This window comes from Andrographis paniculata, unplaced genomic scaffold (assembly GCF_009805555.1).
Source record: "Andrographis paniculata isolate CXL003 unplaced genomic scaffold, ASM980555v1 Contig22END, whole genome shotgun sequence".
Taxonomy (NCBI): Eukaryota; Viridiplantae; Streptophyta; class Magnoliopsida; order Lamiales; family Acanthaceae; genus Andrographis; species Andrographis paniculata.
The window spans coordinates 2,307,977-2,380,065 of record NW_026137513.1 but is presented as its reverse complement, the minus strand read 5'-3'; the positions used below and the strand labels follow the sequence as shown (position 1 = coordinate 2,380,065).

General features: G+C 31.2%; 1 protein-coding gene and 1 long non-coding RNA gene across 2 annotated transcripts; one reads left to right on the top strand and one right to left on the bottom strand.

Annotated features, from left to right (window-relative positions):
- Positions 1 to 25,028: 25,028 nt before the first annotated feature.
- LOC127245258 (MADS-box protein EJ2-like) lies at positions 25,029 to 58,609 on the top strand. Its single transcript, XM_051266020.1, has 7 exons — positions 25,029 to 25,390; positions 48,750 to 48,828; positions 52,407 to 52,468; positions 52,543 to 52,642; positions 53,613 to 53,654; positions 58,009 to 58,050; positions 58,144 to 58,609. Exons 1-7 carry the CDS (start codon positions 25,206 to 25,208, stop codon positions 58,231 to 58,233), a joined length of 600 nt encoding a protein of 199 aa, XP_051121977.1. The 5' UTR covers positions 25,029 to 25,205; the 3' UTR covers positions 58,234 to 58,609.
- On the bottom strand, positions 54,583 to 69,427 carry LOC127245259 (uncharacterized). Its single transcript, XR_007837423.1, has 2 exons — positions 69,312 to 69,427; positions 54,583 to 54,851 (listed from the first exon to the last, which is right to left on the bottom strand). It is a non-coding gene; the product is annotated as an uncharacterized LOC127245259 (long non-coding RNA).
- Positions 69,428 to 72,089: the final 2,662 nt, after the last annotated feature.

Here is a 72,089-nt window from a genome sequence, read left to right as displayed (position 1 = left end):
TTTAATATTATAAAATTTAATTTTTTATATATTTACTGGTTTTTTTTATATATTGATAATATTTTATTTGTAGACTCCTTGCAAAGCTACAATTGACGAGGCATCCACTGATACAGATCGTTCAACCCACAATGAGGTTTTTTATCTGATTTGTGATATTTGTTTATTAGCTTTGATATTTTTATTAGTTGTATTTTTAGGTTTGTTATGTGGAATAATAACTCTGTTATATGAAATAATAAGTTCGTTATATGATATTTAGGTTTTTTTATATAATTAAAATTTATTAATTAGGGCTGAGGTACTGAATAATAACTCTGTTATATGTAATAATAAGTTCGTTATATGATATTTAGGTTTTTTTATATAATTAAAATTTATTAATTAGGGCTGAGGTATTGTTATTTGACGTCCGATAAGGTATATTATGCATGTATGCACTATTTGTTTTTTAAAACTATGATATTTAAGAACGATCATTTGCTCCAAAACCATTTGTAGGTTCCTTGTGAAAAAACTGTTGTTCTATATTCCACAGGTGATATGGAGATTCCTATGGATATGGTAAATGAGCAAATATAATTTTATGTTGTATTTGTTATTACGTAAATATAATTTTGTTATCTGATTTGTGATATTTTTTTTATTAGTTTTGATATTGTTATTAGTTGTGTTATTGGGTTTGTTATATAGAACAAGAGGTCTGTTATGTGGAATAATAAGTTCGTTATATGATATTTAAGTTTTTCATATAATTAAAATTTATTGAATTAAGGCCGAGATATTGTTATTTGACGTTGGATAAGGTATATTATGCATGTATGCACTATTTTTTTTTGTTTTTTTTTTTTTGAAACTTTGACATTTAAGAACGGTCATTTGCTCCAATATATTTGTAGATTCCTTGCGAAAAAACTGTTGTTCTATCTTCAATGGGTGACATGGAGATTCCTATAGAAAATATGGTAAATGAGCAAATATAATGTTGTATTTTTTATTACGTAATTGTTTGTTGATATTATGTATTATTTATTTTCTAGAATTTTGCTGGACTAAGTTTTTCATTAAGGTTGAGTCAATTTTCTGGTGATAAAAACATTGACCCTACACTCAAAAATGAAAAGGTGATGCATTATATATGATTGCATTACTTAGTAGTATATTTTAAAATGTTTTTTCATAACAAGTTCTCCTTTTTTTAGACATACGATGAATGTCAAGAGGATCTTGTTGCTGCTACTCTTGGTCCATTTAGCGCTACTGAAGAGCAACTTAGACTTCAATTTAAGAATCAGAACTTTGATGAAGAAGACTACATTGTATATGATTTTGAATGTTTATAATATATATTTTTTCATTATGCAATGATGTTTATTATTATTCTTATTATTTTTTGTTAAGGTGTTGAATCGCCAATCGACACAAGGCATCAAAGGCAATTTATTGCTTCAAGGGTGTAGATTACTATATTATTTTTCTGTTAAAAGTGTCCAAAAATCTTGTCATCTCACTAATATTGAGGAGTCGGTAGTGAGTTGGATATGGGATATATCTGATCGTGAAGCTTATGATGAAACAATTGTGTCTGACGGAAATAGCTATATATGGATCGAAGAAATACAAAGCTTACCACCAGGGCGATATATTATAGACACTGAAATTGATTGTTATACTCATCTTCTTAATCGGAGGGAATTTGAAAGGGCAAAGACAAATAAGAAGCCAATGACTCGTTTTTTCTTTCCAAGTATATTGGCGGTATGAATCATTTAGTTTAATGTATTTATAATTTATATTACTATATGTTTCTTTTTTATTGACATATTAATATTTTAATTATCAATAGTCAATTACACTACATTAAGTACAAAATAAACGTCCAATGTCGGATAAAGAGACAATCATTTCATCATGGACTCCGTACTTCAAAAAAATTTATCTTGGAAAAAATTGGAAGTGCGCATTTTCAGCTGATTATGTAAGTAAACAAGATTGTATTTATTTTATATAGAATGTTTTGTTATTTGACATTTGATATAATAGTCTTGTTATTTGAAAGTATTGGTTTGTTGCCAATATGTTACTTTGTTAACAAAACTAGTTTGCATTGCTAAAATATGATATTGAAATATCATTCATTGATCTGAAATTGTGAAAAACATTGTATTATTTGATATCTTGACATAACAACCTTGTTATCTGACGGTTTGGTTTGTTGTTGATATGCTATTTCATTAACAAAACTAGTTTACTAAGATATGATGCTAAAGTGTCATTCATTGATCTGAAAGTGACTTTTTTATTTAGGTTGATCTTCAATGGCTTATTTATCCAAATAAGGAATTCTGAATGTTCACTTTAGTACCATTTCGGATGAGAATTGAAATCTTTAATACAATGTCTAATTTTTGTTTATTTATTGAATTTTGTAGTTTTTCTTCCCCCATTGCCGACATGAACATTGGGTGCTCTTTTGTATTGATATACCAAGACAAAATTTGGTATTTCAATTCACTTAACCCCAAAGAAGGTTGGATTACAGACAAGCCAACAATGAAAATGTTGTGGTATTGTTTTAGGACCATTGTTCGACATCATTCAGCTAATGACATGTAGGAATGGAAGTCTTGAATATATTTTTCTTAAGATTTGTTTATAACGAAATACCAATCCTTGTTGTGTATTACAAGTGCAAATGAAGTTTTGAATTTGTTTGTCCTAATCATATCCCACAATCAGATACCCGTTCGTGCGGTGTAACGGTGGCTTTATACAGGGATTACTTCAATGGTCATATCGCAAATAGTGTCTTGGAGCAATTCAGAGATGTGAATAATTTGAATGCAAAAAGAACATAGGTATGTGCTGAGTTACTTTTGCAAGATGCTAATGAAAAGAAATCTAATTTGTTGGACAAGTTAAGAATTTACAATGAACAAAATAAACATGTGAGGAAACGAAACTGTAAATAGAATATATTTAGACGAAGATCAAGGCAGGAGTTGTGATTTTTTCAACCGTTTGTAGTTTCTACTAGTTATTTTTTTAATGGACAAGTTGTATTAGTTGTTTCTAATTGTGATATATTGTATTACTATTTTTATAAATGGACATATTGTAATTTGGAATGATGTGTAACCGAGGATGTGCCTGATGGAGCCGCAACTGATTAAAAATTGCTAAAATAGCACATGATGGTGATGAGAAAGTTGTGGCAACATTAGCAGCAGAACAACGAGCCTTTCATCATATTGTGATTGTTGATGGCCAACAATCCAGGATTGCTTGAATGTGTTCGAGGCAATGGAGAATAGGCAGCAATGGAGCAGTTTCTACAGAAAATCGTCAGCGTGTTAAAAATTGAAAATCTGTTTGCTTCACAGGGGGCTTGTTATAATATCTCAGGTTCGTGCATCGTAATCTCTGGTCTCGATCAACCTTTAAGTTTAAATCGTGCAATAATTTGACTCTTCTTCGACAGGTTGAAAATGAATTTTGGGCACCGAGGATTGGTTCTCGGGCAAGCCGGCGATTCTTACATAAATTGGGTGGCAAATATGGATGTCGGATTAGATACCTCATACACCGTTGCTTTAGCTCTCATTTACTCCCGAGAGTTAGTCGCACGAAGAAATTCAAACCTTGTTGTGTGTGTGTCCTCGTTTGTAGCTTGTAATTTCTTATATTGTTAACAGGGAAAGTGTTGATAACACTAGAAAGTGAAAGTGGCTTGATTATTATTGTATGATGCACACTATGCAAAAAGGGTTAAAAACAAATGAATAAATACAATGGATAGTATGTGGAGAATATAGACGAGTGAATTGACATTATTCATAAAATTGTATTGGCTATATTGGAGAATTTTGTTGGTTGTTTATTAGATTATGCCGTTGTTATTTATAATTATTATTTTGTTAGTTGATAGTTTTGAATATGTTATATAGTTTCAAAACAATATTTATATGAGAGCCTTGGTTGATTATTCATTTGATTTTCTATACATACAAGCATTTTATTACCTTTGCAGTGAGAGTCATAATATATTGATAACTGCATATCTATATGCCATAACAGGTTTGGAAAAAATGATTAAAGGAACAACTAAGTGTGACTACTACAATTTTGTTCCTTCAGAAATAGCAATCTAAACCCCATATATTAATTTTAATTTTTGTGTTGTTTAATGGTTAAGGCAAGACAATCTTTGTATATATATATATTTCCAGCAACGACGAGCTCGAGGGACCACATTTTCGGTGACATCTGCCATCATATATATATTGTATATATTGATTTCCTTCTCCACAAGAACAAGATCAAATGGGAATTTGTATTTAAAAAATTATCCCCATATTTTTTCATCAGTGAATTGAATTAAATAACAACGTGGATCAAGCAATTGTTCTCGCCATGATTAATCTTGCAACAATAAACATAGCTTCAGATTACATATTAACAATTGTAATGCATAGATTTCGGCATGAGAACAAACTGAACATCATAACTTAGGGCAGCCGATGAGGCCGAGGAGGAGCCTCAAATCCTGCCTCTTGGTTGGTCCGTACAACTCCATTCGATGATGAAGAAAAACTACTCTTTGGATGCTGCTGCTGGAAACTACTATTTGTTGCTGCTTTTCTGTAATCTGAACCACTCTCTTATCAGTTCTCAGGTCCCTTCATGATCCTCCATTCATAACAAAATATCGAATAGAAAATAAAAAATAACAAAGCTACAAATTTCTTTGTAACTTTGAATATTCAAACAATGCACCTCTTCAAATTTGCACCATTTAGTTTTCTAGATCCAAGAAAAACACAACAACAATCAAAATCAAGTAAAAATTATTTTTTTAAAAAACAAAAAAAACATAAATCACTCCAAGCATACACAAAACTTATGTTCTTATTCACGTATTCAACCCCTAGCTTAGCAACCCACATGGGTTGCTGCTAGGGATCCATCTGAGCAGCAACAGCAAGACGAGGAAAACATACAACTGACTTATTGCATAAGCTGGAAACAACCAGAATACTAACTACAAGCATAAGAACTCTCCATCTCAAACATGCTATCATCAATGAATTATTACAGAATATTCAAATCAAAATAAAAAATCAAAAACTGAAAGGACAACTATATATTATATTCACAAATAAGGTTCTGAAACTTTTTTTTAAAAAAAAAAAAAACCATAAGATGGAACCAAAAAAACAAAACATAAAGATTCATAACATATTTATAAAAATCATTTATTTCTAAATTTTAAACCAATTGTAGGCATCAAATCCAAGAAATATGAAGGTCCAATCTTGTAAAAAAAAGACAACATCAAACTGTTAATCATAATTAATTTTAAAATATTAAAGAAGAAAAATAAAGACAAAAACATAAACATCAAATATACTTCCATTTATACTTATTGATTCATATTTGAGTGAATATCAAATTGGCTTCTCCGAATGCTCTAACTCATCAACTTCTTCATAGTCTTACAAATAGATTCTATCCAAGCCATGAATAACAAACCTTTATAACTATTTAGCATATTTAAATTATCAACTAACAAACACAAAACAAACCTTTGTAACCCACAATCATTCATTCATTCAAATAAGTCTGCCACACATAAACAACATCTTACACCACCTCATCACTCCTATAAAGATGCAAACCTATAAAAATATCAACAAATTGTTAAACATAATTATTTTTCATATATAAAAAACAAAAAATAAAGTAAAAAACATAACATCAAATGCACTTTCATTTATACATACAAACACTCAATTTTTGTTTTCACCGGATGGAAACAACTCTAACTCTTTCGTGCCACTTGTGGATCCATTCAGTTTCTTCAACTTAGCCTTTTTTATGCCTCGAGATTGTTTTTATATTGACATTAACCTCTTTCTGCCATTCGAAGAAACTCCATTACTAATTCTTTTTCTCTTTTCCAATCCATATTATGTAATTACTTGGTCAATAGAATTGATGGTGTTATTTGTTGATTGGACAACATTTTTCACCATTCGGTGGAACTCAGAAAAAAAAAATTATCACATAATTTCTTCTCCTTACTTATTGTTCCAGTTGTACTTACCATCATCAAACACAAATTTTTATATCTTACATTATAATCATCTCCCTCACTTTGATGATCAGAAACTGACAAATCTAAGTAAACATCTTTCTTTGCATCTTTAGTCCATCTTTTCAAGATAAATGGTTTGGGATAACCACAAAAGTTTCCGGGTAAATTCTTTTTTTAGTCTCGTAACTGGACTCTCTTATCATTTTAGTCTCGTAAGTGGAGTCTGTCGCAAACTAGTCCTATAAGTGAAAATTTTTCCTTGTTTAGTCCTCCGGCGCCAGAGACGCCCACGTAGCTCGCAGGAAGCTACGTGTCCACGAGGTGTCCCGCCAAGTCAGAGACACCTAGCGGACACGTGGATTTTATTTTTATTTTTTTAATTGGACCAAATAAAAAAATTAAAAAGGCAAATAAAATTTAAAATAAATTTAAAAAAATGAAAAAAAATAATAAAATTAACATGTCCGCCAGGTGTCACTGACCTGGCGGACATGTAGCCTCCAGCGAGCCACGCGGGCGTCTCCGGCGCTGGAGGACTAAAACAACGAAATTTTTTCACTTATGAAACTAGTTTGCGACAGGCTCCAGTTACGAGAATAAAATGATAAGGGGGTCCAACTACGGGACTAGAAAAACAGTTTACCCAAGTTTCCAAACCCATAGCATTATTAACATTCATCACTCTTAATGCATGGCAACATAAGATTCCTATATTAATGAACATATTGCAGTCACAATGTATTAGTCGTTATCCAAAGTCTACCATGACCTTATGCACTTTATCTTCATATTGAACTTAATTTGTTTTCTGGACAATATAGTGTTGAACATGAGTTTGAAAATCTGCATTTGTCACAACTTTTGTAATATATGCAAAAGATTTGTTGTACTCGTCATAAAAGATCCTGAACATTGATGGTATGTAACAAACTGCAACTGATGTAACCATCTAATTGTATGGAAAATTTGTTGTCTATTGACAGTCACGAGCATAGAAGTCATGCAGCGCTTTTTCATTTCCTCGGCTATCAACCACTCTTTCAAAATGACTGAAAAATTGTAGTAAATTATGTTCCGGTTGCAAATATTTTTTTACAACCCCATTTACTGATTCACTAAGTTGGGTAGTTCTCATTCCTGTTGTGAATTGTTACATCATCCATACAGAAGACCATTTATGCCTCAATGTATGTATTGAATATATCCATTTATGAGCTCCATTTGGAAGTCATGTTGATACCATTAAAGACTATTCTAGATCAAACTCTTGTTCATTGTTGACACAATATATAAGCTTGTGAAGAAACCTTGCAAAACTACTACAAAGCAAAAAAATAGTGTTAGTATATAACATAATATATCATATCTACTATGCGTAGCAATAAAATAATATTATCAAACAACAAACTTGATAACATTGAATATATATTTAAAACGATCATAAATATTACCTTTCTGTGTATGCTTTACTTAAGTTTTTTTTAGCATTCTCCAATATATTCCAATTGCAAAGTGCATGATACGTGCATGGCATTGTTTGAGCTATGGCTGAAGATATTGCTTCATCTTAGCCTGTAAAAATTGTTTTTGGATACTTGTTCCCCATGCATTTAATAAATGTATTGAATAACCATTCAAATGATAATTGTGTTTCTTCAATAGAAGTGCAGCTTCAAATACACAACTTTTGCGATGGTGGTTGAATCCAACAAACACAGCTGAAATGACCAAAGAAAATTAGTGTAATTGTTATATTAAATAGTAAAGTGAATGAAAATAAGCACATATTAAAGATATTACCTAATGGCCTATAGCTTTTATTTGTCCGATACGTGGTGTCAAATGTAATCGAATCTCCAAATATTGAATAGTCCATTCTCATTTGAGCATCATACCAAACTATGTTTGTACCTTTTTCTTCATTGTCCAATGCATATTCATAATAGAAATATGGCTTTTGAAGAGATTGTTGATTGAAATATTTCAAAATTGCATCAGCCTCACCTATTAACAAAAATTAAAAGCATTAACCAATAAAAAAAATATATTACATAAAAAAAATAAATAAATTAGTCTTATCATGCTCTAATGTGCTATTCCTTCTTGTACGTAAATAATTTTTCAAGTCCAATTTAGTGAAGCCCATTAACTTTGATGAGCCAGCTGCCCGTTGCATCATATCATATGAAGCCCTTAATGGTAAACCTACATCTTCATTTATTTGAGTTATTAGCTTCTGTCCTTCCTAAAATTTTCTATTTGACTTCAACAAATGCTTATGTTTATGAGAGTGCATAGCATTATTATGCTCATCTTCAAAATGCGTGACAACATAAGTGTCATCTTCTTTGTTATACTGCAATTTTATCTTTGCGGGACATCCAGTTCGAGTAACAGGTATATTTTTTTTGGCTAGATGCTTGTTTTGTTGATGAAGACTTGAATCATGTCTTATTGCAATTGTACTGTATATACATAATTTGATCACCTTCTCCTTTTTTTTTGATAGTTTATTCGCATCGAAAAGCCTTTCAAATGTGCATAATTAGTGTAGGACATGAAAGCATCATTTGGTGTTTCAAATAATCTCGCTTTAAATCCTGTTTATATAGAAAATATTTGTAATATTAAAATTGATAATTTTGCGTGCAATAACATTCATATATATATATAAGAATATATATATAAGCCATGCATAAAAAATCAACCAACAAAAATTGTATGCCAAATAACAAAATATAATCTCTAAAATAACAAAATTTAAATCTCACATAACAAATAGAAACCAAAAATATGAACCTTTAAAATCATATAACATAAGTTTAAATAACAATAACAAACTTTAGGTACTAATATAAGATAGTTTGAATATCTGAGTAACAAACACAAAGCAACAACTAACAAAAATGTGTAACATTTAGATAGATAATACCATCATTGATTTTGAGATGTGTAATTTGTGTTCCATCTATTAATTCAACTGAAACTTCATCCATATGATGCATTGGAAGTCCATCCTTACATTGAACAAATATGTAAAATTTAGATAGAAGAACTATTGGCTATAAATCAACATTCAAATTTCACTTATTTGGGGGCCATGACAGCAAGCAGACAGATCTTTCCCAATCGCCATAACCAATTTCATGATCTCACCAACAAATCTTTCTTTTTGCCATTCAAATTAAACCTCTCCCCCAACCCTAAACCCCAACACACATGTATTCAATTAATCATTTACCTGCCTTGCCTTGCTTTCCCTTTTCCCCAAATTTCTCTATATAATTTACCGTAATTTACTTATTTGAGTTGTATAATTCAATCAATATTTCATAGTGAATTGCATTGAACTCGAATACTAGAAGGATTACAAAGATATGAAAAATAAATTACATTGCAGCTACCTAGATATTACAATATATTAGTGAAATTGAAATGTTGCAATGTAAAAAATTAGGGCAGAAATAGAAACTCTATTAAAAGGAAGATGAAATAATACAGGAAAATCTTCAAGTGAAGCTTTTTTGACAAGACAAAATGCAATCGCAGATCATCAGCGTCGAAGATCTCTTCTTCTTCTTCAGCGTTTCAGTCTGCGTGTGTGAGAGTTGCGAGTTCTGCGAATTGAAAGCGATTAGAAGCTTTTAGTATTATATATGATTTATTATAAAATTACATTATTAACCTTCGATTAAATCTCTACCATTAAATATTAAATACAATTAACGGTGGAAATTAATTTCAGCATTGCTGAAATTAGTTAATCAGCACCGGATCTGAGTCGTTGAATCAGTTAGTCAAATAAGTTGTCAAACACACTCATCTCATTCAATTATATATATTTAAATAATTTTAAACAATTTTTAATCAATTTTCAAAATAATAAACGGTTTGACTTTTTAAATTATATATAATATTTTTATTTATAAGTTACTTTTCTAATTTTATTTTAAAAAATAAATTTGAATAATTGTAGTTGATATTTCCTTGCTATTAATAGTAATTATTATATTAAATTACTTTTTAATTATTTATTAAATTTGAAATACGAAATTAAAATACATAATTATCTACTAAGTTAAAAAATATATATATTAAAAGTAAGTTTTTAAAACAAATTTTCTATTTTACTTTAATAGTTATTTTAATATGTAGAAATAACTTAATTATGTCATATATCTTTTTATAATAATTATATTAAATAGGTTGTTATATAATTATCGTACAACGTATGCTTACTTTATACTTAAATTTTTTCAACTTATAGTTTTACTTTTGTTTATTTCTTATATGAATGTTAAGTTTTTATGTATTATTGGACGAATTGACTATAATGTTGTTCAAAATATCTGAATTGCCGCATTTAATAATCGCATAATTTTATGTGAATCTCACCTTACAAAACGATATAGTTGAAGCAAAATTAAAAATATCATCTATCTACATATAAATATAAATACATCAGAATTTTTATTTATATTTTATATACAATTTTTAATGTAGATGTTAATTAATTCGATTATAAAAGATGATACTGGAAGTCTAAATTAAAAACTTTCGCACAAACAATTTAATTTTATTCTTCGATGTCAATCATCCTATTTCAAATATTTGTCAAATCAAACATATTTTACACGTACAAATATGTATATATATTATTTCATTGTTAATTATTTTAGCATACTAATATCTTCTTTAAATATATAAAAAAATGATATATAATTAGTATTGGAGTTTCTTGACACTTTTATAAATTGTGTTATATATTTATAGTACTAATTGTAAATCGTATTTGTATACTTAATTAATGGATCATCATAGATACTATAACTAGAACAATACTCTACGTCAAAATTATATTGCTATTTTTTGTTGTCCAACAAATTTATGTTTATTTTATTCAGTTTTTATTCACTCATAAGTTTATTATTTTGACAAATATAATTAATTTATTACTATTTTCTTCTACTCACCCATCATTTTTTTTTATTAATTCTATAATATATAATATTTGAAAAAAATGGATAGTTAAAGTGATGATTATGGCTAATTACCACCATACATATTAGCCCTAATCAGTATAAAAAAAAAAAAAAAAAAAAAAAGAAAGAAAGAAAAAAAAACAAAATATATGCTAAATTATATTTTATTTATCTCATTTTAATTAATATTAAAATACTATTATCTCATATTCTCTATGTTTAAACAAACTTATATAAGTTTTTCGGATATAGGAATTAGTATATATACTGTTGGATCCTGAAATTCGGAGGTTCCAAGAACGTTCATCGATTTGTCGGTGTGAGTTCCGAAAGTACTCAAAAGAGTCTGTCCATCGTCGGATTGGAGGCGGCTCCTACGATGGAGCCTGCACAGCTTCGATCGTCCACAAGGCTTCGAGCCTAAACGACCGATTTCAATGGATTTAAACTAACATCTACTGGAAAGTGGATAAAAGTATGTAATTCGAATTAAAATGCATTCAACGAAAATAAAACATAAAAGAAAAGTAAGAAAATAGACGAATTGTTATGTTGTGCGTGTGTGTGTTGTGTTTCTTTTTCCTACTTGTAATCCTAAGCTAGAATAACCACTTCTCCCATTAAAGGGGCGGTTACAATTATTTCTCCATCACTCTCAACCACTTAGTAACCTCCCACTACTACCTCCAACTTCCTGGTAATCTTCCACTACTACCTCCAACTTCCAAATCACCTCCTTCTACTACCTCCTAACCGCCTCGTAACCCCCTTCCATCAGTTCCCTGGTAACCTCCTTCCATAAGCTCCTAACCACCTGGTAACCTTCTTCCATCAGCTCCCAGCCGCTTCCATTGCCTCTGGACGGGGTTCCACTTGCTCTGAACTTCTTCCATTGCCTCTGGACCAAATATATTGTTTACTCCGACTTGTTTCCATCGTACTCCTAGCCGGTCCACGGGGATGTATCCCCAACAGCCTCGAGTTAAATGGAATCTTCGGTTTTCCTCTTGCTGGTTTGTTCCATGGAGCTTTTTGAATAAAGCATGAGAGTGCATAGGTTCTCCACTAATGTTAAGTACGAAATTATTAACCCATGACCAACGGAGGTAGTTATCCCATAATCTGTGGAAGCTGTTGCTTTCTATCTTGTGGAGGCAACCTTCCTCTGCTTTCGGCCATGTGGAAGCACCACAATCCAATGGAAACTGTTTCCTTCGGTTCTGTGGAGGCAGCAGTCTTTGGCTCCGAGGCTTGAAGCTCCATTGCTGTTGAGCGGCTCCGTGGCCAATGAGCTCTGGCACCACTTTTGTCTTTGAGCCTCCTTCTTGTTCAGGTGTTTTTGGACCCATGTCCAACATATACACATTTTTTTGCGGAATAATTTTGTACTACACATCATTGGCTTGAAAATCAATTTTGGCCTTAAAGTGCTCGTCTCAAAAGTATTTGTGGAACTACATGAGGGTTTGGGAGACTCAACCCCACTGTCATTTGCGCCGTATGCATTAATTACATCGCCAACTACATAGAATGTCTATCTTAGTTATATTCGAATTATGTTGATTTAATATGTCAAGATATTTCTTTACAATAAATTTTGGTTGAAATAATAAGAATGTCTGGATGTTTGATAAATCTAAGAAAGATCACTCAAATTGGTAGAAGAAGATGACATAAACAAGTTAAATTGACTTTGAAAATATTGGATTATATTATTTGTACACTACTAGGAAAGTAAAGAAAAATATAGAAAAAAAATGATATATATATTTAAATTTTTTTGCTAAAATGACTAGATCATCACTTATTTACACCATATTAATTACATGTAATTGAATGTAAAAATCCTAGGGAAAAAAATACTTAAGTTTTTATTTAAAAACAATAATAAAAGTTGTATGACTGTGTAATAAATAAAATGTTATATTTGGATGGAACCTTCACTTGGAAACAATTCAACCACTTAAACTACATTTTTTCAACGTGCCAAAAAATTATAGAGTTATATATTATTTTGAGTTGAAAGAAGTATAAAATTGTGAGTAGGAATGAATGTTGGTTCCGCGGCAACTCAATTAGGGTGTTTGGGGACTTAGATTTTGAGTTGTAATTTAAATAGTAAAATTAGAATTTGAATAATTATATGATGTGATATTTTAAATGTAAAATTATTTTTTAGTATAATATAAAAGATAAAAATAAATATTTTATTTCATATTTTTCGAATAAAAAATTTGTAGAAATAATGAAAACTCCTCAAAATCTTTCAAACAAATACACCTTAATGTATCGCGGTTGTGATTGCTTGGCTTCCGAGTTAACTTTTTACATCTCTAAAGTGTATTTCAAATTTTTAAATAAATAAATTTATATATATTAGAAAAAAAAAATTATAACATGGATATGTTTCAATTATATATAACACATTCCTTTATTTTTTGTATTATATAATTTAATTTTTTACAAAATAATATTTATATTTCATATTATTTGTTGGTAATATTTATATTGCATATTAGTTATATAATCAAACATTCTAAATTTATAGTATAATTTTATCAAAGTTTTGAACACAATATCCAACTTTCAAATAAACTATCAGTGTGATTTTCGACTTCTACCTTTCAAATAATCAATCCTCACTGTTAGTGTGTTTATTTGGTAATTTAATTGAGGTTTGAGTTTCGAACTTGAATTTAGAATAATGAAACTTTAAATTAAAATTATTGTATGATTGATATAATTAAATATTAATGTAATATAGTATAAAAATAAAAATAAAATTAATATTAAAATAATAAAAGATATATCTTCAAAAGTCCTCAAAGTTTGTTTTGTATAGTGTATATATAGGGTAAACTATTTTTTAGTCAAGTAACTCATCCCCTTATCATTTCAGTCCCGTAAGTGGAGTCAGTCGCAAATTAGTCCAATAAGTGAAAAATTTTCGTTGTTTTCCTCCGGCGCCGGAGATGCCCGCGTGGCTCGCCGGAGGTAACGTGTCACCAGGTGTCGCTGACCTGACGAACACGTGGATTTTTTATTTTTTATTTTCATTTTTTAAAACTTATTTTTAATTTATTTTAAATTTTATTTGTATTTTTTTATTTTTTTTATTTAGTCCAATTAAAAAAAAAATAAAAAATAATAATAATTAAAAAAAAATTCACGTGTCCGCCAGGTGTCGCTGACCTGGCGGAACACCCGGCGGACACGTCACCTCCGGTGAGCCACGCGGGCGTCTCCGACGCCGGATGACTAAAACAGCAAAAATTTTTCACTTATAAGACTAATTTGCGACATGCTCCACTTACAAGACTAAAATGATAAAAGAGTCCAATTACGGGACTAAAAAAACAGTTTATCTTGTATATATATATATGTATTATGATGTATGTATGTACGAAGGTTGCGTTGCTAGTCAAGTTGAGAATCAGAAATGTAAAAGAAGACAAAACAAACAGCTCGGCTCCCGAGTTGGTAATAATATTTATCCATAAGGTTTTATTTTTTTTTATTATTATTTTTTAATGATATAGGAACTCGCAGTCGTTGCCCGAAAATGCGCATATAACAGATTTTATTTTGAAATATTAAAAATTTTAAATTATAAATATAATAGTGTATGACCGTGCTATGCACAAATGAATGATAAATTGTTTTTTGTGTTATTTTATATGTACATTATTATTTGTAAATGTGCAATAATAAATTGATTTTCTATATTATTTCTTTTACACAATATTAGTACTACCTCCATCCACACCCAATTTATTCATTTACTTTTGTATATTAATTTTTGAATATTAATTATTATATCAAAACATAATACAAATCAATGGAAAATGACAAAAATATTTCTATTGGTGTCTTATATTACTAATGCAATGATATTTATACAAAAAATTATACAAATATAAGGATATTTTTAATATTAAAAACAATGACGTCAAATCCAAATGAATAGATTGACGGTGGACGGAGGTAGTATATTCTATTAAATATATATGTAGTTATTAAGGGTGTGTTTGTTTGTGATTTTAGTTTTTTGGTTTGAATTTTTTAATAATAAAAAATTAAATTTGAATAATTGTTTGATGAGATATAAACCGAGGTTGATATAATGTTTTGAAATAAATTTGTAGTATAATATATAAAACAAAATAATTGTTTGATGTAATACTTTTGGAATGAAAAAAAAATCTAAATAGTAAAAACATGTGGTAAAACTCACAAAAGAACACAACCTAAAGGGTTTTTCATCTAATTTATTTTCGAGTGTCATGATTGTTCATAAATATTATAAAAAATATATATATATTCTATTCTATTCAATTCGGAAAAATTAATAATTTAATACAATGTATTATTTTATATTACTAATACGATTCTCTATATCTAACATAAAAATATATTTATCTAAAAGTATAAAATGAATACATCGTAAATATTATTATTATTACTAAAAATAATAAAAAAAGAATTATATAGTTATTTTTGTTTTTTTTTTAGCTAATATATATTTTGAAAAATAATTTACATAATTATTAAATACTCCCTCCATCCCTTAGTAACTATTTGTTTGCTTTTTGTTACAGTTGAAGATATATTAGTATTATATTGACATGCAGTAGAAAGAAAGTAAAAATGACTAAAATAACTTTATTAATATTGTATGAAAATGTAATGAAAGTTGTGTACTATATTATAAGTTGTAGAAGTATTTGTAATGTTAGATAGATAGTACATATACTAAAAAAATAAAATGGATACTTAGTTATGAGACGGATCAAAATGAGAAAATTGATAGTTTGTAAGGAAAGGGAGGAGTAGTTATAATCATTAGAAAAAATATTCCCTATGTCCCACTTAATTTGTCAACTATTTTTATTTTCGTTCGTCTCACTTAATTTGTCATTTTTTTTCTTGTAAATACAATTATACACTTAAATCACATTTTAAAATTCATAATTTATAATTTTTTTTATTTTAATTAAACTATGTAGTCATCTTAATCTTAATATAAAATTATTTTTATTAAAGTATAATTATTTTTACTAATACACTTCTTAATTACTCTCTAATACACAATAAAACTTCATGCCTAATCTAAATGGGACAAATTAACCGGGACGGAGGGTGTAGTATATATGAATATTATTGAATGCTAAAGTATACAATAATAATTGATAAATATATAAATAATACTCCATCCGTCCTATATAAAATGTCTATTTTTTCTATTTGATCGGTTCATATAATTTGTCATTTTTTAAATATAATTATATATTTTAATCATATTTTTAATTTTATTATTAATAATTTTTTAAATTTGAATTAAACTATTTAATTATCTTAATTTATAGTTATTTTTATTAAATAATAATTATTTTTACTAATATATTTTTTAATTATTCACTAATTATAATTTAAATAAATTCATATATTTATAATAATATAAATAATTTAATCGAAACAAAAAAATAATTAATTAGATTGTTACAGTATAAATAATTCAAATAATAAAGTAAATAATATTACATTATTAATTGAGTGTGTTTGTTTTGTAAGATTGTTGGAGAATAAATTTTATACATGATGCATAGAGAATAGAGAATTGTGTAGGGAATATAAAAATAAGAAATATAAAAAAAACATAAGAGAAAGACCAAATGTATCTCTTCTTTTTTATTATTATTTAATTAGTGGGGCTCAGAAAAAAAAATTAAAAAAACTAGAAAAAATTATGTGTCGCCACAAAATTTTAAATTATAAATATATAGTTCTTCTGTTATAAGATAATTAATTTATTTTATTAGTGATATGATATTTAAAATAATAATATTTAGTTAGTTAATAATATTGAATTATGATATTATTTTATTAATTTTTTAGATATTTAATAATATTGATAATTTTTATACATATATTAAGAAAATTAGAAGATGTATTTATATATTTCAAAAAGTAAATCGCAATAAAAAAATGTCTATTCATTTATAATTAACATAAATTAGTTTTATAAAAGATGTTGAGCTTTAAATATAGATAAAAATATTTAATTTTTATGATAAATATAGAGATATGTTAAATAAAAATATATCAAATGTTACTAAATAAAAAAATAGAAAAAATATCCATTATTATAGGAGGGAGATAATATTTAATGTAATAATTTTAATAAAAAATAAATATTCGCTTAATTTTGACTTGAATTTTCAGTTTGTATAATTTTTAGATCTATTCATTTTTTAATAAAATATTACGTCAAAAATATATTAGTATAAGTTTATTTGATTATGATTTAAAATTAATTTGTAATATAAATTAATTTGAACTTTTTAATCATATTTTGATATAATAATTTTAAAAAAATAAGAATATATTTATATTAAAATATGTGAATTAAATAATAGTAGTATTTTATTTAAAACATAAATTAAAATACTCTTGTACTATATTTTGGGAGAAAAGGTTTAGGTTTTGTTTGTTTAGTGTTTTGACTTCAATTTTTATTTTATGTGATGTACAGGGAATCGTGTCGGTAATTAGAAAAATAAAATATTTTATGATGAATGTTGACTTTTGTAAGAGAATAAAATATATTTTCTCCTTCCATTTGTTACTTGCACTACTAGAAAACAGGCCAATAGTCACGGAAAATTGTTGCAGATTTAAATTCTGCAACAATAAAAAATCACGAATAACCAATCGGTGACAATATTATGTCATAACTTTTTTGTTCGAACTATTCCGTGTCAAATAATTGCAGAAAAAAAAGTCACAAATTATTTTCCATTGTGATAAAACACAATCAAAACAAATTATGTTTTGTTGTTTGACAAATTTAACAAAAACAAAACAAAAATTAGATGTTTGATTTAATATTTTTGAAGATAAAAATATAACAAATAGTAAAAATTTTGTAAAATTTGAAAAGAACACATGAGAGTTTTGTCTTATAAAAAAAATTAGGGATGTATTGTTTTTGTTTTTAATTTTAATTTTATGTAATTAGTTGAATATAATGATTTTATTTTATAATTTTTGTTTTTCAAAAATTTTGTCTTGATACATGTTTACAATTTTTTTCTTATAAAACAAATATTTTGATCCCGTCTTGCATAAATCACACATTAAATTGATTGAATATTTCTAAAGACGTGATAAAACTCATGAGGGTTAAAACAACCTGTAGAACTAAAATAATAGTGAGTGTAAGAAATAAATTATAAAGACTAAAAAATCGCATTATTATTCGTAAAGAAAATAAAGGCCTATAAATAGGCATAATATATAGACTCGATAGACTCAAATCTAAATAAGATAACACCAAATCTAAATTATCTAAATCTATTAAATCTAAAATTAAATATGTAAAATATCTCGACATCTCCCCTCAAACTCAAGTGGTATAACAGAAACTAACTTCAGTTTGATAAGAAAGTTGAATACAAACACAAAAGATGCAAATAAAAATAACAGTTGCTTGTTTGTCGTTTCCGCCGCCGCTCCACTGTTTCAAAGCCAGAAACAATGCTCTCAATTGAATTAGAGTAAAAAACAACGGGACTCTCGACGGAGTCGGATACAACAAGACTCTCGATGAAGTTAGAAATAACGGAACTCTCAATGCAGTCGGAAACATGGCTTTGAAGAAATGCAGCAAACGGATCGCAGACATGACTTCAAATGTAGACAAAATCAGAAATAAAAACAAAATCAAAATCAGAAACGGAAAAGACTAGAAACTATAGAAAAAATCTCAAAATTGGGAGACTTCCAGGTACATTCCAGGTTGAATGCACCCGGAGAAACGTGGGTTAGTAGGTTATATCTACTGTAGAAGAAAAGTAGCCTCTAGGCTCTGATACTATATGAGAAATAAATTATAAAGACTAAAAAATTGCATTATTATTCATAACGAAAATAAAGAACTATAAATAGGCATAATATTCAGACTCGATAGACTCAAATCTAAATAAGATAAGACCAAATCTAAATCAAAATCTACTTAATCTAAAACTAAATATCTAAAATATCTCAACAGTGATAACAAAAATATTTATGATGAGAATATAGAAGCTATAATAAAACAATAAACAAACATGTATGCTGATTTTTTATTAGCACAAATTTTTGCTTTCTATTTTAAAATTTTTTAGAAGAAAAGAATAAGAAAACTCATGTGTAGGAACTTGAGCTAACTTGGCTCTGATACTCAAATAATGTAACTCGAGTGGGTTAGTATATTTTTTCATGTTAAAAGACAAATACTTTTAATCGATGTAAGGAGTTTGAGAATGACATAAAATAAAATAGAAAATATATGATAAAAAATTTGATATCCAACCTAATTTATTAAGAATCTCAAAAATGTAATTTTGAACTGAAAATTGTAATTAAAGAAAAATAATAAATGAATATACTTAATTCCTTTGTAAGAATTTAAAAGCCACGAACCGATGTTATTTCCAAATACCCAATTTGAAATCAACATGCAAAGAATCACATACTTACACTTTAAAAGTAAACACAATAAAATACATGAGTTTTCAATGCAAAATATATATATTATGGTAAAAAAATGATTTTAAAATGGATAAATTATATAACACTACCTTGTGTTTTAAAAATGCACAAAAACATCATATGTTCTATTTAATGCGTAAAACCTCCTTTTATTAATGTAAAATTTGTACGAAACACCATCATTATCCAAACTGATATTTGGTTCTAAATAAAGATCTACATTACGCAAGTTTTATACAAATAAAAAACGTAAAATATATTAAATAATTTTTTTTGAATAAAACAAACAAATAAGTAATTGATCAATCATTTGTTTTTTTAAAGTTTTTATAAAAATCAGATACCAATTTGTCTCTAAAAGCTATAAAATGAAGAATTAATCAATTATTTATTTATTTATTTTATTCTAAAAATTTATTTACATATTTTTTATTTTTTATTTGCATAAAACATGCGTAACTTAGGTATTTATTTAGAACCAAATATCAGTTACAACGAGGGTGTTTCGTGCAAACTTTATATTAACAAAATTTGGTAAAATACAAAATATTTTGTGTATTTTTACTAAAATACAAGGAGGTGTTATATAATTTATCCTTTAAAAATTGATACAATGGTCTTTATATAGAAACAATGGGACGGGAAGACAATGCACTTACTATAGTAAATTGGCAACACATTCTCATAAAAAATATATTTTTAATACAATTAATTGCTACATGTTTTCATACATTTATATTATCAACACATCAATAATGGCAACATATTTTCAAAATTATATGATCAATATCATAATAGTTGATAACAAGTTCTCAAAAGAATATGTTTCTAAAATTGTAATTAATTATAATATATTGTCAAAAAAAGATGTAAGTAATGATATCAATATTTATGATGTAAGCAATGACATCATCATATGTCTTTAAATATTTTTAGTTTGTATAACGATATAAGCAATGCCATCGTCACATGTTTTCAAATACTTTGAGTTTGTATAATCTTTGTAAGCAATTACATCATCACATGTTCTCAAATATTTTGAACTTGTATAACCGTTAGGTTAAGGCCTATGAGTATTCATGTTTCATCCGGGTGTATATTTTTCATCTCAAGCTTTCAGATTGAGTCAAAAAATTGATCTTGAAGTTTACGAACTCCACTTCGGGTAATTGATCCAAGTGTTTGAGATGGTATTTGAACGTCCACGTTAATATATAAGATAGATCTTGTATTGGAAAGATGAAATTGTCGTTTATTTAAAGTGTGTTTGTTTAGAACTTTGAATTTTGCGTTTCGATTGATAATATTTTGTATTTGAATAGGTGTTTGATGATATATAAAAAAGAGTTGAAATTTTTAATCGTAAATTAAATTTTTAATGTAATATAAAAAAATAAAAATTAAATATTTGATTTTATATTTTTAGAAAAATATTTTTTATGAATAGCAAAAATATAGTAAATTTTTTAAATTAACACACCATAATATAATATAATTGTGAGGATCACTCTAGTTCAAAATGTGTTAGTCTTGATTTCCATCTATGTTAAGCAACTGTTACGTCTAACTATGAGTGTTTGCACATAATAAGATTAGTGTGTTCAAAATTTTATTTGAAAATATGTTGATGGTAGGAGTATGTTGAATAAATCGATTAAAGTAATCATTAAAATTTAATTTACAGAAAATTAATTTCAGTATTTTTCAAAATCGATTTATCGATGAGTTAAAATGTCTTGACCAACTTGAATTAATTAATTGGGCTTAAGATATAATTAAATAGACCAAGTCATTTGAATTATATATCAGTATTGGGCTAATTAGTTAAATAGTTGTATAATTAACTAATTAATTCTAGGTTTTTTTTTCTCACATTGTTTAAAATATTATTTAATAATGTATTTAAATATTAAAATGTGTAATTAAGGTGACAAAAATTATGGTTGGAGCACGTGAGTGCCACTAAGCTACACATGCGCCGCCCATATGGGCTTGACATGTATACGTACATGGACTTAAATGTCGAGATGTAGACTGTGAAACTATGTGAACTATAATATTTGATAATTGTTTAGTTTGATGATGTCAAATTTTGTTCCAAAGCTTAACGTCCAATCCAATTTTCCCTTTTTTTTTTTTTTTTTCTCGAGAGATGAAACCAAGCTGTAATGGCTTGAAACAAGTTTTATTGGATAAAAGCCTATTCGTTAGAAAATCCAGCCGTATGATTACATTAATTCCAACAGAAAATAAGATGACAATCATGGCAACTGTTATAGTAATTGATCATGCCGTTTTTCTTTTTAAATTATATATATTAAAAAAAATGTGAATTATATAGTTTTAGTTAAATGAAAACCACTAAAAATATTGAGTCAAATACATCATAAATGAATATATAGCCACTTTATTAATTTTTTTTTATAATTTAAATGAAACAATTCTTTTAATAATTTGTTCATTTAATATTTATTTTTACAGATTATATTATATTTTAGGAGCACTTGGATTTAAATACTTCTGAGCTAAAATACATTTAGATTCAGTCCCTTCTCATTACGAAAGAGCACTGCACTCCCTACTTTAGTTTACACTTGACTCCCTAGTACCAATTTTACCCCTGAAATTATAGTATAATATAACAAATGACATATGTACTCTCGTTATTTTGATATAAACCTAAGTTATTTAATTACATACCTCAAAATTATCTCGTTGTACAAAAAAATGTTAGAGCAATGTGCCTAAACTTTGTATTTATATACTAAAATTAGTTACAAAAATTTAAACCCAAAAATAAAATAAAATTCTAATAAAATCCACCATTTCACGTTGTTGATAGATTTATTTCTTCAAAACACATCCCCTCCCACTCTACCTTTCGCTATCGAAGCACCCGATGAAACAATCGCCGTCGAGCCTCCCCGAAGAAATCTTTGCCATCGCCGGAAGTCTCCCTTACTTCCGAGAGCTTTGATCCCGTTCGAAATGTCGAAAAAGACTTCATCCCCAAAGCAACGTTCGAAAAAGTAAGTTAAAGTTTATATTTTTATAGAATCGATTTTTTGAGTTTGTGATGTGCTCAAATCCATTTTATGTGTGCCTTGTCTGAGTTTGTACAAGTCTCGGTCCCAGATCATTTTACTTTGCTATGTATTGCAACATCGGGTCGATTATGAGTTATTTTAATGTATTTGAAATTGTAAATGTTCTTTGTGTCTATAAAAGTGTCTTAATTTGTATTTTGTAGGTTTATATTTGTAATAAAATGATTAAAATATGAGCGGGAGTAGGAAGACAAGGGAAATACAAGAATAAGAAGGATAAACAAACAATTAAGATTAGTAAAATATTTCTACGTAACTTTGTTCTTCTTTGTATGTACTTTCGTTATTCTGTAAAATTCATTACTTCTGCTCACTAAAGTACGTCTATCATTTCTGTATATACCTTCGTTCTTATTGAAAATATTATATAAATAAGATTATATATGACTAGGCATACAATATATCTGTTTCAATTAGCATCTTGTGTAAGTCTTGCTTGATGATGGTGAAATAGGAGATGAACAAACTATTGTTACTTATCCTCGAAGTGGAAGTTGTACGATGTTCTAATTAATATTGTGGTAGATGATGCATTTCTAAAGATGACACCAAAACGACATGCAATTTTCTTGCAAATTTCAATATACGACATGTGCTAGCATGTGTTCTATATATGTATAGTTTTCGAAAATGTCAAACCTTCTAACAGATTGTCAATTGTAGGGCTACTGTATGGAACAATGGATTGGTATACATAACGTCTGAAGCAGTGATGAACCTGTTATTAGATGACTCTTTCCGTGGTGAGATTGACGATGCTATCGATGATGTCAAGGCTTATAGGGCAAAATTTGTTGCAAAGATTTTATGAGGGGTCCCTAGAGGGGCCGTGTAGTACGATTTGTATGTGATTTGTTATGGATAAATTGGAGAATAGCTTTAATTTGTAGCATGTGGTTCTTAATTGGGTACTTAGTCGTTAATGTTATATTTTGCCAAATACTTTGCTGATCACTATACAATCTAATTTAACGTATGATATTTTAAAAGGTTGCCTATATATACCTTTATTTTGGTAATATATATGCTTGTATACTTGATATGTAATCCAAAATTTCTAATATAAATCCTTGTTCATAATTTCTACATTGAGATCACGTGAGAAGATGTACTAAAATAAAGAACACAGAGGTTTTACATGATTAGGTGACGGTGTGTCAACCTACATCCATGGGCAGGAACATGAGAGATTTTATTATACTGATTCAGAGATTTATAATATGTCATCTGACTAAGAACACAATCCAGCTGATATGTTGACAAAGGCGCTACCGACGGAGAAGTTTGAGCACTGCTTGAACTTGGTAAATATTCGTAGGAGGTAAAGCCCTCTCGGGGCATCTGGCAGGAATGAGACGACTAAGAGATATTGACGAACCTTAGCGGTGGGAGAAACTTCAAGTCAAGGTGGAGATTGCTAAAACGTGACTTGGATTTAGCGGTCTACCCGACTCGAAACCAAAGCGAAAGGGCTGTTTCAATTGGCAGGGTCCCTTTTGGGCTTATCCTAATTAATAACAAATAGACTTAGGATTTAGGGTGTTTTGGGGTGCTTATAAATAGACAGCTATGGTTCTTAGTTGGATGACATATTGTAAATCTCTGAATCAATATAATAAAATCTCCCGGTTCCTGCCCGTAGACGTAAATTGACACACTATCACCGAACCACGTAAAACCTCTGTGTTCTGTATTTGCTTTCTTTCTCGTTTTCTCGTAACAATATATATATATATAAACATTTTCTATGAGAGATTTTTGTTAAAAAAAAAAATTACAAATTTGCAAAGGACAAGCTAGTTGTATTTCTTGGGAAAGTGGGCGCACAATTTATTTCACGGCTATGATTAGGCCACTTGTAGAATTCAAATTTTATGTATATATTTAGAATTTTTATAGTACTATTTATTAATATTATTTTAAAATATTGTTTTTCTAAAAAAGATTATATTAAATATTTATTATATTTTTTATTCTTTAAAATTTTTAAAACTGCTGTTAATAAAACACTTAACAGATGAAATGAGCTGAGTTGTGTTAGTTTAGTTGGGTTAGAATTAAATTTTTTTATTTAAATTTTAATTCAAATAATATTTTGGAAGACTAAATAATAGTACTATGATTTTATTTGTATACGACTTAATATTGTAGTAATATTTAGTTTAAAATCCAAACAAACACAGCAGGTCCACTTACGAATTCTGTTCCTCGTGCTCTGTTTTTTAGAGTTACCATTTACAGCCTCCATTTGGAATACGCTTTAAAAGGAAAGGTGGAGTCCATTTTAACCTACGCTACGAATCTGTAAATTTGATTCTCCTTTGATAAAGACTCCTCCTCCTATTCTCCTCTCGGTATAAATATAAAATAATTTTATTTGTATCTGCGCAGATAATTTTGCGAAGAAGAAGAAGAAAGGGGATTTCGATTCTCCCCTCCCTTCCTTTCCCTTCCCCTTGTTCGTTCCTTTTGCCTCGCTTCGGAGAAATGGGGAGGCGCAAGCTGGAGATTAAGCGAATCGAGGACAAGAGTGCCAGGCAGGTTACGTTTACAAAGAGGAGAAACGGATTGCTGAAGAAAGCCAGGGAGTTATCGATTCTGTGCGATGTCGATGTCGGAGTGATCATCTTCTCCAGCAGGGGGAAGCTCTACCATTACTGTAGCACCACCAGGTCACTACTACTCACTACTCACTAGTGTTTTTTTTTTAATTTGATTTTTAATTTGTGCTGGTTTTGGTTTATCTATTTTTACATCTTCCTTTCCTAGAACGAGAATTCCTGATCTCCGTGTTCTTCGTAGCGATTTGCGTTGTTTTCTGGTTTGAGGAACCCTAATTTCCGAATTACCCAAAATAGAAACGGGTGAGCATAAATAGTGTCTGCTGTTTTTTTCTTTTTGTTCTTTTGATTTACTTTTTGGTTAAGTTTCTCGTGCGCTCATTTTTCTATGCGCATATGTCTCGTCTTTTAGCTTACCCGTGGGTTGATTAACCTGGCTCAAACCACTGAACATTTTTCTCGATCTTCTCGAAGTCTTTTTGTAATTTTCCGGCGAGTGTCTGTCTGACTTGGGAAACAGTAGTTGCTCAGAGTGTAGATGTGCACCAATTTAAGCCATATATATATATATATTATATATATATAACAGTGACTAGTTTGCTTGTTCGACACTTTGCCAGAGAGATATATGACGTGCCGTTTTTGTGAGTGTTTGTTCGGCTACGTGTTTCGCAACCTGCTGCGTGCCAACTGCTTAGTGGGGAACTGTTCCAAATAGGCTAAATCTCACATATATATATCGAGTCAAAATGGAGATATCCCTTACGGAAATCCATGAAAATCGTTTGGATAATCTTGCCGATAGTTTCTGCCTGTTGGTGGACAATAACTTCGTATGATTACTGTTTTATGTGATCATTATTGTCATTTTATGCTCTGAACTGCATCTACTTGTCTGGTATGTGTTAAGCTTAACTATTATGTTGTTCTTTTTGTTTATTTTTCTATTTCATTCATTATCCAATTTTGCTTTAGTTTAGTTTTATTGGAATCTTTATGTCGTGTTTTTCCATTCCATAGCTCCAAACGAGGATGTCAAATGTTTATTTTATTAAACTCTTGCTTATAGAAACTAGGTGGCAAGGTGATATACTAGCTACTCAGTCCTATAAACTTATGGATGTTATTAGAGATTTGTTACCATATTTTAACTAATGAAAGAACTAAAAGTTAATCTAAAATTCCAATCTATTTTTCATTGGTTTTGATAGGATATCTTATGTAGAAAATCGTTGTAATTGGTTTCAAATAACTTAGTTGTAAATATACTTATATAAGGTTAAAATTATTCTTCATTCTGCACTACAATGATATTAGAGCTTTCATTTCACACCTACTATATATACATATATATGTGTGTGTGTGCGCGCAGTGTTATTGTATGAGTGCAACGTCTAAAGATAACACGCATAATAATAAATACATAGAATAATCTTATATCACTAAAGTATGTTGCCAAAGATAGATGAGCTGCTTTTCTTCTTAAATCGAATATTTAAGTTTAAAGTGTGATCGTGATTACACTAGGACAGATTACTAAAGCAAATATTAAAAATATGGAACATTTTGGGTACACGAGTTGCAATACTGAGTAAAAATTGGGTACCTTTTTATTAAAGATTGACTTTGCATATCTGAATATAATGAAATAATGAGTGCCTGAACATAAGTCAGACTCAAAGAATGCTTACATAATGCTAATTAACCAAAATATTCACTGATGAAAAAATTCAAGTGCCATTTAGAGTTGCAATAACCTGAAACACAAGTTTGGCCTTTTTTTTTTTTTAATTATTTTTTCATGGATTTGAGTAGGGGTGGAAACGGTTCGATTATTTGCAAATATGCAGGTATTTGGTATTTGAACCGAACTAAACAAATACCAGAAATTGCAACAGTATTCGAACTAAAAATTTTGGTTAGCTGAAATTATTAATGTATTCGCAAATAATTTTGAACTGTCGAATTGAACAAATAATTCGAACAGAATCGAAATTAAGAAAAATACATTAAAAAAATTAAATTTTCAGTTAAATAAAAATATTCGCAAATATTTCAAACCATCGAATTGAAACTGAACTGAAATCGAACCAAAAATAATTATTAATATAAATTTTAAAATATAATCATGTAAATATATTTGGTTTAATTAACCGAACCGAAAAAATATCAAAAATCAAAATTGAATCGAACCGAACAAAGGTCATATATACAATATTTGTATTCGAACCAAATTTGCTCGGTTAACCAAAAATTTGATTCGATTTAGTTCGGATCAACGGTTTAGTTTTTGCCCAACCCTAGATTTGAGCATGTTATTTTGTAAAAACCGATTGAATACTCTATCAAACTGAAGATATATGATACAAAATATATGATAAAACACAAAAATTAGGATGGTGTTTGCCTTCATAATGACTTATGTGTGAGAAGTATAAAGACTGGACCGTTGAAAAGTAATGCATTGATTCGAGAGAAATTGAAAAATGTTATGTACACGTATGTCTATCGTATCACCTTGCAAGTATATACGATTTGTCGACGTTGGTGTAATGTGGATGTTTTGTAGTAGGTTCCTTACCTGTATATATATATATATGTATAGGTTGAATATAGAAAAAGAGAACACAGACAATTCGGATCAATCTCCTCCACTGCCTCTCTCCCACTGCCTCTCTCTCCATATATCTATATATATCTTTAAATATTAGATACATTAATTATCACACATTCATATATATTATACTTATATTATTATTCTTACCAACTATATTATATAACACGTTATCAGCACGAGGGCTCTTGCCTATTTTACTTTTGGTAAGTTTTATTTTTATACTATCTATATTATCTATTTTCTACACTATGGAAAATCTTGCAAAATTTTCTTTTAAATCTCTGTCTCTCACCGGCAATAATTTTCTGACTTGGTCCCTGGATGTAGAAATGCATCTGGTTTCTATGGGCCTTGTTCATACAATTGCCAGTGAAAATACGGCTACAAGCCAAGATCGGGCTAAGGCTATTATTTTCATCCGTCATCATTTGGACATTCCTCTACAGTCTGAATATTTGACGGTGAAAGATCCACTAAATTTGTGGAATGAATTGAGGGAGAGATTTGGGCACTTGAAATATATTACTCTCCCGAAAGCCCCACATGATTGGCTTAACCTGCGGTTGCAGGATTTTAAAACTGTTACAGAGTACAACTCTGCTATCCACCAGATTAAATCTCAGTTGAAACTCTGCGGAGAACATGTTACTGAGAATGATAAATTGGAGAAGACTCTTTCTACCTTTCATGCCTCGAATGTTGTGCTGCAACAGCAATATCGTGAGAAAAACTTTCAAAAGTACTCACAGCTCATTGCATGTCTTTTATTAGCTGAGCAAAATAATGAGTTATTGATGAAAAATCATCAGTCCTGGCCCACTGGTTCCAATCCGTTCCCTGAAGCGAACGTGACATTTTCTGAACGAGGCCGAAGACGTGGTAGAGGCTGTGGACGTAGTCGCGGTCGTGAGAGTCAACGCGGTCGATATACCCCTTAAAATCGCCGTAGTTTTGACATTAACAGGATGCAGAGTAAAGCCCAACATGGGGATATAGCCGAAAAGGCTAAACAGGGAAAGAGACAAATCGGCAGTTGTAATCGGTGTGGCATTGAAGGCCATTGGGCCAATACCTGTAGAACAGCCAAACACCTAGCCGATCTTTATCAATCCTCACTGCAGAAAAAATGGAAGGAGGTCGAGACTAATCCCGTTGATAACGATGACGACCCCGATGATGATCTTTTGGATTACGACACAACGGATCTTGATATAGCGGATTTTGTCGTAGATCCAGCAAACCCCCAGTGATAGACATATTATGTCATTTTACATTATATTTTGTAATATTTAAATTATCACATACTACTTTTTTGTAATGTATTTTGTAATTCTTATATCCGTCTCTATTAATACTGCGTTTATTTATATTTGAAGGTTAAATGGATGCCAAACAAAATGATGCAAATATGTGTTTCATTGACAGTGCAACGACACATACCATATTGAAACACGAAAAATATTTTTCCCATTTGAAAAGGGAAGGAATGAATGTCAATACAATAAGTGGCAGTGCAAAATTAATTGAAGGCTCTGGAGAAGCCATTATATTTCTCCCCGCGGGGACGAAAATTGTGATACAGTATGTACTGTTGGCCACTAAAGCTCGAAGAACTCTACTGAGCTTTCATGACATCCGGAAAAATGGTTATCACATTGGAATTATGAGTGATAACGATGGTGAATTTTTATTGATCACCGATATCATTGATAAAAGGAAATGCATCATTAAGAGATTATCCTCACTCTCTACTGGTTTATATTATGCCAGATTAGGTGTTGTTGAAACACACCTCACGGCATGATCGCCTTGGGCATCCTGGCAGTATAATGATGAGGCGAATAATTGAGAATTCGCATGGCCATTCATTAAAAGGTCAAAAAGAGTGAAAATTCAAATGAGTTAACATGTGTTGCCTGCACTCAGGGAAAATTGATAACCAGGCCATCGCCAGCTAAAGTAGGTATTGAATCACCTACATTTTTGGAAAGAATACACGGGGATATATGTGGACCAATAGACTCACCGAGTGGGCCATTTAAATATTTTATGGTGCTTATTGATGCATCTACCAGATGGTCACATGTCTGTTTATTATCTACTCGCAATATGGCATTCGCGAGATTGTTTGCCCAAATTATTAAATTACGGGCACAATTCCCCAATAATCCAATTAAGACTATACGTTTGGATAATACTGGTGAATATACATCGAATGCATTTGATGATTATTGCATGTCGATTGGAATTAATGTAGAGCACCCAGTTGCTCATGTTCATACACAAAATGGCCCGGCAGAATCACTTATTAAAAAATTGCAATTGATTTCTAGACCATTACTGATGAGGTCTATGTTGCCCGTTTCAGCTTGGGGGCATGCAATCTTACATGCAGGAACACTTATAAGAATGAGGCCGACAAGCTATCATAGCTATTCCCCAATGTAGTTAGTATTTGGTCACGAACCAAATATATCTCATCTACGTATTTTTGGGTGTGCTGTTTATGTTCCTATTCCACCCCCCAAACGTACAAAAATGGGTTATCAACGTAGATTGGACATTTATGTTGGATATGAATCGCCATCAATTATAAAATATTTTGAGCCTATGATGGGTGATTTATTCACTGCAAGATTTGCAGATTGCCATTTTGACGAATCATATTTTCCGACATTAGGTGGAGACAAAAACGAACCGAAAAGGGATATTAATTGGAAAATCTCATTGAATTTTTGTGATCCTCGTACAAAGCAGAGTGAACTAGAAGTTCAACGCATTATACATTTGCAAAATATTGCAAATCAGTTACCGGATGCATTCAATGACTCGAGCAAAGTCACTCGATCATACATCCAAGCTGCTAATGCTCTGGCTAAAATAATTGTCCCTGATAGACAAATTGCAAGTGCTAATGAATCAGCGACACGCTTAAAGCGTGGTAGACCACTTGGTTCCAAATATAAACATCCTCGAAAGAAAAGAGGAATTAATGATGATAATCATAAAAATATCAGGAATGACATTGATAAACCTCAATCTAACGAGGAAGTCAACCCTGAAATAATTGCTCAAGAAGAGCACGATCTTGAAGAACATGATGAGATTATTGAAAACTCAATTAACTATGTTACTTCAAGAAAATGTTGGAGCCGTAAAGAGGCAATTATTGATAATGCCTTCGCATACAGTTTAGCACTTGATATAATGGAAGAAAACGAGGATCCAGAGCCAAAATCGGTTCATGAATGTCAGCAAAAAAATGATTGGCCAAAATGGGAAAATGCGATTCAATCAGAGCTTGGCTCATTAAACAAAAGAGAGGTCTTCGGACCAATTGTTCTAAAACCAGTTGGATACAAATGGGTGTTTGTACGGAAAATAAATGAGCATAATGAAATTGTGAGATATAAAGCCCGTCTTGTAGCTCAGGGATTCTCACAAAGGCCTGGAGTAGATTTTGATGAAACGTACTCTCCAGTTGTTGATGGAATAACATTTAGATACCTTGTGTACCTAGCAGTGGAAAAAAACTCGATATGCGTCTTTTAGACGTAGTCACTGCATATCTTTATGGCTCCTTGGATACTGATGTTTATATGAAAGTTCCTGAGGGATTCAACATGCCCGAAACATACAAATTAAACTCAAGGGAATCATATTCCATCAAATTGAAAAAGTCATTGTATAGACTTAAACAATCGGGGCGAATGTGGTATAACCGTCTGAGCAAATGTTTAATAAAAAAAGGTTATACTAATGATCCAATATGCCCATGCGTTTTTATAAAGAAAAATAGATCAAATTTTGTCATTATTGCAATATATGTTGATGATCTCAATTTAATTGGAACTCCAGAAGAGATCCAAATTGCAGTTGAATATCTAAAAAAAGAATTTGAAATCAAAGATTTTGGAAAGACAAAATATTGTCTGGGATTACAGGTGGGTCATGTGAACAATGGAATATTTTATCCATCAATCCACATATACCCAAAAGGTATTAAAACAATTTTACATGGATAAATCTCACTCTCTGAGTACACCAATGGTGGTCAGATCTCTTGATCCCAGTAAAGATCTATTTAGGCCAAGAGAAGAAAATGAAGAAATACTTGGCCCCGAGGTACCATATCTTAGCGCTATTGGCGCATTAATGTACCTTGCAAATTGTACCAAGTCAGATATATCTTTTTCAGTAAATCTACTGGCCAGGTTTAGCGCATCCCCCACAAAGCGCCATTGGAATGGTATCAAGCACATTTTTCGTTACCTCCAGGGGACTCATGACCTCGGTTTATTTTATTCGAGTGAATCTCGAAATGAATTAACTGGTTATGCTGATGCTGGTTATCTGTCTGATCCACACAAAGCAAAATCTCAAACTGGCTATTTATTCATTTGTGGTGGAACCGCAATCTCTTGGAGATCTGCTAAACGGACAATAACAACTACCTCTTCAAACCATGCTGAGGTTTTAGCAATTCACGAAGCCAGTCGTGAATGCGTTTGGTTAAGGTCCTTGACTCACCATATTCAGAAAAATTGTGGCTTGATTACCGATGATATATTACCTCCTACAATATTATTTGAAGATAATGCAGCTTGTATAGCTCAATTAAAAGGAGGATATATTAAAGACGATCGGACAAAGCACGTATCTCCGAAGTTCTTCTTTACTCTCGACCTTCAGAAAAGTGGTGAAATTAATGTGCAACAAATTCGATCGTCTGAAAATTTTGCAGATTTATTTTGCGAAGGCGCTACCGACGGCAACATTCAACAAACTGGTGGAAGGAATTGGTATGCGTCGAATGAAAGACATCAAATAAAGTTCAAAACAGGGGGAGCGTATTAATACAAGAATGATGTACTCTTTTTCCTTCACTATGATTTTTTCCCACAGGGTTTTTCATAGTAAGGTTTTAACGAGGCACATTCTTTGTATAAAACATCCAAGGGGGAGTGTTATGTACACGTATGTCTATCGTATCACCTTGCAAGTATATTCGATTTGTCGACGTTGGTGTAATGTGGATGTTTTGTAGTAGGTTCCTTACCCTATATATATATATGTATATGTTGAATGTAGAAAAAGAGAACACAGACAATTCGGATCAATCTCCTCCACTGCCTCTCTCTCCATATATCTATATATATCTTTAAATATTAGATGCATTAATTATCACACACATTCATATATATTATACTTATATTATTATTCTTACCAACTATATTATATTATTATATATTATATAACAAAAAACATGCATATTATGTATACTCAAGACCATTATCAATACGAAGATCTGACTTAAACAAGAAAACTATACAAACCATGGTTGCAAATTGAATGTAAACACAAAAGAATTTAACCAAAATTGAGAAAAGTCATTGCTAAATAATATTACATTCGTCCGGCTCTAAGGGTCTCATTTGCTTTTTGTGTGTTAGATCTTTAAATATTAATTATTATATCAAAACGTAGTACAAATAAAGAAAAATTTACAAAAATACTTTCATTAGTGCCTTATAATACTAATAGAATGACATTTGTATAAAAAATTATAAAGGATATTTTTAATATGAAGCATGATGACGCAAAAGGTAAATGTGACCCTTAAAGGCGGACAGAAAAAGTATGAAATAGAGAACCAATCATGGAAAAAAGGCAAGAGATCCCAAATCTCATAGTGGATTAAAGAAAGAGGTTTATCACAATAGATGCCTTATTCATTAAAGATAATGTAGGTTTTCCTAGATTATAATGTAAATAATAAGAAAAGATTAAAGTGAAAACATCCTTACACTATATAGAAAATTAAAGACTTTATTTTAAAACTAGAGGCATGGCCAATACAAAGATGCTACCAGAAAGTGGGGGAAGCAAGAGCAACGACAATAAACAGGATGTGAGAGGGAATATGGAGGGGACTCAAACTTACTCATCTCATAAATCACTTACCTACACACTAGAGGAACAAAAAATGACACTAAGACCATTTTCAACTAGTTAACCAATATAAATAAGATTTAAGGATCAATGAGGAATACAATAAGTTTAAGAAAGACTTTACGATAGAATTCGAAACACACCCAATATGGGTAAATATACATTTGAGGACCATTAGCCTGTGAATACGAGGCAACGACACGAAAAACAAGGTAGAAGGCAACAAAAAAATATTAAAGGTCATGCGATTACAAGCATAATTGAAATACCAAAGAGAGTGACCTAAAATGGCAAGCATAGTTGTGAAAGTATTGGAAAAGATCTATTATCGTATGTAAACTGGATCCGTAGAAATATCTATAATTGAGGAAACATTCAATTGACAAACATCACGAGGTCTCAAAGAACCCTCATTATGCTTCAATGGGCAACTAGGATAGACGTCACAATATGACCACGACAATGACAATACTGGTATTCCTTAGTAGGGTATAAGCAAAATCATGATTAGAAAACTGGCAATTTTTCATATCTAAGGCTAAGACTATTAAGTAGAAGTGTACGAAGATAGGACTATTGGGTAGTGGCAGGATGAGAAATCAAATGGAGGAGATTTATCCAAATGACTAGTAGTCTTCTCAACGATAATTTCTTGAATGACAGTGTCAAGCGTAGGAAGAGGTTGTTGATGTAACAATAAGGCATGGACAAAATATATTTAGGGCCATGAGAATTTGAATGGTGAAAATAATCCGTCCTAATTTTTACCTGATTCAATTTATTCCAAATAGGCTACATGTGCGCAAGAAAGTCATAAGTTGGTTGATTTGATGGTTGTTTCAAGTTAGACTAGGTGGTGGATGAAGGCTATTGGACATGAATCAAGTTTAGATGTATTCCTAAGCCACATCATGTTTGATTATTCTTTCTGCCACCATCCTCTCATCGATCAATAATATTCTTTTATCCCTCTTTGGCTTGTTGAAGTTAAGAAATATCGCCAATGACAATTCACCATATTTCTCGCCAAATCCAAAAAATTTTTATTATCTATACTAAAAGATTGTAGTTATTACATGTGAGTCTAGTGACAATAGCCATATCGACACCCAATATTTCCATAAATGAACTGCGGGTAGATCGCTACGAACAATGACAAACAATAAAAAAGTATCAAAAACGCAAAAACCAAGTATGTTACCCAGAATTTTCTTTTTAACTTAAAATGAAAAATAACTCGAGTACTAGCTGAAAATTGGACAACGAACATAATGTCATTAACAATTTAAAATCGGAGTCTCCATGTGTTGTCATGTGCCGACCAAAGCTTTGGTGTCGTATACTAGGAGTATGAGACTTATATGTGTTGTTGTTGTTAGGGTTGGAACGAGAGGAGCACGATTGTGATAGCGGTGTCTGCAAGAGGTGAAACAAAACGGTTTAACAAATGTTTTATCGAAAGATAAACATACTAACATAGACCATGATGCTATATTATTTTGTAAAGTTGATTAGATATCTTACAATATATATGAAATACATCTACAAAATAATATTCTAATCATGCCTAATTCCTAAAATACACTGACAAAAAATTTGTACATAGCATAGAAGGCATGGTTGTCGCAGCGCCCTTTTGCGGGCGCGGCTGCCATGGCGACAACATGGCGAACGCAGCGTACTATGTAGAAAATTAAATAGATATATATAATTATAAATATCATATGCCTTAAATCATAAAAAGAAATATAATACCATAAAATATATAATTTCAATCATTAAACAAAACAAAATACTATCCATTAATTTCTAAACCACCAATTTAATCATCTCAAATTTCAACAATCAAAGAGCTCAAGTCCACCACTACCCCTAGAAATATCTTCCAAATCATCATCATCAATGTCATCATCTAATGATACATTTTCATCGTCTAATTCTTGCTCCATCAATGCCGAAGTTGACGCTTTCTTAGGACGTTTAGAGTATAATTGTATTGATGAACCCGATGTATCTCCGATATTTCCCCTTCTAAGAATATTGCGGCGTTCAAGATTTGCCGATGCACGTATAGCTTCATCAACATGACTCCATGTAAGATCCTCTCCCGAATGAACTACATCATTGGTGTCGAGAACCCACTCATTATCCCATTCAAATTCCTCCAACACCAAAGGATTGAAGTTCTTTCCTTCTTTTGAAATCTATTCGCAATTTTTCAATTGTATTGAACGAAAACTAAATCGTTCAATCTCTTATGCTCTAATCTATTTCGTTTTTCGTGTGAATCTAAAAAAAAATTATAATATATTAGTATATGACTACAATAACAATAATGCTTAATATATTATTTATATAAGTAGATAAATACTTACAAATTCAAATGAGCTCCAATTGCGTTCACACCCAGAGGACGAACAACAAAGACTAATTATACGGAAGGCAAGTGATTGAAGCTTGAAATGAAGGCCTCCAAAAGCATTCCACCGATCAACTAAAATTGTAAAACATTAAAAAAAAATATTTAGTTCGATCTTTAAAGAAAAATGGAAAAATAAATAAATAAAATATAAATTATAAAAATTAAGCACTTACGAGAACTTTTTGCCTTTTTTTGCTTAATAGCCAATTGTTTTCCGAAGCTTCCCTGCATATTATCATAATCGACTTGATCACAAATCTTTGTTTGCAATTCATCATCAGTGACCATTTTTTCAAGAACATCATTAAACATAGCTCGTGTCTCACGAGCATATGCATTATCACTCACCTTGAGATCAAAGTACTTGGAAGGATTAAGAAATAATGCAGCTCCATACAACTCAACTTCCATTTGATCCTCCTACCGACAATCGATAATATGCATAATTTCTTTCAACAAATTTGGTTTTTTCTCAAAATTTTCTTTGATTTTCCTTTTAGCTTTATTCATTGCTACTGCAAGCTCCGGCATCGCTGGTTTTTCATCCCCGTCAACGATCCTCAAAATAATTATAAGTGGATGCGATGCTTTTATACAATAATCCACACCAATCCAAAAAGGAGAAGACAAAACCGTGTTTGCTACTAATCTCCCGGCATTTGTATTAGCCAATTTCGATGCAGTCCAATCTTTGCTAATAAAATAAGCTCCTCAAAGCATCCCTATGCTTATATAAGCTCTGCAAAGTAAAAAATGAAATAGCAAACCGGGTAGGCCCAGGTCTCATAAGATCACTGCCGTCCGTCTTCTCCCGCATCGCATTAAAGAGCCTTACGTAATTATAGATATAGGTAGTAACTCTTCTTGCATTGTCAATCTTTGCCCGGAAAACAGACAATTTTCCGATATATTCCAACATAAGATCAAGGCAATGAGCTGCACAAGGAGTTCAATATAAAGTGGGTATGCGCTGCTCCAATATTTTACCCGCTGCCTTGGAATTAGCACCATTGTTCGTTACTGCCTGAACCACGTATTCTTTTCCAATTTCTTAAATTTTCGCCTGAAGTAAATGCGCCAACAGTGATGCAACTTGAGCTTGACTTGATGCATCAATCGACTCCAAAAAAAATGTACCTTCTAGGCTATTGACGAGGAAATTAATCAAATGCCGCCCTCTTTTATCAGTCCACCCGTCGGCCATAAGTGAACATCCGTATTGCTTTCAAGCAATAACATATTTTCCCTTCAATGTTTGCGTCTTTTTTACCGCCTTCTCCAAAAGAGGAACTCGTAATTCATGATAACTTGGATCTTTTACACCCGGTCCCATTTGCCCTGCTGACTCAATCATTATCTCAAAACTTCTCGAGACTTTGCCACATTGAATGGTATGCCATTTTCGTAAAAAAAATCGGCAATATGTCCATGAAATATTTCGATCTCCTCCTTGCTCCTTGTACACGTTTTCAATGTTCTTTGACTTCCACTACTCGTTTTGCTATGTTTTTCCTCAATGATTTCCTCCGGGATTTTTCTAAGCATTGAAGCAACCGACTTGCTTTTTTGTCCACCTTGTGACGGCATCGATGAAAAATTTAGAAAAGATTGCGAACGCTTCCTCTTGCTCAAAGTACCCGAGCTAGGATAAGAAACTGAGTCGTGCGATACCCCTTGTTTTGCACCTTGAACATTCACATCAACATCGTCGTCAATGTCGTCGTCATCATCTCATTCAACACGACTACGACTGGACTGCTTTCCTACTGTCTTTTTCTTTAGAAACTCCCGCATCTCATTCCGGATTTCTTCGGTAGTTTTTGAACACTTCTCTACATCTCCAGAATTTCTAAGCAAGTGTTATTTCAATTGCTTTATTCCCGATCGTACTTGCTTATGGCAAAGGGAACATTACACCAAATCGCTATTTCCCAAATCCGGCCAAAAAGTATTTTCAACCCGGATCATTTGACTTAGTTTTTCTTTTGGGATCTTTGGATGGGTCTATCGTTGACGCTTCACTTTCGGCCATAGAAAATTTAATCCTATAAATATTTATATATCAATATATCAAAATAATACAAAATAAATAAAAAAAAATTTTATAAAATGAAAAATTTTAGAAAATATGTTGCAAAATAAAAATAAATAATATTATTATATTAACAAATAAAATATATATATAATTAACTAAATATTATTAAAACACTAGCTAATAATAGTAATATAATATATATATTAAAAAACTAATAATAGAATAATAATATAAAAAAATAAATAAAAAATAAGCATATCCAGCGATCAAAATTGAAATTCCACTGAGAAATCAAAATTAAGATTTCACTCATCCAGAAGATGAGGAATAGCAAACTGGAGCCCGGCTTCGGCGATTGGTGCGTCGTCGGTGGACTGGAGCGGCTTCGGCGAACTGGAGCAGAGGGGAAGATCCGCAGAAACACAACAGCGGCGCAACAAAATAGAAAATTTCTAAGAAGATCCTTATATTCAGACCGGTTCAATCTGGTTCAGGTAGGTTTAAGGGTAGAATCGGGTTAAGGCTTGATTTCCGGTGTAGGGCTACACGCCGCGACGTCGCCAGACTGCCTTATGTCACAAGGCGGGGCGGTGACGCTTGGCTCCCCGAAGAGCGCCAGAACGCCGTGGTGACGCCGTGACAGCCATGATAGAAGGACCAAAGATACCTCACCAAACACATCAAAGTTTTGGTCATAGGCTAATTTTGAGTGGAAGTGGATGGAGAATGACTTAAGCATATTGAAATTAGTATTCTAATCATGCCTAATTCCTAAAATAAAATGACAAAAAAATTGTACATGGCATAGAAAGACCAAAGATATCTAATACAAATGGACCATCCATATTATCTAATACAAATGGACCATTCACATCAGGATTATAATAGAAATCTAGTAGATTTTGACTATGCTTGGCGTAAACCAGATCTTATAACTCCTGAGTGTGTTTGGTTTGAGTTTCAAATCCCCAATCACTACTACTCAGCCTACACATTCCTAATAAAAATATATTATTTTTCAAACAAAATATCACGTTAAAATACTATTTAAATTAAAATTCTAATTTCAAACCAAAAGAAACAAACCCATGGCTCATTTATTGCTCCTTTTACTCGAATGATTATTACCATTAATTAAGATTATGTTAAGTTGTGATAGGTTATGCTTTAAAATTTGTTTCCCCACTATCCACAAGTTTTTTTCCTTTTCTTATCATATCATGATATTAAACACCCATTTCTCTGAAATATCACATCCAAAACCTATTCTTCTAGAATTTTCTTCCAAAAGAAAATATTGTTTGTTAATTTACCTTTCCTATTGAATTATTTTCATAGGTTTGATCCTATTAATGGAAGGTTTTGGACTAAGTTTTTTTTTTTTTTTTTTTTAATGACGTTTGACTAATTTATTTTTCTTTCTACATCTAGTTGCACTACTAAAGAAAGAATATCTTCTATAGAAGTTAATGCTGGAATACTAAAGAAATCAAGTGTTGTTGAGTTTAGTAGTTACTCGTATATAATTATTGACTTATGAAAATGAAGAAATATAGAGAAGAAAATTGTTCTCGTGACATTCCGGCCCGCAAACCACACAAAGTCGGGCTGTATCGGGATTGCAGACTGGCCTCACAGGTCAACACTAGTCTTTCCAGCGCGTTTCTGTCCTCTCACACATATCGGGATTGCACTCTCACACATATCGGGATTGCATATTGTTGACATGAGTAGTCTATTCAATCAATTTTTTGAACTTATATGCAACCTCGGATAGCCTGGTACCGGCTAATCCATGGGAGTTGACCTAGCACCGGCCCAACTCCGGGAGTATTATATTATTTCCCACTTAAGAATGCAACGTCCACATTGCACCCCAAGGATCGTCAATTGCTAGGCCAGCGCGCTTCTGTCCTTACTCACGTGCGCACCCTGGGAGACTTCTCTGGGTCACCCATTTAACTCTAGAGTTCTTTCAGTAGGATTTCCGAAAAAGAATATGCATATTATTGAAATAAGTAATATATTCAATCTATTTTAACCTATATTCAACCTCGGATGACCTGACATCAACTTATCCACGGGAGTTGACCTAGCATCGGCCCAACTCCCGGGGTATTACAGTTCTGACCATTAATAAAATTAGGCCCATTTGATTCTAATAGTGTAAATAAACCTATTCATTTCATTTTGAAACGAAAAAGGGAAACTTTAAAGATTATGTGGAAGAAAAGCCTACATGTTAGTGATTGCAAGGCTCATTTATATTTATAGGTTTTTAGCGATTCACAATTCACTAGGCATTTTCAAATGCTACCTTTGCTTTTAGGAATCCTTCCTGTAAGGAAAACATAGAGTTCTAGGAACTAGAAGATTGGGAAACAATGAAAAGAATGACACCAAAAAACAAGTTATCATGGAACTAAGATGTGTACATTATTTACTTTATATATCTATAAGCTCAAAAAATTGTGATATTTTTTAAAGTCCCCTGCTTACACTGAAGAATGTTCTTGGTAGATAATATGCAATATATTAGTTATTATGTATAAACAACCATAAAGCCGAAAGATTCAATGCTCCACACAAGTTAAAGGCCAAAGGCTAATAAACGCAACAAGTAAGCTTGAGCATTAAAAGTAATATTATTGAAGTTAAAGAGTTGGGGTAATAATCACATAATCGATTGAATTTTACAATTGTCTTGAAAGAGCAATGTGGTATCGCACAAAGCAACTAGCAAGATATGACATATGTGGTGGTACGTTTAAGCTTGTAATGATGTTGGTGTATATGAGCTTGTCATGGCCTTATCATGTATTAATGGACAGTGAATCAACAGAAGAGGCTTCATGCCAACTCGGAAGAGAAGGAGCTCTTGTTGCCGGAAGAAAAGGATGGTGTTCATTTTTTGAGATAAAAAGCCGTATATTATTTCTTAAAAGATAAGACTTAGTCCTTCTAGGGAAAAAAAAAACAAAGGTTGAGAAACTTAAGAATGAAATTGAGACCAGAACCTTTAAAAACCATTAGTAGACCTCAAATCAACCCCAACCCAAAAAATCCCTTTTTCTTCTTGGCCTAGCCTTTTTACACCTATGCCAAACGCTATTCATTTTTTTGCTGCACCACACCTGGTGATTCCACGAACAAGTTATCATTAATACTTTTAGCCTTTTTACACCTATGACAAATGCTATTCATTTTTTTGTTGCACCACACCTGGTGATTTCATGAACAAGTTATCATTAATACTTTTAGAAATATGCAACAAAATTATGCAAGGAACTTTGAGATGATATGGCATTGCTTGTATGTTTCCACGTTGTTAGCCTCCATTGTTGTCTAAGCATTCAAGTGAGTGAATTTTCTTATCCAGGATGTTGATTCACACCAAGGGGATACAAAGCGACATCCCAAAGACATTACACACATCTCTTCACCTTCTCGGGCTAACCCATCCTTGCAACAGTCCATAGGAGCAAGTCCAGGTGTGGACTCGATCAAGAAGGTGATGTGGGGCTGTTTTATAGGATAGAGGCTAAGATATTTGTTGAAAAGGTCTAGAGAGAGAAAATCTATCCAAAAACAAGGCCTTATTCACGCTATTGATCCACATCTAAGGGATAGAAAAACGACATTCCAGAGACATTGAGGAGATTCTTTCACCTTTTACATGCATTTTCTTTATTGCATTTTTTTTTTTTCAATTTTTCTTAGCCTTTCACTTTGATTTATAGTTTTATTTTACCTTTGAAATCTAAATTTTCAGCATTTAATGTTTCCAATTCGAACGTTTACCTTCTTGTTGCGTTAATCAGAAGATCATCCCGAGATAGCTTGTATCCTTACTTGAAGATGCTAGGGAAGTCTACGAACAAATCAATTCCGACAGGCTTTTCCGATTAGGTTGTCGATGGCAATTTTTTTACGACAACACATACATTAAACAAGAAGGATCGGTGGGTGACTATGTGACTCTATTTGTTCAATTAGTTAGCCAAGTTTCGAGCTTTGAGGGATGCGCACTACGTGGGCTACTTTATGAAAGGTCTAAAGTGTCCAATGTGATGTACTTTGTCTACTTAGACCCAGGCACCTAAAGATTTCCATGAAGTTGTCTAAAACATTGAGGATAATCTTCAGGTGCAAGCTAGCGGACATACATTTCAAAATTTCTGCAATTTGGCGCCACACATAATCTTTTATTAGTCGACCAAACAACTTGATCTAGTTCCAGTAATACGGGGCAGCCAACGGATCTATCAACAACTTCTCTAAGACCTTCCAATCATCCTTTTGAGTGCACTTGAAGACAACCAGTCAGTCAAAAATTCAAACTTGATATTCCTGCCTCTGACTCCAAAAAATGGTTAAACTGCGAGCCAGGTGTCACAGTTTGGCAGTTTCACCTTAGGTTCTCAGTCATAGTCCGTCCCATGTGTACAAACCTTTTATTTCCTTATGGTGGATTGATATACTATGTGTGCAGGTATGTGTTTAGTATATATTTCCTATATCACATGTTATACCCAAGCTTCTTGCGCACAAGGACGGTTGGTTTGAGCTTCCAAGCGGGTAGGATCTAAGCGCCAAGTGTGTCAGGTTTTGGGCACGTTTTTTGGCGCGTAAAATGTGGTACCAGAGTAGCCTTGATGATGGTAATGATCAAAGTAAACGGTTCGAGTCATGCTCTGTAGGAGAGCATAGCTGGCGACACACACGGGTGAGCATGTCCAAATGGACATTCCGAGTGAAGTGTTCCTTGAGGGAGAGGGCACGCTCGATGGTGTTTTGTGCTAGGGTGGAAGAGTTTTATTCGTGTGGGATGAACCACGTTAAGGGCGATATTTGGGCGACATGTGCAAGCCACAACAAATAGTGCTCCAGAGAGTGCGTAGATGAGCTGCGGAATGGGCTATATGTGGGTTGGCTATAGGGAACCTCGTTGACATTGGGTGAGCACGAAAGGTATGCAGAAAGTGTGTACTAACACTTAAAAGAATGCAAAGGTGTGAGAAGCAACGTCGGTGCACGCAGGTAGCGTCCAAGGGCGTTTGCTACTTGAGGTGGGGGAGTATTGTCCCAGTTGATAGTTTCGCAAGTTCTCGGCCATAGTCTATCCTATGTGTACGAGCTTCTTATCCCTATACAATGGATTGATAGCCTATGTCTCGGTGCAAGTACGTATTTCGCATATATCTCCTATATTCATGGTATATCCAAGCTTGTTGCGCATAAGGAACGGCTAATCTCGGCCTCATAACAGGCGGGGCCAAGCCGTTGGGCCTGTCAGCTTCAGGACACGTGCAACAGAGAATATTTTTCTGCCAGACCCCGTACACCCTAACCCAATATTTTAAATATTTTTTAAAACTTTTGTCTCACCCCAAGAATTGATTAAATTGCGAACCAAGGGACTCTATTTGCGCTATAAACTCCAAGACATAAATGCCCTCTTAAATCTTCAACACTACAAATATTATGAACCTATCGGGCAAACAGATTGGACGAAAGAATAAGCATGTGCATTGATAAAAGAGAGGACTTTGCTTTTTCGCTATGGTAATATTATCGAGCCTGCAGACCCTGTGGTTGCACAGAGTTGTGCAAAGAAAGAAGGTAAGATACTAATCGATAATGGTGCAAAGAAAGAAGGTAAGATACTAATCGATAATGGTGCTAGTCACAAATTTATATCTTCTAACTTACTATTCACTCTATGACTAACACTAGATTGGACAAAAATATTTGTAGTACAATTAGCGGATGGACGAAGATGAGGATTCGAAGCATTATATTGGGATGTAACAATCTCATTACAAAGAAGGGATGAAAATATGATAAAAAAACAAAGCAATTCTATCCCAAGGATTTAGAAATTTTGAGTGCCAAGGAAAGTTTCTATAATTCATGAACTCAAGAAATGAGCAATTACACTTATGGGTTGATTCGAGATAGGAAACATTGAGAGCAAAAATTTCAACGAAGATCCAAAATGCACAATAGGAAGGGGATAAAATTATGAGAAGGATCTCCATAAGATTTGATAAGTTTGGGAGAGGACAAGACCCAAACAGCCTACTTGTTGAAGAATAAACTTGCGACTCATAGGCAATAGAACATAACATGGTAACATGTATATAAAAATAATTTCTTTTTTATTCTTACTATTAGATAGTGCCCATTTTTGAACTCTTTGCTTTTTTAAGGTGGTTTACAAAATGAGTAACCAAGAGAGCTTATAGTTTGAAATGATCATAGTAGGGCTCAAACTTAGACATTGAATGCAGTAATCAAAAGCAGCGCATTCAATGTTCGTAAGGAGGGGAAGCTATGCTAAGCCAAGAAATCATATTAGCTGGGAGTAGCAAAGTATACTATAGGCAAAAATACAAACCACCAGCAAAGATAAAGGTGTTTCACAACCAGGGGCTCTTGTTGTTTTGTAGGAGTGTGGCAGACCTTAGATGAAGCCGTTAGATGTTAGAGAAAATACTCAAATAAGCATATGGAACTTTGTTGAGATAAAAGCACAAAATAAACAAAGGGTTTGTTTACTTTGTGTTTTTGGGTGGCATGAGATTCTCTATAAATATTATAAAAAAATATATATTATATACGTACATTAACATAATATATATAATATACATTGCCTGTTACAAAAGATCAACAATTCAATATACAATATTATTTTTATGTTACTTCACAATTTTCTATATCCAACATAAAAAACAAATTCATCCAAAAATACTACAAAGTGAACACCCGAAATGAGCAATATGATTCACTACCAATAATGCTTGTTGTTTGGAAGGAGAGAAGTATTCATGTTGCAAAAACTTCAACTATGGGGAAATGTTTGTTCACTTTTTGTTTTTACATAGATGTATTTTTTAAGGTATGGAGAACTATGTTGGTAATAAAAAAAAATAATATTTTTTATTGAATTATTGATTTTTTGTGAGTAGATAAAGTATATATTATTTACATTGTGTTAATGTGTGTATTTTATATTTTTTAATAATATACTTATGTTGCATTACTTGTATAGAAGTTGGATCCATATATGTCAATGCAATGCATCCCATCGACGTTATATCAGATAACATTATTTTGGGATGACAATAAGATATGTAAGGTTGAAGCCAAGCATAACAAATTCTAGAGGAATGTAGTTGTGATGGATGCACATATTACGTTCCTTAGCTTCTACTATTTTTCTGTGGTATTGAGGGGAATGTAGCCAGAAGGATCTAGTTTTGCGTAATGTGTATCCTTCTCTAGTCCAAGAATTGAAAAATGATCTGAATGATGATGGTTGTACTTGAGAAGACATCTAGAGATACTGGAAAGGGGCTGCCACCACCCTCTATTCAATCGAAGCCTGCCGATATTGAGCTTCGGTTGATGGAGCAGTTAAGGGGGCTGCCACCACCCTCTATTCAATCGAAGCCTGCCGATATTGAGCTTCGGTTGATGGAGCAGTTGAGGGGGCTGCCACCACCCTCTATTCAATCGAAGCCTGCCGATATTGAGCTTCGGTTGATGGAGCAGTTGAGAATGAAAATAATCAACGCATTGTTGGGAGCATTGGAGCAGGAGTGGTTTTGAAGATTTACTTTGGAAGTAGAAGGACTGTTTTGCTTGGAAATACTCTTAGATGCCTGGATTGTATGATCAAACACTCTAATGTCAGGTATTTGAACCTAGGTATTACAACTTATAAGCACATAAAACACTTTTAAACAAGCTCTTGAAATATCTTGATTAGATATTTCAACTGCAATACCTCATTACGAAACAATCTCACAAAGGCTAGCAAAAACTAAAATTATTTCCTTACATTTCTTCAAGTAAAGATCGTTTTCAATGCAAGAGATTACTTGGGATGTATGATTACCAATCATTCTTTAAAGGGCGATGCATAATAACTCAATTGGAAAGGTGCTGGAGTTTGACTCGACTTGTTCTTGGTTCCAGCGCTTGAGTTTGACCACAAGTTTAAGCCTATTCAATAAATACTCAACTGACCATGCTTCATGAGCCCTAGTATAATTGGAAAGAATATGCAAGTATGTCAGGCCGTGACTTGCATGATATTTAAAAATAACTTGCCATTGTTGAATTCATAAAGTTTTATTGAGTACATATTTAATCTTCTTGAGCTTAGAAGGACTAAAGGCTACTCCCTACAATTGAGACTTGGTGAGCATTGCAACACCTATATAATACTCCGCTCTGTTGACAAGTTACTTGTGAAATACTTGTACTTAGCAAGCAATGCTATAGGGTGCACAACTCTATTGACAAGTCATGTTACTTGGAGCTCGAGGGAACTCGATCTACTTGACTATATGACCACTAATTAGTTTTAAAAATTGAGTGCTATCAAAGCTAGGACATTGATTTTTAATGGAGATTGCATTGATTCATTTTCATGTTACTTGGAGCTCGAGGGAACTCGATCTACTTGACTATGACCACTAATTAGTTTTAAAAATTGAGTGCTATCAAAGCTAGGACATTGATTTTTTATGGAGATTGCATTGATTCATTTTTTCATGAAGAAGCTGGTTCGTGTACTAAGAAAAGGTGTTGAATACAAGAAAATGAAAATGTGAACTCTCCAAATAATTCTTGTTCCACCGTAAATAAAATAATTGTGGCTAACCTTAATTTATTCAAGAGAAAGAAAATGGGAAGAATGGGAAGAACAATCTGACATAATAAACCATTTAGTTTTTAATATTTTGCTTCTCCAGAGTGACTCTTCTATTTTAGTTCTACCTAATTAACTTGACATCTAATCCCTGTTTGAAAATATTTTGCAAGCAGCATCAACTTATTATTAATTTATTGGTTTCTAAATAATATTTGGTAAGACACAATTTTCTACAGAGATAAGTACAGCCTTTACCCATGCATGGAACAGCTCCTGTGATGTCTAAAGAAAAGTACACAATACTTGACAGACAACCTACAACAATTAAAATTTACAAGAATTTTGAAGGAAATTTGGGGAAAATTCATATCTATAAGTTTATTTAGATGATCAGATCAACTGATTTCTTGAAAACATTTTGGGAGTTTTAGTATGTAGAGAATAAAAGGAGGTGTGATCATAGGAAAGTATTTTTACAGTGGATGTCCTGTTGTTATATTATTATCTCATGTTGTATGTATAAGATTAATATATAAAATATATAGTAAATCAAATATATTAACAATTACAGATTTACAGGGGGGGAAATAAAGTAGGAAATTAATTGCTTTCATAGTGATTACAAAATAAATAACAGCACTAAAGGTCCTGCATGTTTCATTACATCCCTAATTCACTTGTTAGAGTTGAGGTAAAAACACAAAAGTAGGCGAGCTTGAAGATAAGACAGCAAGGCTGGTTGATTGTAGGGTCTCAGCATAGGTTTACTCTTATAGGGGCCCCTTCTGAAATTAGCTAGATTCCCTGTATCTTCCATGACCTAGACTGTGTTGTTTATCCTCATTAGTAATCTTTTGTCGTCTTTTGTTAGGATTTTTAGTCTCACTCCTTTCACTGGATATCTCATATTATTGTGTTTATTTATGGAAAGTTGAATTTTGGATTTGGGTTTTAAATAGTAAAATTTTGAATTGAAATAATTTTTTGATGTGATATAATAGTAAAACCCAACCCAAAACACCACAAACAAACACACTATAATGTTTTTTATTTCGCTGAGAGTCTGAGACATACCTTTCTTTCTGTTTTTTTTTTTTTTTAAACGGAATGATCGAAATGTATATATACCAGAAGAAAGTATATTTACATCTACTCTCGGCACACCCCGGAAAAGGTTAACCAAAATCGATGAAAAGCCCACCGAAGCTCAAAAGCTCAACCCAAAGCAAGCCAAAAAGGAGTTTCCTCACAAAAAAGCGACTAAGCAAGCAACAACATTGTACCCTTTCTCTAGTATATGATAGATTGTCTTATATGCTATATAATAAACTCCATATGTTTCCCGCAACTAGAAATTGCTAAAGATGTTTGTTTGGCCTCTTGGGAGTGTTAAACTTTGTTGGAATGCCTTGAACTCCGTATGTGAAGATAACTATACCAAACTAAAATATTTACAACATAACTATGCACTGCCTATGTCAAAATTAAGAAATTCTAAGTAAGTAGCTTTGTTCTCTTATGGAGTTTGTTCACCTTGTATCCGTGATCCAACCTTATTATCATGAAGGAAACAAAAAGTGTACTCCATATTTTATTTTGGAGAAGCTTATCATTTTCACTATTTGTCCTTTCTTTGTATCTGTTTCTGTATGTATTGGTCATTATTGGTTGTATTTTCATGCCTACTCTCATCTTCCTTGGAGAAGCCTTGCATTTTATTCATGTTAATTAAATCAGTTCATAAGACTCTCATTTAACTTTGTGTTTATTATCTTCCAGCCTGACAGACATTCTGGAACAATACCAAAGTCGTGTTGAAACTGAATCAGGTCCTCGTGAAGGAGTTTCTGGTACACAAGTAAGATTCAATGTAACCGAACTTAATGAATCTCATGCTGAGACGTTATGGTTCCAAAATTTTATTTAGCATAGATATAATAGAGAGTTATAATTACCCCTACTGTTTGTGAGCATTCTCAACAGCTGGGTATGCAGAATGGCGTAACTACATGCTTTTCGTGATTACTCTTTTGACACATTTGTATTGTTAGATGAACATTTATTATTTTCTTAGGTAAAATGAAAATGAAGGACAGAATACTGTTTGGAAAACAGTCTTATGATGGATCAATTTCTACCATCTTCCTTGGCGAAAACGAAAATATGCTCAACCTTCTTGATCTAACCTTCATCTATAGCTTGCACAACCTATAGTAGTCTAGTCTAACGCATCATATCCCACCAGAACTCCGAATTAAGTGTGTTTGGGTGAGAGTAGTACTAGGATGGGTGATTTTCTGGGAAGTCCTTATGTTGCACAAAAAAATAAATAAAATAAACCATCTATAGCTTAAGTGATGGAGTTTAATTACCCTCACCTAAATGCTTTACTGCATGCATTTGATCTTTCTAGGAATCATTAAAACATATAAATACTTTCTAACATTTGGGTCATACAAAGTCTTAATTTATTAATTCCATATTGATTGATTTCCAATTTTCATCACCATCGTATTTTATCAAAATTTTATATTTAATAATTTGTATTGGTAGTCAGTAGTCTAATGCCATACTCCAATTTCACATGTAGTATATTAGTTGTATCTTGACTTCCATAAAATATAATAAAACAATGAAAAAACAAATTTTGGGCAACTAATAGAAGTCATGGGAATTTATCAATCATCTGGCTTAGGAAATGTTAGTCACTCATGGTCGTGTTCTAGAGCTTGTTTGAAGGCAGGCATATGGCATGCCGTATGGCACAGACCACAGCAGAACTTGTCATAAAATGGTATAATAAACCAAATACAATTTTTACCTTTTATCCTTTTTACTAAAATAAGATATGAATAAATTTTATATGAGTTATCATAATATAAGCAATTTTAATAAGACACAATGTGTCCGCAACAAGAGCACTTTTGAGATCTACCTATATTGGTAGAAAATTGAGGACTCTTGCCTGTACTATGTGAACAAAACTTGTGATAAGAAGGAAAGGGCATTAAACCTGAAGTTTTTTAGTCATTAAAATTCATTGATTTTCCTTTGATTTTTTTGCCAATGCTTGGCAGGTAACACATTTGATTTTGAATAAAGAATTTTTTTTTTGTTTATTTATTTAGTTAATAGTATTATCATTATTATTATTTTATTTTAAAACTTTATTTCTTTATTTATTTATTTGCAACTTATTTAGGCATATTTGATTATTTTTCCGTTAATTCTTCTCAATATTGTATGGTATTAAACTTTTGACTTCTAATACTATTGTTAAAATTCTGGAGTCTTAACCAAAAGGTCAGTGTTATGTTTTTCATTATCTATCACCATAAGATTTGTGGAATTTTTTTTTATGTACTTTTTAAAATTTGGACGTATTTGAATATCTTTTTGATTATTCATCTTAGTATTGCACGATAACAAATTTTGGTTTTAAATATAATTATAAAACTGTTATTGTTACTCTAGTTTACAAGTATTCATATGAGTTGTGGCCATCGGTTCTTCATTACATGGCACCCTGAGAAGTTACATAACTACCCCATCCCAGAATAAAATAATAAAATATTGATGTTGATGCAAATTTTTCAACAATAAAAAATAAAATCCGAAAATAGAATATTAGGTAACACATTTGATTTTGAATCAAGAATTTTTTTTTGTTTATTTATTTAGTTAATATTATTATTTTATTTTAAAATTTTATTTATTTATTTATTTATTTGCAACTTATTTAGGCATATTTGATTATTTTTGCGTTAATTCTTCTCAATATTGTATGGTATTAAACTTTTGACTTCTAATACTATTTTTAAAATTCTGGAGTCTTAACCAAAAGGTCAGTGTTATGTTTTATTGTTGCTCAAATGTTATTTTGGTCATAAATTTTTTATTACCTATCACCATAAGATTTTTATGTTCTTTTTAAACTTTGGACATATTTGAATATCTTTTTGATTATTCATCTTAGTATTGCACGATAACAAATTTTGGTTTTTAGTAATAATAATTGTTAAAGTTTCCTTTGAGTCTTGACCAACATCTCAGTTTTTAAATATAATTATAAAACTGTTATTGTTACTCTAGTTTACAAGTATTCATATGAGTTGTGGCCATGGGTTCTTCATTACATGGCACCCTGAGAAGTTACATAACTACCCCATCCCAGAATAAAATAATAAAATATTGATGTTAATGCAAATTTTTCAACAATAAAAAGTAAAATTCGAAAATAGGATATTATCTTCGAATTTGATATAATTAATATCTGAGATTCGGAATCTCTAAACACTGTAAGTAAACTGGAAAATAAATGCTACAGACTGAAAATTAAATGATGATCCTCGAATCACTTTGCTGTTGTTTGAAGATGATTGAAGATCCCCTGTTGCTGATCCCAATCCTTAAATATTCCTCTGAAACAGTACCTGGAACCGTAGCCCGAACGGTTACAACGCCTTCTCTCAACCGTCTACTAATTCCTCTTTTGCTGACACGTGTTCTCAACCGTCTTGTTACCCGCGTAACCCAACCGACCAAGCTACTATTCTCACTCGCTCTCCGCAGCATCCGACCTCCACAACAGCCGACTCGCTCATCCGACCGCAGACCAAACGACTTGTCTGTCCGACCACGGACCTTCCGACCTTCTTATCCGACTGCGGACCAAACGACCTAATTGTCCGACCACGGACCTTCCGACTTGCTTATCCGACTGCGGATCAACCGACCTTAAACCAACCGACCTGCTTGTCCGACCACGGACCTTCCGACTTACTTATCCGACTGCGGATCAACTGACCTACCTTTCCGACCGCGGACCTTCCGACTTGTGGATTGTCCAACTCGCAGACCATCCGACTGGCGGACTATCCGACCTGCGGACCATCCGACTTGTGGATTGTCCGACTTGCAAACCATCCGACTTGCGAACAACCCGACCTGCGAACCATCCGACTTGCGGACCACCCGACCCGCGGACCATTCGATCCGCCTATTTCCTTAGAAGGACGTCTGGTTCAACTGATTATTTTGAAATGCCCCTTTAATCAATTTAGCGGACCCAATTACAGGCCCACATCTCCTTCTAGCTTGGACCTTTTAACCTAATTATAAAATTTATACGTAACAATTGAGAAAAGAACAAAATGCATGTATAATAATAAAATACTGAGAAAAGAACAAAATGCACGTTTTTCTTAGACAAAATTGACATCATAGTATAGTAGACAAGATTTCTTTTCTTTTAAATTAATATTTGCTGATTTTGTAATGATTGTGAAGAAATTATTTTTGTCACTGTTAAAATTGTGTATCTTGTTTCTTACCTGTTTACGTTGCAACTTTTCAGATATGTAAAGCCACACAGCACTGTGATGGTTGTAAAGCCATACCTAGTTTCACACTGACAGTTGATCTTGTTGCATGTAGGAGCAATACTCTAAATATGCAGGACTGCACACAAGTGTAGAACTCCTCCATATTGTGGAAAGGTAGCATTGCTGGCACTGTAAACTTAGTCAAATTTTTAACTGATGCTGATTTATAATTAAGTATATTTACGTAGGGAACTTGGAGAGCCGTATGATGACCATCTTAGTGTGACAGATCTTGTACATCTAGAAAAACAACTTCAGGCTGCTTTAACACGAACCAGATCAACAAAGGTTTAACAATCCCTTGATTTATTTTTCTTTACCCTTTCTGCTATTATGAGAGCTCATGCTTTCAAAGTGTAAGCTTCATCTCTTATGCCCTTTATGCTTATGAGCACTGGGTAAAAAAGAAATAGTTAATCCTATTAAGAATTTCTGAAGACTGGAGTAGACTTCCTAATGACTATTGATAGAATGTGGATCTGTTTTGAAAGATGACTATTGATAGAATGTGGATCTATTTTGAAAGGCTGTGAGGGAAAAATTTGTGACAGCTTGAGGAAACCTCCTTAGGTAGATTGCTGATATAAGCTAGTAAGTCCCATTTTTTGAGATTTTAGATTACTCATATATTATTCATACATAAACAACATATACCTTTGTGGTGATGGTTATCTAGTGTCATCACCTATATTTAGTTTAATAATTTCATTTTTAACTGTGGGCCTGTGGATTTGAGTTTATATGTAACTCTGCAACAGAGGTAATCTCTGGAGTATTTGAAAAACCACCGACTATTTGAAAAACTGTGTATATTACCTTTGCAGGTGGAAGAAGTCTAGTCACTACCTATATTTAGTTTAATAATTTCATTCTAATTGTGGACCTGTGGATTCAAGTTTATATGTAACCTACGGAAGGAGTTATCTCCTAGAGTTGTGTCACAGGTCAATCCAACGGCACAAGACAACAGGTGCAAACTTTTAATTTGCGATTACTAATACAGGTCCAGGCTGATATCTTGGCCTGAGGAGAGTGTATAAGAGTCTGATAAAAATTTTCATTGGGGTGGTATAATAACTGAGTATCTGTTCTATTAAGTTACATCCCTATGTATGATTTTAGACAGGCAGTTATCTTTTCATGTCATGTTTATTTACTTGTGCATTTTTGTTTTTCCGGCCAAGCAAAAAACAATGCAGTGATTTACCAAAAGAAACATTGTTGCTTCGTTGAGATATATTCATTTCCTTTCATGCAGACACATTTGCAGCTGGATAACATATCACGTCTCCATGAAAAGGTATGCAGTTCTATATTTAAAATTTCCGCCAGGACAATGAAAGAAATGGTATTCCTTTCTTGAGCACACTAAACGTCAGAATATCTGATTTAGTTTTAGTTGAATCTGCAACCGACCTATCATATCCTGATTTAATGGGAAAAGAGTGCACACGACCTTAAATGAGAATCTGAACCATGCCTAAGCAAGGGACTGTTAGGCTGGGTTTGTGACATCACACCTTTAATGTATTGTTCACTAACTTTAATATGGCTTGTCTTTTGGGTGATGGTTGTTACTATCTTATATAGTCTTTCTAAGACTGGTTTCTTGGGGGCGCCTGTCATAGGACAGAGACTTAGTGCAGAAAATGTTCTTTAGACTAGCTCAGAATTCCGTTATAGATAGAAATCATCCAGGTTCTGCTCTACTTCTCAAAATCCATATGTATAATGAGGAAAAGAAAGTTGTGAGCATTCTCTCCTTTCTCCGCCAAATTCCCGTAAGTTAAGTGAATGTGATATCAGTGTCATCCTTCCAAGCAGAAAAAAGGGACTTGGGCACTTGTGTTGGAATCTTTCACAAATCTATCTTTGTTAATAGAGAACCGAAATATCTGGGTAGCTAAAGGAATGGAAATCAACCGAGACCCCATTAGTAGAAGGCCAATGAGAGATGGATTGGATGAATGGACATTGGATTTTTGTGCTCACAATGTTTTGGGGCATACAAGACAGTTCTTTCTACTTCAAATAGGAATGAAAATCTTTGGAGCATAATATTTTCTGTCAACCTCAAACTATGATACTTTGTTCTCTTTAACTGTTATCATTGCTTTCTAAATTTTAATAACTATATTTACTGCTTGCAAATAATGGCATAATATAGTGGGGAATTTGGAGAAACAGGGATAGATAAGAGAATAAAAATGAACAAACTGGATAATCGGTTGGATCGTGTAACAAACACTTTTTGAAAGTTATAGTTCATCCCTATTATCGAGTTTACATGAATTTAATGGGATAATCCAACAACACACTCACAATTTCAATATGAAAAAGGGGTTTAAAATAAAAATTTTGTTGATGCTTGTATTCTTTATCAACCAACACCTCAGAATTTGCCCTCGGTACCTCTTGGCTCATATATAGCTCGACATGATCCTTTTTGATAAATCCTAATCACGTTGCAGCTGATCCATATGAATAGTCCTGTATACTTATATGAAGAAAACCATTTTTATATTAAAGTTAATGGAAAGACCAACCAACTAGACATTGTTGCTAAGCAATACAGATGAATGGAGATCGTTTTTGCAACTAGAGAAAAGGGTTTAATACAATCCATAACATAAACTTGTGTAGGGGCTTTGGTTGGATCCTTGGTTCTATGCATCCATGGCAGTTGAACTCTAAAACAAATGAGCTTTGCCTATTTATCGAGAATGTTGTCGACTTCCGTTTGTAGATAAATAAATAAATGATGTATATCACTAATAAATTAAGCTTTTAAGTGAGACGGTCGTTTATAATATCTAACATGATAACAGAGTTTTAGGTCTTGAATTCGAGTCAAACTGTAAGTAAATGGCTTAAGCTTTTAGGTGACACGGTCATTTATATCATTTATCTGAGAAGTTTCTCCCCATCAATTTTCAATATACTAAGTGAAACTGTTGAGGTTGGTTTCTATTTAGTTGTTTTGGATTTCTACCACCCTTTTTATAATAAAATCTAGTTCTGTTTTCTAGAAAAAAAAAAAAAAAAAAAAAAAAAAAAAAAAAAAAAACTTGTATGTAATCTTCCGTCTTAACTTGAGCCTTCAAACAATCAATTGTGCTGCTGCAACTAAATTAGACATTGACTATTTATCCTCAGATAATCAACTTGCAAACATATTGATAGTTTTATGAGGCACTTGATTTGAATACATATGGATTAAGTTTGGACTAAATGGCTAGAACACTCCAGCTTGGAGTGGGTGTTAGATTAGGCCCATTTAGGTATATGCATGTATATTATTTGTGCTAATTCCTTGTGCAAACACATCATTGAGAATATAGAACACATATTTACATAGAAGATAACAATCATACAAATAGAGAATATGAAAGCAGCAATAGATGCTAAGAAAGAAAATTTTATATATGGCGAAAAATTACAAGATCTATGACCTTTTCAAATGGCAATGGGAATATCAGGATTATTCTACGTGGGAGATGAAGATGTAAGAGATGGTGGTGATGGCTGAGAGTCAACTTCGAGTACTGACTAGCGAAGCGAGGCATATGAGAATAAACTTGCAAATTAAAACAGGTTAAAACGGTTACCGGGGTAAAAGATAAACTCTGGAATCAATAGTTGACTAAGAATTGGACCAAGAGCAATGTGAGACACAACAGCCGAAGTGAGATCATCACAGCAAAGCGTAACAAACGATGAAAAACTAAGTCATCCTTGGTGGGCATAAGACATGGATAAAGTTGTCTCATAGGTGACATCAACATATACAAAGAAGTTATTTAGAGATGGACTGAAGCATTTATAATCTTTTTGGAGACAACAATACCCAAGAAAAAAAGGCATGTATAGCTGTATGAGAACTTGTCAGTTCTAGGTTGAAGCTGGTGAATTCAAAATCTGTGAAGACAATAAGTAAGAGGATTTTCCTAGTGTCCTCTTAATAGCCTGAAACTTCAGAAACTTTAGTGTACTCTTCTAGAGAGAGGATGCTAGACTAGGTGCTGAGCCAATGGATGGGAAAAAGTAGCAAAGCCATAATTAAGGATCACAATGTGAGCCAACCAAGCTGGGATATTTGTCCCAGCACGTTTTTTCCTCATGAGCATCTTTATTGCGATGAATACAAAGAGGTTCACCCTATACTACAACAACCTTGTCCACATGACTGTGCCACAACTCTATCTTAGTTTTAGACTTAGGTCATACCATGAATGTAAGCGTATTGAGAGGAGATGCAGTAATAGAGCAACATCAGCTTGTCAATTTTCTACAAATGCAGAGTGATGAAAGTGAGAGGTGTGTTTTAATTTTTCTAGTCACAATATTGGTGGGCATGGCAGAAGTAGGACAATAGTAAAATAGTTGGTACCAATTATAAGCATGAAATAACACTAAAGTTGGCCTCGACATGGAAGCCCAAGCAACTGTCCAGTTTTTGTCTCATTTGACTGCCAGCATGTTAGTGAGTTTCTGGAGAAAACAATCGATGTCAGTATGGTCGCTGGAGCTTCCTGATTAGGATTGTGTGATCAATTACTGAGTTGACAGATGCAGTGGAGATGGTTTACTGAAGATGAGGAAAGATACAGGCACTAGGCTACTGGTTTCCGGGTCTAGGTTTGTTATAAGGAGCTTCAGTAAAATACTTTGATAGTGTGAAAGGAGTGGAACTAAAATATCTCCAAAGCTCATTTGATGCTACAAAAACAATATATGAATTTATACACAAGTTAAATGAGCTGAAAAACAAAACTAAGGACAAAATTTTAATATCCAACTGTGTGCAACTTAAAATGCAGTGATTGAAATCTAAATAATTTTGTTATATTGGTGTTATGTATAATGATATAAGTCCTTAGAGGTGAAAATGTGGTAATATAGAAGATGATTATAGATGGATATAAAAATGTGTGTTGATAACTGAATTGTACTGTGGCTAGGAATGATCTCCCCATCACATTTTTATTATCTGTCGTCCCTTGTACTATGCATTTATCATCTTAATTAATAAACTATTTTACTCTTCAAAAAATAAAAAATAAAAATTGCACATATCTATGTTATCATAAGCAAGACAGCTTCAAAAAATAAATAAAATTGCACATATCTATGTTATCATAAGCAAGACAGCAGGTTTTTAGATAATGCATATTGAAAGTAACCTGTTTTTTGTGATATGTAGAGTATACTCAAATGGGATCCAAACATAGGGACTACTAGAATAAACTTTCTAGTCAGTTGCTAATAGTTTAGAAGATATTAAATTGTTAAAATCCTGTGCTTACTCCTCTCTCTTTCTCTCTCTCTCTGGTTTTTCTTTTTAACTTGAAAAATATTATTATATTTCTGTTATTAACTGCAAATAAAATGTTGGATTCCTTGAAAAAAAAAAAAAAAAGTAATGAAATCATAATCCTCTAAGTCATGGAAGATTAAATATGGGCATAGAAAAGAGTCATCATAGTATCAATTTATTTCCATTACGAAAGTTAGTGTCACCTGTAACTAAGAGAAGTAAACATTTATTGCACCTAAGTATATAATGTTCCCTTCCCCCAACCAAAAATTTTACTCGTCTCTGTTCTGCTGCTTCCATACTCATCTGTAAAGCAACTAAAATTTTCCTCGAACAGGAAAAGATTTTGGTAGAGGAGAAGGATGATCTGGGGGAAAAGGTAATCAATGTTGAAACCCCATTGAGATTTAAAGAAAAACATAAAGAGTACTGCCACGTTGTTTGTCTATATTAATCTTGATTGCACTAACAGATTGCTGGAAGCACTTCAAATGGGAAAAGAACAAGGTTGATATTGGATCTCAACGTTGTAGCCAACGACAGTGAACTGATAGAAGAATAACATATATTGCATGAACTTGCTCAAATCATTTCAGACATGTAATTCAACAGCATTGTGACAACTCAGCTGAAGGGGACTTAGCCAAAAGTTGCTTGCACCTCATCCTCCTCTGTATTATGACACTCAGGCTATTTCTGTGTAGTGTAAGCTTCTTAATCCCTTTACTGTATTATCACCTTTTTGGCACTACTGATTTATCAATGCATGAAGTTTCTAAGTTTCGTCAACCAGTGTGAAGTAGTTTTCGTGAGTCGTACCTGTTTAAAGAACTGTTTGTTGAAAACAAATACTTGGACTCATGCCTGTTTAAAGAACTGTTTGTTGAAAACATTTATTTGGAACTTGTATGTTAAGTGACTTTTTATTGGCTTGCATACCTACTGATGTCATTTTTAACTTTGTTATTTGATCCATGAGCCTACTAGAATTCAGGTACAAATAGCTCCTCATGTAAGACTAGGCATCCCCTCAGTTCTGATATCTGATTTTTTTACCTAGCACGTATAGGGGAATTATTTAACAAGAATAATTTGATAAATAGATGAGTAGATGGCGGCAAGCTTTTACGGTATTTTCTTAGCTCCAGGAAAGTGTAGAGATTTTCAAGGGTGTGGTGAAAGGAAAATAATGTGGACATTAAGAGTCATGTACTCGCACAGAAGAAAAAAAATCATTGCATCTTATTATGGTCAATGTTTAGGGACGAGAGAGCAAATGGAACATAATGAAGAGGACATGATTGTTTTGGATTCCTGCCCAGTTTAGCGGACTTATGTTTGTTATATAGGATGGCAATTGGTATTTTTGAGCTTAGTTTTTCATCCCCTTGGACTAGATAGTGTAAAACTTGTGCAGGATATTTTGTTATTTCTAGGTGGAATATGGATACATTTCGAATAAAAGTAGGATCTAAAAATATATAAAATGATATAAAACTAGGTGGATATGCATTTGTTTTTTTTAATCATATTTCACATCTATCTTTTGATTATTAAATGGTATCAAGGTTTCAATCAAGAACTAACTATTCAAATGGGATGGCTTGCAAGTGTTAAAGGGTTTATTAGGAATCATTTACTGCACGTTATCTTTATGATGTCCAAGTCCAAATAAATAGGTATTGCATATTCAATCATGCAAATTGTTGTCATTATCTACCTCCTATCAAATATTGGTCCCCTCCTAAAAATCTTGTTCTAACATGATTTAACAAATGACCTCTATTGGAAAAATGACTTTCCCCCATGGATGCTTATTTTGAAATAAAAAGGCTATTTACTCTCATTTTTAAAAACCAATATATTATTTCTGGAAAAAACAAAAATAATTTGACAAAATGACGATCCGAAGATGGATAGGATTGTATTACTTGGCTCTAAGAGTTCTTGGCTTCAATACTTTCTATCTCAGCACTTAATAAAGTGCAATTTGAGTATTAAAGTCAAATATGGGTTGATAGATTTGGTACTTGTTTATATCTTATGCAGCTTTAAACTAGATTTGCTATTATATAACTCTTATAACTTCTAAAAGAGAACATGTTAAGTAGGATATTGTTTCCTTAATCTCCATATTTTTTTTATTTTTTATTTTGATCGGATTCTTAATCTCTATTTCATTCTATATAAATGTGATGCATTGTTCCCAACATGTACTAGATTCTAAGAGTTGACATGTAAATGGTCTATTTTTTACCTTGTTATACACAAGAACCATTAATATAGCCAAGAAATTGATATGATGATCATGCAAATATAAATCTTCATTTACACATACTTTTCATTGCGCACACAGTTTTCAAACACAAACATGAAACCATTACTTCAATCCTTAAAGATGCTAAATGTGATTTTAAAAAGATAGGCCATTTATTAACCCCAAAAGCTCATAAAATAAGTTAATATACTATAACACGGAATTTTCTTATTATAGTGGAAGTGATGGATGCAACATAAATACAATTGAATTAAAAAATGGATGATCCCTTTAACTACCTATGTTCATAAAATTCGAAACATGTGAAACATCAAGATGATAGCTTAGAATGCAGTGACTGAAGATAAGAATAATTACTAAATTCCTGGATCAAACTAAGGGAGGTCATATTGCAGAGAATTTATAGCATGTTAGCTTGAGCATGTTTGATTTCCAAAGCCACAAATTGTAAGAACGATAAGTGATATTACTTCCCTTAGGACTTTTTTGTATGTAAAGAAAGAACTTTAGGCATGGTGTAATAATAGGTATAAATAAAGAATTTAGGTTTTAAAAATTTTAAAATTATATGAAACATTTTCAACTTTTTGTAAAAGATAATAATATTACTGCTTGTTCCTTATAGATTTAAAATTGATAGATTTCAAATCAATCATGTGGATAATTTTCTTGAGTAATTTATCATAGATGGACCAATCGTGCTCATGTCTATTTTATTCTCTAATCAATCAAATATGTTTAGATTTGCTGACCACTTTTTCAAATAGTTAAAGATCCACAAGTGACATATTCAAAACACTGGGACTTCAAATATCCTATAGATAAGGTTCTTTAGTAACTTATCACGTATGGACAAATCATGCTCCATCTATTTTGTTCTCTAATAATTTAAATATGTTTAGATTTTGCAAGTCACATCTTCAAACGCTTATGGTCCACAAGTGACATATTCAAAACATAGAGATTTTAAAGATAAAGTTTTTTAGTAACCCATCATGGATGGACTAATCATGCTCCAATCTATTTTTTTTATTCTCTAGTAATTCAAACATGTTTAGATTTTGCAGGCCATATCATCAAAAGGTTATGATCCACAAGTGACATTCAAAACATGGGGATTTCAAATCATCTTATGGATAAGGTTCTTGAGTAACTTATCAAGGAATGACCGGCCGTGCTCCTATCTATTTTATTCTCTAATAATTCAAACATGTTTAGCTTTTGCAGGTCACAGTTAACATTGGGAGTCACCTTCATCCTTATATTTTAAACATTTTACCAGTATTGAGCTACATTATGGTTCTTGCACAAACTTCGGTGATGCTTTTGTAACAAATAGATGTCTACAATACATTTTGGTATGCTTACTTGATATAAAATCTTATTATTAGAGAAATCTAGGCATGGCTATGCTTGAACAATTTCTTTTAGGGGTGTGTTTGTTTGAGGGTTTGGAATTTAAGTTGTGATTTGATTAATGAAAAAATTGAATTGAAATAGTTGTACGATGTGATATAAATAGATGTTGATGTGATATTTTGAATGTAAAATTAATTTTAAGTATAATATAAAAAATAAAAAATAAGTATTTGATTTGATAGTTTTTTAGAAAAAAAAAAATAGTGAATAATAGAAGACGGACAAAATCTTCCAAACGAATACACCCTAGGTGAAAGCCTCACCTCTCCTTTTGGTTGATGTTTGGTGGTGGGGGTTGGGAATTGAGATTAGGATTATGATTGAAATTAATAAAAATTTGAATTGAAATACAATTTGATGTGATATAAATAGATATTGATATTAAACTTAAATTTTAATATTAAAAAAAAAAAAAAAAAAAACTAATTTGATATTTTGTGATGAAAGAATGTGAATAGTTATTCGGTTGCACCAAATATATATATATATATATTATATGCATATATATTAGATGTGTGGGCAAGGTTTATGGTATATAATATGGGAACATGGGAACGTTTACTTCAAATGATTGCATTTATTTTGATAGATTAAACAATAGATAAATTATATTATTTAGGAATGTTTCCAAGTGTGTGACACTTTTTTTTAGGAATGATGTTATATGGGGTTTGCTTTATCCTTTTTTTTTTTCCTTTTCAATTATTTTTTTTATGAATTGATTGTTACCAAGACTACTACTACAAGAGTCTCAAATTCCTTTCTGAGCTGACGAAGGGACTTAGTAACATATGATATTTTTCTTCAATTAAGTAACAAGATTACTCATCAAGATAATAAATTATGATTGTATCGAGATTAATATTCTAAAAGGTTTGAATTCTCATCTACTATCGAGATTAATATTCTAAAAGGTTTGAATTCTCATCTACCCACGTGAAAGGACTTAAGTATCATATGATATTTGCCTTCAATCAAGTATTGGGATTACTCATCAAGGTAAAGAATGATGTTTCTACCAAGACTACTACTCCAAAATGTCGGATTTTCTTCTTCTAGCGAAAGGACTCAAGTATCATGTAATAGATGTCTTCAATCAATTATCAGAATTACTTTTCAAGGTAAGAAATGATGATTCTACAGAGACTGCTACTTTAAAAAGGTTCGAATTCCTTCCTAAGCTAGCGAAAAGGCTCAAGTATCATGTGATATTTGCCTTCAATCAATTATCGAAATTACTCCTCAAGGTAATAAATGATTATTCTACTGAGACTACTACAATATGTTTGAATTCTTCTCTAAGCAGACGAAGAGACTCGAGTAGCATGTGATATTTGTCTTCAATCAAGTATCGGGATTATTCATCAAGATATGAAATGATGATTCTACCGAGACTTCTACTCTAGAAGGTTTGACTTCCCTTCTAAGATGGCGAAGAGACTAAGTATCATGTGATATTTGACTTTAATTTCCTTCAAAAATTTTCATGAAACATATTTGACACATGATTGGTTCAAAAAAAAATCATCTATCGTTGCTTTTTAAAATTGTTAATAATTTTTGCAAGTTCCCTAATGTTCTTTATGTTTATAATGAGAAACATCATTTTCACATGCTTGATGTTTTTGCAACTCTTGGATTCCAAATATTACAATCTTGTGGTTTCTGCTTGCCGATGGATGATCATAGCGGTCCAAAACATGCTTTTGGAAGCTACTAATTTGCCAATTATTTATCATGGTTGGGCCGCTCAATCACGATTGTCATTCACTCGTTTAGCTTTTGTCAATGTTGGCACAGAAAGTAGTTTCATCACTAGTCATGTTTTTAATATTTATGCATTTCACTGCTCCATTGGAAATTCTTGATTTTTCCACCATATCCTCTATAGCACAAGTCCTTTCACAAGCAAGTTTTCTCGCAAGCAATGGCTAGGGCTATTGGAGTCGATTCATTTAGCTTTTGTCTAGTAATGTCAATGTTGGCCAAAAGCTTTCTTTTTATCTTCACACATTTCATTGTTCCATTGAAATTCATGTTTTCATTACCATGTTGAACCCCGTCATAAAGCAAGTTTTACTTGTCATCATTGTAATATCACCAATCGTTTTTCCTTATTATTAAGGAATGAAAATTATAGCCAAACAATGAGCTCGGTGTACCTTTGTACACCAAACATAGCAAAATAATATATCAAAACATTAGTGCAATCAAGGTTTCGAGAAAGGTATTAGACAAAGTGGCAAAAAATATTAGTTACCGAGTTCTACTTTCATGAGAGAGTTGGTTTAAGGATCCAAAAAGGGGCAACTTCAGAGTGGATCTTAACACGTGCACAATGACAAAATCAGCCTTAGAAATTTGGGGGAGCAAAATATCAATTCACTTTTTTTTTATTTAATATTGCCTTTTTTTAATTTCTCCCGATGCAACTAGGTAAACAAAAAGAAGGAAAAAATAAATAAAAGTTAAATTTTTAGAGAAATATTTAAGAAAATTTAATAAAATTCCATAATTTCTACCAAAAAAAAAATTAAATCTAAAAGTATAAATTAATAAAATTACAAAAAAAAAATATGTATATTTTTTACACTATAAAGTTAAAAATTGAAAAATAAAGGGGGCAAAATAATAAAAAAAAATACATAATTTTATTATTTTTAACACTAAAAAATATATATATTTTTTGGGGGGTTGGGCCCCCTAGCCCCTATGTAGTACCGTCACTGCACATGCAAGGTAAGGACCCGATATAAGCATTAAGAAGACATTTTCCTAATGCTAAGTATTTAGTTACATTTGAGTTTACGAAGCTAATATGTTCAAAGATGATAAAACACTAGTCAGTCTTGGATTCTAAAAGTAGAACCATTTGAATTGATTTTCCTCAAACCAATTGTAGGGGCCTTCCATGAGGATAGTGGCTTTAGCCTCAGTCTATATTGGTAGTCATTAAATAAATGATTGTCCTTGGAGAATAGAACATTTTTTACTACTTAGAGCTGCTTTCTTGGGCCTCATAATATATTGACATGTTCTTTGTAATAAGTGAACTTGATCAAGCAAAAACTTACATCATTATGACAAACAAATGAGTTATGATTCTCATGATTTAAGATAGCAATTGTACCAATTGATCTTTTCTTTTCGTTTCTTTTTTTCACTCGCTTGGATCACTGTTTCTTGATTTAATTACTTATTCCTTGTTAGGATGACTTACTTCCTTTCTATTATTTAATGTTCTAAGGTTTCAAACCCGTGGTAGTAATTGTTCTCGTATTTTTTATCCTTGTTACCTTTTCTCAATAATTTGAAACTACTAAAAACATCTCAATAGTAAGCCACTTCAAGATGAATGTATTTGACCAAAAACAAGCAAGAAGCTGATTACCACAAAGAGAAAATGGCATATGATTCATCCACAAATTTTTTTTTATATATCCAATCTCATATTCACACACATGTCTATTTGGCCAAGCCTTTGTTTTTGCAACCAAGATTGTATTTTACCCGTCCAAGCGTAAAGAACTCAAAAGAAACAAACAAAAGGTGGATTACCATAAAGAGAAAATGGTGTATAATTTATCCACTGTATTTGTTTTTTTCATATACCCAATCCACATCTCACATACATGTCTATTTAGCTGAGCCTTTGTTTCGCAACCAAGATTATCTTACCTATCCGAGCCTAGGTATAATTTAACAGATGAAGAAGTACCGTTAATTTCTTCATGCTCCGTTCCAAGTTTGAAGTACTATTTGTACAAATATGGACCCTCACCCCTCCCCATTTTTTTCTAATCTTTTTGAGAAAAATCTCTTCATAAAATATAGGAGGTAGAACTAATAAAATTTACCTTTTACAAAGATTTGAGGTCACTTCTTAAAGTTTTCTTTGTTGGTTGTATTTCTTTTTATTGAGAAATCAAAGAGAGTGAGCATTTTAGCAAATATTTCTAATCTACCTTTGTACCAATTTTTATTGAAGCTCATACTATGAGGCGGTTAAAGGGGATTTGATTGATTTAATATAAATGAAACTAGAAAAGAAGATTGAGGGTTGGAACAAAAGCATGACATAAATTCTTGGAATTTCGTGGGCATTCATAAGTCTTTCATCATTCTTAGGTAGCTTAGCCCTATTTTGAAAGAATAAATTCCTTGCTATCCTTGAATTATTTTGTATGCGAGCTATTGGTTGAAACTTCTCACAGCCAAGTAGCTACTATTCACTTTCTCTTTCCAGTGTTAATTGCTTCTTCACTCTTAATTGTAGCTACTTTGGTTAGGTTTTGATTACCATATATATTGTCAATTGACCATACCCATAATTACAACATTCAAAGGCATATACTTGTCTTCAATTTCTAAAATTGTTTAAATTTTAATGATACAAGCATTGCCATAGTCTCTTTCCATAATATTAACGCTCATTATCAAATTTTATATGCGATTATCTTGAGCACAAATACATTAAAGTAAACATGGTATTAGGTCGGATAAAATAATATTATCCGACCTAATCATTTGAAGTAAACGCACCCTATATATATCATTTTTCAAATGGTTAAGATTCTCTCAATTTCATATTTTTCATGTTTTACTTTTGGTATAACTTTTTAAGCATCGCAATTATTGATAGCATATAACTATCTCAAATTAGAATAAGAGTAAAAAGATGAGACATACACACTATATTGTATAAATTTTCGAACGTAACAATGTCCATTTGTATGGATTTATAGATCTTAACTTAATGAAGCTTAAAGAACAAGCCAGTTTAATTATTACCAATTATGTGGATCTCCTTTCTAACATAGACACTACAAAAAAATTTCGTAGCAAAAGGTATGAACATAGCAAAAATATTTTTGCGATGAAACTCATTTTATCACCTATATCGCGTTAGTAAGGGTCTTTGGCGACAAATACGACTTTCCTAAAAAAAAATAAGTTTTTTTTGTAACAAAAGTTAAGAAAAGAGATATAGCTAAGAAAATAAAATTTCTTAGCTAGAACTCTTTTGCTATAAAATTAAAATTCATAACAAAAGAGTTTTAGCAACAAAATATGTATTGACTTTTCTAGCCAAATGGTTTTAGCTATGAAAAATAATTTTGTAACTAAAACCTTTTTACTATAAAAATATAATTTCTATAAGCATTGTCACTCAAGTCGTAAGCACATCGACAAATTATCTCCCTTTAAAAATAATTTCACAAGAGGTTCAAACAATTTTCTGCTAGAATTCTCATTTTCTTTCTATATATCTCTCTCTTGCGGACATATATATATATATATATATATATATATGAGAATCAAGCCTAGTTCCCCGACTATGTCACTACATAAATGCATATCATTACAATATTCTTCGTTCCAATGTAAGATTGAAAAAAACTTAAAAAAATAAAAAATAAAAAATAAAAAAGGCCATAATCACCAATTCAAGAAAATATTATCCAAAAGAAGAAAAAATAAAATAAAAATTACATCATAGCCTCACTTACCAATGACCAAAAAAGAAACTTTGGCTCTATTTAAATAAATATTTTTTGAAAATTTTAGCATTATTTATTACTAGTAAATTTTTTAAAAAAATATCATATTAAATATTTAAATTTTTACTTTTTCTTTCCAAGATTCTCTAAACTTTCAAAGTTATTATATAAAGAGAGTATTCTTCTAGAATTGAAAACCTCTTTGGCGGCGGTGATGTTATGTTATTTATGTTGTCATATGATAGTAAAAGGTTGTCTACCCCAACACACATACAATCCCAAGACATACGTGTCCTATATTTGTTAAAAATTGACACATGTCCATTAATTGTACTTATCTACATTATATCGTGGCAACTAAAGTAACACTACTTTGGTGTTAAAAATACAATCAAATAAGAACAATTCTCACAATTAATTAAAAATAAATTAGATTCAATTTAATTAGTGTAAAAGGGTTTTGAGATACTAATGATAAATATTGTCCTGTTCCAAATTTTTTGTTATGATTTCTAATTTTGAATGTTTAAAAAAAAAAAAATGTAACTTTCCTTCCCTTGATTCTAGATTTTATTCTTTTATCATTCTAAATACAATTTATACAATTATTTCAAATAATAAATAATAACAAATTACTAAAATTGTACCACTATACGGAAAGTAAACATAGAAAAAAATTGTGAATTCAAACATTTTTTAAATCAAAATTATTATAAAGTAACAAATCAATACATTATTTCAGAATATATATATATCTATAGAAAAAAATTTTATTATTTCAATATATATCTTTGTATGTATTAATTACAAATATATCGTGCTACCATTTTTATCATTTTAGCAACTAAAATGATAATATTGTAATCCATTAAGTATAAGAAAATATATATTCCAGATTGGGATAGTTTTAAGACTCTCTTTTTTTTTGTTTGATTTTATAAAACATACCAAACACTGCAATATTTCTTTTTTGGTTTGTCCAAAACTCAATGTAATATTTCTAAATTTAGAAATAATTAATACGCAGTAATATTTATATATATATATATTAACATAATAAAAAACAAATAATCATTTCCCTCTCCATCTCACCTAAATTTTCGTGTCAAGTATAAATGTTGCACTGTGTTTGGGAGTATTATTTTATCTAATAAAATATTATTTTCTAAATTATTGTTAAAAAGAAAAAAGAAAAAACACCCACATCCTAAAAGCATTAAATAGACAAAAAGAAGTAAATTAAGAAGCATTTATATTTATTAGACAGCAAAAAACAATTCATGAATTAAAAATAAAAAATAAAAAAGCAGACAAGTGTATTGACTGCACGCACGCACGCACGCACCGATGCAGTCCCCACGTCGTCGATAGTTAACATCACCATTATTACAGCATCATATATACGTGTCTTATGCTAAGAGACCTATGCCCTCTTCAATTCTAACACAAAAAACCTCCTAAAAGGTATGCTCTAATCTATGTACTTTTCAATTTTTTTAATATATGATTACCACTATTATTCCTGTCAAAATGTAAATATATTTGCTTACTATATATACTTTTTAATATTTTATTATTATATATAGAAAAAAAAAAACTGTATATTTTTATTAACTTTTACTATAATTTATTTTTTATTTCTATCAATTTCACATCATTTTTTAATATAATTACATATTTTAATAATATTTTTTAAATTTTAAAATTTTTTTAATTTTAATTAAATTATTTAGTTATCTTATTTTTAATCTACAATTATTTTATTATATAATAATTATTTTTATCAAATACACTTCCTAATTACTTTTCAATTATATTTTACCTAAATTTATATATACAATAAAGGAGCACCTTTGGGAGGTCTCAGGTGTCGATCATGATATTTAACATTAAAAATATAAGGTATAATTTTATTTTATTTTATTTTTTGCGTAAATATGATTATAATAATATTACAAAAATACTAATAAAAATATTTTTATTTTTTTTAATTTATACTATATTTTTATATAATAATTAATATACAAATATAACCATCAAAAAATAAATAAGACTCTTGAGAGCTGCAACGGAGGTAGTAAGGATATAGTAACTTTTTCTTTTTAATACTAGTATTTGTTCTTAACAATAGTAATCATAAAATATTGAACCCAAAATAAACAGCCCTAAGATATGTAGTGGAGGTGAAATTACTGCAATTTTCAGATCAGACCTCCTCGGAGAAGATTTTAGGGTTTCTTACAGTTCTAGAATCAATGACATTAATCAAACACATAGGCAATGTAAGAGTATAAAATCAAATTAAACTAAAATTGAAGGGGACGCTACTGAACGAGTGCAGAAATAATTTGCAAATACAATAAAAACGCCCAAACAACGAAAGGAAAGCGAAACGAATTCGACAGTTGATATGGTAATGAAGATGGAGTGTCGAGAACTTACAGAATTCAGAAACGTTGGAAATTCTCGAAATAAAATTGGACCACGAAATAGCTAACGAAATATTCTCCTCCTTCGTCTCCAAATGAAATCTCCTCTTCAGAAAAGTAAGGTTGCATTGCGAAGAGAGACTGATAAAGTTCAATATATATATATATATACATACATATGTGTGAGAGAGAAGTAAAGTTATGACTTGTCGCCACCACCACGTAGCTTGGACTTGGCGGATTGTGAGCCGTTGAGATGGAATCAATCCAACGGCTGAGCGGGGTGCTCCGATGCTTCAGACGTGGCCACCTGGAACGTACGACACGTTCAAGAGCTGACACGTGCGGAGAAGCAGGCACTAGGTTGAACCTACCCGGTCCTGATGTGGGGCCTTAAAAAAATACACATGTTCATTTTTTTTATTTTATATATAGATGGGTGTGTTTGTTTGGGGGTTTGAATTTTGAATTGAGATTTGAATAATAAAAATTTTGAATTTGAATAGTTGTATGATGTAATATAAATAGGTGTTGATGTAATATTTTGAATGTAAAATTGATTTTTAGTATAATATAAAAAAAATGAAAAATAAATATTTGATTTCATATTTTTTGAGGAAAAAAAAAAAAAAAAAAAGATGAATAGTGTATTTGGAGGAAAATCCCCCAAACAAACACACCTATATAAATAAAACAAAAAGTTGCTCGATTACTAATAGATCAAACAACTTTGTTTGAAGCAGCATAGGCGTTGGCCAGTCCAAAATTTAGATTTGATCATTAACAATATCGATGATCAATGTGTAAGGCTTTGTCAAACATACGGACTTTCGATTGACCCTCCCAACTATCCAAATGCACATAGAAGAAGAAGATATACTATGAAGAAATTCGAAAAATCAGAAACGACAACTAAACCGTACGTATATTTCAAAATATATAAATATTTTATTGTTTCTATTTTATATGATTTTTTCTTTTATTATTGTATAGAGACCGGAGAATCTTCGAGAAATATTGAATTAGCATATCCATTACCGCACATTGAATTAGGTGATTAATAATATATTTGGTATGATTTATTTAGAAGATATAATGTTATTTTTCTAACATTTTAATAATTATTAAATTAGATGTTTTTTTAAAAAATAAAAAATAAGTTAATGATCGAGAAGATGTAAATCACAATATTATAATTGAAGGTAATATATATATATTTATTTAGAAGATATAATATTATTTTTTTAACATTTTAATAATTATTAAATTAGATGGGTTTTTTTTTTTTTTTTTTAATTTTAGTGAATGGCCAAGAAGATCTAAATCAAGTGTATATATATTAATAATATATTTGGTATGATTTATTTAGAAAATATAATGTTATTTTTTTAACATTCTAATAATTATTAAATTAGATTTTTTTTTTCGGTGAATGACCAAGAAGATGGAAATCATAGTGTTATAACTGAAGGTAATTTATATATATATATATATATTTTTTCATTTTGTTTCTCATTTTGTTATATTTATTGTTACAATATAAGACACATGTCTTTATTTTATATTAAATTTATTAATTGTCAATATTTAAAAAAAAATCGAGCATATATTACATATAATAACTAAATATATCATATATTACATATATTACTCACTTTGTTTAATAAATATATTATCCACTTTCTTTTATGTCATTCATATTACTTTTATTTTAATTATTACTAATATGATGTCATTTTTAAAATATTTTTAAAATGATGTAGTTACACAATTTTTAATTTCGAAAAATAACCATGTGAATTTTTTGATCAACAATAATGATACATAGCAAGATAACTATTTACTTTAGCAATTAAAAAACCGTGTATATATTACATATAACATTTAAATAAAAATATAACATATTTTTATTTATTTATTTATTTGTTTGTTTCAAGAATATTGTCCTATATTATTTATTTTGTTTAATATATTCTTGAAAGTAATTTATTATTATTATTATTACTTCATCACATTATTTCAAAAATATATTTAAAGTTTATATGTTTTCATACACGTATATATTTGAAACAAATGTCAATATTTTGTATTTATTCTTTTATTATATTTATGATTATCATTACGATGCATGCATTTGTTAATTCAATTTTTTTTTTCTATGTATTGGTACATAATCAACAATATTAATAAATTTATATTATAATATTCAATAATGTTACTTTATAATATTTTTTTATTATTAATTTATTGAGATATATATATATATTTTTGTTTAATTTATTGATATTGTTGGTTATGATCAATGCTATTGTAAACAAACATGCTATTATTTTTACTTTTGCTTTTATTTATTTGATCAATAGTATGTACATAAAGCGACATGGTACTATTTTGTTACTATTGTTTGAATAAAATTACTTCAATTCATTTAAGTTTTTAAATATAATTTGATTAATGGGTATATTATTTTAAATATTAATGTAATTTCCATCTTATTATTAAAATAATTCTTAACATGATGTTATTTTACTATTTTTCCCCCTATTCTTACAATAAAATTACCTCAATTTATTTAATTTTGTAAACATAATTTAACCGATTGCTATATCATTTTCAATATCAGTATTATTTTATAACATCAACATTATTAATATGATTTTATTATTAATATTTAATATTTTCAAGATGATGAAATTATACCATGTTCTATTATGGTGAATTATCAACACGAGATGAATCATTATATCACTATTGACCAAGGTAATATCAAATAATTAACTTTATTGTATTC

What these genes read in the sequence shown, in the direction of transcription:
- LOC127245258 (XM_051266020.1), top strand. Translation starts at nt 25,206, where the DNA reads ATGGGGAGGCGCAAGCTGGAGATTAAGCGAATCGAGGACAAGAGTGCC. An exon ending in AAGGAGTTTCTGGTACACAA is followed by an intron (nt 48,829 to 52,406) that starts GTAAGATTCAAT and finishes TGTTGCATGTAG; the next exon opens with GAGCAATACTCTAAATATGC. An exon ending in CACGAACCAGATCAACAAAG is followed by an intron (nt 52,643 to 53,612) that starts GTTTAACAATCC and finishes CCTTTCATGCAG; the next exon opens with ACACATTTGCAGCTGGATAA.